At 37.1% G+C, this 72,089-nt stretch overlaps 4 protein-coding genes across 4 annotated transcripts; 1 reads left to right on the top strand and 3 right to left on the bottom strand.

The window, feature by feature from the left end:
- Nucleotides 1-9,623: 9,623 nt before the first annotated feature.
- On the bottom strand, nucleotides 9,624-11,024 carry LOC128215159 (potassium voltage-gated channel protein Shaw-like). The gene is made up of 2 exons (XM_052921879.1): nucleotides 10,614-11,024; nucleotides 9,624-10,415 (listed from the first exon to the last, which is right to left on the bottom strand). The coding sequence occupies exons 1-2, from the start codon at nucleotides 11,022-11,024 to the stop codon at nucleotides 9,624-9,626; spliced, it is 1,203 nt and encodes a 400-aa protein (XP_052777839.1).
- A 26,841-nt stretch (nucleotides 11,025-37,865) lies between these two features.
- Nucleotides 37,866-38,624, bottom strand: LOC128215150 (uncharacterized). Its single transcript, XM_052921871.1, has one exon. It carries the CDS (start codon nucleotides 38,622-38,624, stop codon nucleotides 37,866-37,868), a length of 759 nt encoding a protein of 252 aa, XP_052777831.1.
- Nucleotides 38,625-42,721: 4,097 nt separating this feature from the next.
- Nucleotides 42,722-44,944, bottom strand: LOC128215139 (uncharacterized). Its single transcript, XM_052921861.1, has 2 exons — nucleotides 44,891-44,944; nucleotides 42,722-43,279 (listed from the first exon to the last, which is right to left on the bottom strand). Exons 1-2 carry the CDS (start codon nucleotides 44,942-44,944, stop codon nucleotides 42,722-42,724), a joined length of 612 nt encoding a protein of 203 aa, XP_052777821.1.
- A 16,962-nt stretch (nucleotides 44,945-61,906) lies between these two features.
- Nucleotides 61,907-68,789, top strand: LOC128215128 (sodium/calcium exchanger 2-like). The gene is made up of 3 exons (XM_052921851.1): nucleotides 61,907-62,279; nucleotides 67,752-68,270; nucleotides 68,776-68,789. Exons 1-3 carry the CDS (start codon nucleotides 62,108-62,110, stop codon nucleotides 68,787-68,789), a joined length of 705 nt encoding a protein of 234 aa, XP_052777811.1. The 5' UTR covers nucleotides 61,907-62,107.
- Nucleotides 68,790-72,089: the final 3,300 nt, after the last annotated feature.

Below are 72,089 nucleotides of genomic sequence, written 5' to 3'. Positions count from 1 at the left end.
CGTTTAAACATAAACACCGTTTAATTGCACAGGGTAAACGCCAAAGCCATAAATTACAAAAATAAACAATCACAAACCAGAAACATGAAACAACAGCACAAAACTCCACAAACAATTTAGTACATAATTATATGCTATGTAAAAAAACTAGTTGAGTTTATCAAGGATTGATCACTTGTTTTACAGTGTATGCTCTTGATAATATACAACCAATCAAGCACATTAAACACAAAAAAGTACATTCTTGTTGATCATTATGAATTAAAAAAACTGAATTAAGTCATCCCAGTAAAGGTAAATGATGGAGCCGTATATAATCAAGATTAACAATATGTTCCGCCACGTCCCTGTCTGGCAGAATTCTGTGACGGTAGCATAATAACCCAATTACAAGAAATTTAAAGTCACACTTTTATTCAAAATCAATACATACAAATGTGTAACAAACATCAATTTTGATTGATAAACCTTTAGCTTCTAACTAAATAATGCATTTATGAAAAACATAAATTACTGATAACAGAACAGAACAAAATTTATTACACGTAAACAAAACAGTTTTTTGTGTTTCATATACATATTAAATATATTACAATTACAATTATACAATGTAGTGTAAAATATTAAATAAATATTATAATCAACTTTTTTGAAGGATGATAAGATTGTAACCGTGTATTAAATAGCAGAAAGCGCAAATAATTAAATGATTGGTGAATGCGAAAAGATTACTGTGGTCTACTATAGTCTCATAAGGTAGAAGTACCCTGTTTTAAGCTAATTTCTTACAAACTAAACTCAGTATCCTTCATGAGAACCATAGTTTTCGACATTTAATATTAAAACAAAATTATTAGTTATGGTTAATCTTAAAGGGAGTAAGAAGGCATCTTGCCTTCACATTAAATCTTTAAGTGAGGCCCTTTAATTATTCTTCATTATCAGCTTAAGGTATACATGTATAATCAATTACTGGGAATAAACATAGTTATAATCAATCACCATGCCCTAATGAACGGAAATGGTAAAAAAACTGTGTTGCAATTTCTTTGAAAGATGGTTGTGGAGATACAGAAATAGACCCGAGAACGGAAATTTCACGAGGAAGAAGTTGCAACGAGACACGAGCAATTAGAGCTGTACGTCATGTGTGCCACTCTTGAGTGACATATTCCCCGTTTACATCTGTTTAATGGTGGACTTCGGTCACTTGAAATTGTATTGATTAGACTGGTGCCCTTGTTCTTTAAATGTAAGTTTGGGTAACATAGTAGTAAGAAATGTGGAAAAGAAGCATAGGAAAGGTACTTCTTAAATCTTTCACCGAAGTTGAGACTCTTTTTAATTAAATTTCGTTTGGCAAAGGTAAAATCATGTTAACTAAGCAGAAAGATACTGTGACATATGTAAATCAGTCATTGGTGATGAATACCACTACCTGCCCATCCTTTTCAAATGACAGATGGAAGTACGCTCCCACCTTTTAAGTCAGTATGACAAATACTATTAAATACAAGAAACTCTTAACAAATGCTAAACTCATAACAAAATCAGTTTCATTCTTGTAAATTTGATACATGACGTCAGTCAACTAGTGTAAATTTCTCTTATGTTTTAACATAAACTAATTGTATTTAGATTCCTCCTACCGCTGATTATTTATTGATATGTTGGTAAAATGCACAATTTCTATAATCCGTAAATCCCTTTTAGTTTTTTTTCATTTTGCAAAACTATTTTAGATAGCTGTCTCCCTCATTCCATCAATCAATCAGTCAATCAATCAATCAAATCTTTATTTTCTACAATATGGAAGATACACAGTTGTTGTTTAGAGATCCTTTTCCAGTTTGTCTTAAAATGGGCTACATTATAACTTGAAATAGTGATTCTGGTAGTATATGAAGTGTTAATTAAAATATCTGAAAGGAGGATAAATAAAAGCGTTTATTTGAATATTTTTATGAATATTGTAATAAGTGACACCATGTTAGCTAAAGAACTTCAGCGAACACGTTATATATTACCTTTTTGGATGTGTTCGCTGAAGAGAACGCCGTATCCAAACCCTACCAGAATTCGTGACATTTTTATGTCACGCTGTTATTTCACTTGTATGCATTGTACAGACAAAATAACTCATTTTCAAAACCAAAAAACGCTTTAAAGATAGTTGAATTAGCATTTTAATAAATCCTATTACAAGCATTCCTTATCTAGGTCATAGTTGTGTTCAAATTTAATCACGTGACACCAAGATTTTCAGAAAATACCCATGTGACCTAGTGTTTATTTTGCTGTTATTTTTTTTCTATTTCGAATAATTAATAAATAACTAATAACAAATTTGGAATAAATAAATTGCTTTTACTTATCAAAAGGTATTTACAGCCTTACTGCAATTGGATTCAACTAAATCAACAATGTGAATCCGATGCTATAAATAGAATCCATCGACGTCATCATGGTCATGTGATTGCATTGCATCATCACACTCAATTGATTCTGGTTGACTTTACTATGGGGGTTACGCCATAACTTTAATGCGTTGTAAACATCAAAAAATAAATATCAACATTAAAGTTATGGAAGCCAGAACTAACACCATGTATGCCACATAAAGGCATTGACACTGTTGTTCAATGTGTCCTCATGTTGTCAGGTGGGTATAACCTGAGTGAAATCAAGATGTTTGTATTGTAATATATACGACACATACAGAATGGGCTGATCATCCATGGATCTGAAGATATGTTACTCCATGCATTCCATGATTTGCATTGATTACTTCTTTATTTACCTGCTGAATAAGAAAAGTTGTTTTTTCTGATAAGATACTCCCTAATATTTTTTGGAACAAAAATAAGTTTACACGGTAATGCATGTAAAACACTTAATATTTTATCATTATTTCCCTCTATGGTATCGAAGTTGCAGAACAGAATCCAATTAAAGTAATACTCCCAAATATCCATGCGATTATAACTATTTTGCAATGGCTCATCATCAGCGAGGTCGATAGGAATTTCAGGACTTTTTGCAGCTCAGTCGAGTTGTAGATTTTGACATCCGAATGCGACCCAACGCCACCAACATCAGCACACAATAACCGGTAATTGGCATCAACAAATCCCATGTTCATGATGGAAAAGAAGTTGTTGTTGAAGTACTAAGATCCGGAATGTAGTCGTCTCTTGATGGCAAATTGCTTCTCGTCGAGGTCACAGTAGGTGTGGGGCACATGTCACCGTCTCCTGAACTCTTAAGAGATCGCCTTCCACGCAGAAAGGACTTCGTCCAGGAACCCGTCCAGGATGGCTTGGCACTACTCCGGCGCAAACAAGCTGATACCATTGTTGCCCACAAAAGAAGGCATACGTTAGGTCCATAACCAAGTTGTATGTCGCCAGATGATGAAGCGCCTTAGCCAACGTCAGCTCAGTTTCTATGGCATCACGGTGCCAGGTGTTGTGCTCCGTGGTGCGTTTCCTGATACTCTCCAACAGCTCACCAAAAAGGGCCGGCTCCAACCTGGTGAAGTTCATGAAGTGGTCCGGGTCCGGTTCCGTCAAGCGTAGACTCGCCATTAGGCTGTAATAGTGAAAACGCCAAGACCCCTCTCCTTGAGAGAGCCATTCCCTCACCAAACGCGATCTTGACCTTCTTGGTCTTATGAGTCTTCCACAATAAAGCCATCTTTCTTATTATTGGTTTTCAACAACACCAACCTGTCTGACAGCCTGTGATAATACAAATGCTTGAAAGGGAAGGGAAGCGCCAGCATTTTATACCGTTTTCGGCTTCCCCAGCGACATTACCCGGCCGAATGATAAATAAATGTATCAGCATCATAGTCGCCATTTAGGTCCAAGACATTTGCAAAAAAAATTACGCGTCCGTTAACATGATAATTCAGGTGACAAACAGTATTTTCAACTCGACGGATTTTCAAAGATAGTCTACTCATTGTACATCAACTTATGCTGTCTATTTCCCATTCAGCTAAAAAAGTTAAATATCGAACTGTGGAGTGTTGTGCTACAAATGTTACTATTTTCCATCGCCGGATACCCCATTCAATACTACGCAATGCTTCCTTTTGTGCTGTTGGCGATTTGGCCAGGAAAATCTCGTAGTCAGTAATAATGAATGAGACAGTTTCATTGGTTCCGCAAGGTACCAGATGCATGTTCGTGTTCTGGCATATGCCGGAAATGAACCGACTTTGCCTTTTCAGTACAATAATTACTAACAGTAGTTAAGACCACTAGGTCATGGAGGCTGCTAAAACTACGAGGTAATTGAAAGCTATTTAATGTTACATGCGAAAACATTGGAAGAAGAAGTGTCTCCCTTGTCTCATGCATTATTCGTTAAAACGAGATTGTGTCAGTCAATAGTCCCACGGTATTTATGAAGTATAACGGATTTAAGTGCTGTGGTTGCCGACGATGATAAATCATGACATTACTTAAGTTTTGTCTCAACTAAGAACATTATGTAAATCTTGAATATGATAGAAGAGAAACGGAAATAAATTCAAAAGCTTTCAATTTCATTTTCATATTTCTATTCAGAAGTATTCTTTAGTGAACATTTATATTGCATGATAAATGTCGAAACGCCATCAATGGTGCATTAAGCTCCTTTTAGTTATTACGCAAGTTTTATTTGAGACTGACTAACTTTTCTTCAGCATATTAAGCACATATCTTTATAAAAATAAAACCTACGAGAATGCGCTTTAAATCCAGAAAAAAACTATAATTTATCAATTTTGATTTTATGTGAAAAAGCAGTTATGATTGCGGTTGAAAAATGACTTGCATGTAAGATGCACAATATAATCAGTTACGGGGTTAGTAGGTGAGAGCGATACTGCGCCCAGTATACTTTTTAGTATCCCATATCGGGTCACCTACTAACGCATATATCTCGTCGACAACCTGTTAACATGTTTCATTTATTCACCGGAATCGGAAAATAGACGCCATTTTGGTACGATATAAATTGTGAGCAAATATGGAAAAATATTGGGTCACCGCGTGACCAGTTTGGACCAATGGCGTCGCGTCATTTATGTAGGAAGCGTGATAAAGGTTGATGTCGAAAGTTATCATTTTAATTTTAAAGTGGCACTCTTATTCAAAATCAATACATACACTTGTATAACAAAAATATTTTTTTTAATGATAAACCTTTAACTTCTTACTAAATAATGCATTTTTGGAGAATATTAATTACTGATAGAACAATTGTAACCGTGTAACTAATAGATGAACACGCAAAAATATCAAATGAAAGGTGAGTGCTAAGATTTACTGTGACCTACTTTCGTCTCATAAGGTAGAAATATCGTGTTTTCTGCACCTTTAGTTCAAATTAAACTCCTTCAAACGAACCATCGTTTTCGACATTTATTCATCCGTTTTAGTATATCAAATTCTGTATTAATTTTGTTAAATTTTGTTTGGGAGTAAGAGTGCATCTTAAATGCATTATCGTGGTTAACTCATTTGACTTTAATGATCAAAATAAACAAAACGTCTTATGATTTAGGTACGGATAACTTCGGGCAAATTCGGGTGATGTGGTTGATGTGGTCCTAAATTTGTATAAATGGCGGGCAACCTCGGTTGATGTGGTCCTGTATTTGTATAGAGAGCGGACAACCTAGGTTGATGTCGCCCTGTATTTGTATAGATGGCGGGCAACCTCGGTTGATGTGGTCCTGTCTTTGTATAGATGGCGGGCAACCTCGGTTTATGTCGACCTGTATTTGTATAGAGAGCGGGCAACCTAGGTTGTCGTCGCCCTGTATTTGTATAGATGGTGGGCAACCTCGGTAGATATCGTCTTGTATTTGTATAGAGAGCGGTCAACCTCGGTTGACGTCGTCCTATTTTTGTTTACATCACGGGCAATTTCGGTTGATGCGGGCAACCTCGGTTGATGTCGACCTGTATTTGTATAGAGAGCGGGCAACCTAGGTTGACGTCGCCCTGTATTTGTATAGATGGTGGGCAACCTCGGTAGATATCGTCTTGTATTTGTATAGAGAGCGGTCAACCTCGGTTGACGTCGTCCTATTTTTGTATACATCACGGGCAATATCGGTTGATGCGGGCAACCTCGGTTGATGTCGTCCTGTTTTTGTATAGATGGCGGGCAAATTCGGTTAACATCGTCCTGTATTAGTATAGACATCGGTTGATGTCGTCCTGTATTTATATAGATGGCGGGAAACCTTGGTTGATATCGTCCTGTATTTGTATTGAGAGCGGGCAACTTCTGGTTATGTCGTCCTGTATTTATATAGATGGCGGGAAACCTCGGTTGATATCATCCTGTATTTGTATTGAGAGCGGGCAACTTCTGGTTATGTCGTCCTGTATTTTTATAGAGGGCGGGCAACCTCGGTAGATATCGTCCTGTATTTGTATAGAGAGCGGGCTACCTAGGTTGATGTCGTCCTGTTTTTGTATGCATCATGCGCAATTTCGGTTGATGTTGTCGTGTATTTGTATTGAGAGGGCAACTTCTGGTGATGTCGTCCAGTATCTGTATAGAAAGCAGACAACTTCGAATGATGTCGTTCTGTATTTGAATTGAGAGCGGGCAACTTCGATTTCTGTCGTCCTGTATCGGTATAGAGAGCGGGAAGTATGTCGTCATGTATTAGTTACGGACCTTTAAAAACCCAAAACGTTATAACAATGATCCAATAGTTGGCCTAAAATACATACTATGCAAAACGTTTCAACCACCGGCTACCTCGTCATTAACAAACATTCTTATAAAGCAAAGTGCTGGTCAATATATTCATGCTTGTTTAAAACTGCCATTTTCTTTCTCTCTCAATTAAGTGTTTTACACAAGCGTTTGATTTACACGCTTCAATAGAACAAGCAATGTGACATTGTCTCACGAATCTTCTTATTTGACCAATTTGTGAACATAATGACGTTTCCTCGTTGCGTCTTCTCAATAATGTTTCTATTTTCTACATTTCCTTGGGCTTAAGCTGCAGTTTAAGCAGTAATTTTCTGGTAATGGGTTTTTCGAGATAAACAGAGTTATTTATTCAAAGCATATTCCACAATCACGGATTTCAGCTTTATGTGAGTTCATTCTTGAAAGGATCCTTTGCAAAAAAAACCATCGACAATCAGTTAGCAATTTTTTAATACAACTGGGGTGCAAGTACGATCTGCCGTGGTAAATTTACGATTATAACAACGACCAACTTACGATAATTATAAAGGCGTTTCAGTCAGAAACGTCTCGTAAACTTTCCGGTCGAACGTAAGAAATAACGATACAGTACAGCGTTAAAGCAAAGGACACAGTCTGAAGTGAAATGACGTCACGTCATATTAACCTGGTGAGCGCACCTGCGTTTTTTTCATTAAAAACAATAATAATAATAAAAATATAAATGATAATAATAATAATAATTATTATTATTATTAATAACAATAATGATCATTATTATTAATAACAATAATAATTATACTACTATTACTACTAGTACTACTAGTACTACTACTACTAGTACTACTACTACTAGTACTACTAGTACTACTTCTACTACTACTACTACTACTACTACTACTACTGCTGCTGCTGCTGCTGCTGCTGCTGCTGCTGCTGCTGCTGCTGCTGCTGCTACTACTACTAATACTACTACTACTAATTATAAAAATAATAATAATAATAATAATAATAATAATAATAATAATAATAATAATAATAATAATAATAATAATTAATAACGATTATAATAATAATAATTAATAACGATTATAATAATAATAATAATAATAATAATAATAATAATAATAATAATAATAATAATTATAATTATAATAATAATAGTAATAATAGTAATTATAATAATTATAATGATTATAATAATAGTAATAATAATGGTAATAATAATAATAATAATAATAATAATAATAATAATAATAATAATAATTAATAACGATTATAATAATAATAATTAATAACGATTATAATAATAATAATAATAATAATAATAATAATAATAATAATAATAATAATAATAATTATAATTATAATAATAATAGTAATAATAGTAATTATAATAATTATAATGATTATAATAATAGTAATAATAATGGTAATAATAATAATAATAATAATAATAATAATAATAATAATAATAATAATAATAAAACTAATTATAATAATTTTATTATTCGGGTCATGTTTATTGACTGTTATAATCATAACGCCTATGGTTTCACGGTCGTCTGAATGATGAGCATATTGCTTTATGCAGCCGAAATAACACTCCTCCACTATTTACTATTTAGTGTGAGATCTTATCAATGACCAATGAGAGTTGAGTATAATTCAAGTACACTAAATCTTCTTATATCCCGTAGAACGCGTGTCCCCGAAGAAAGTTTTGCTATTATTCTTTTTTTTATCATAAAATTACATGATTCAAAACTCACAATTGTTTTTTTTTACTTTTAAATGTTACGTAGGGCACGGTCGATGCACTTGTGTTTGTTTCTTTTTCTTTAAGAGAGAGAACGAGAGAGAGGGAGAGAGAGGGGTGGGGGGGAGAGGAGAGAGAGGGAGAGAGATAGAGACCAAAACAGCGGTCAGAGTGAGAGAACCTTCGACTAAACAGCGGTCAGAGAGAGTGAACCTTTTCTAAACTGGAAAGTTTTATTAAAATATCTTAAAGCTGCACTCTCACAGATTTACCATTTTTACAACGTTTTTATTTTTTGTCTTGGAAAGAGCATTTTTTTGCGTAAATATCTGCAAACCAATGATATAAGACCGCTGACAAAAGATCAGTTGGCAGATGTTAATATTTCCGTTCGAAAATTAATGTTTTATGGCTTAACGGTTTGAGAAAAGTGCATAAAACTTCAATTTTCGAAGTTAAATAAAAAATTCTGAGATCTAATATTTTGTCAACAATCTTATAAAACTCGTTCCAAGACAAAAAATAAAAAAAGTTGTCAAAACGCTCAATCTATGAGACTGCAGCTTTAAGGACAATTATCGTATGAATCTGAGCGTGCTCCTTTAAGCACCGTAAAATTTAATATTAGAACAGAAAATTTATTTTGACTTAAGCATATATTAGATATCTTATTGAAACGGGACCCTGGTGTCCACTGCTGGTTGACCCAAACTATGAGCCACAAGCTGTATCTCCACAATTCGCGTATAAGAAAAGAGTGGTTGAAGTGTTAATTGTCTTTAAACATTTTCTACTATTTTAGAAACTAGCAAGTACAATACAGCCATGAACATATAAACGAAATGATGACTTAAACCGTAAAGGAAATCAAATTCTGATATTAGAGTACATACAACGTTGAATAAGAAGAATGAAAAGGGTTTGATAGTTTTTAATACAATAAGGCAAATGAAACACATTTCTAGCATAATCAACCGACTCCATTTACTGTTTTATAAAATATGTTAAACTCTTCTTTGACTTAACAGCTTTGGAAACAACAGGCAATTGTCAGGATTAATCAATAAGAATAAACAATAAAACTAGACATTGGAAAATCATTCACGTACCAAACTTGTTATACTGTCAATATGCAGGGATTTCCGTTGGCTTAATTCGTAAGTTGCAGGTGCTTTGCGGCATATTTGTGGTAGTTGTAGAAGGTATAAAAGGTGGACGCGATGACGCCAATAGGAAGCGCCAGCACGAGGACTCCACACAGCGCACATGCTGCCGCGATAATATGACCCAGCACGCTGTACGGGACGTAGCGGCCGTAGCCGACAGTGGTGAGCGTGACGAGCGCCCAGTACATGCCCACAAACACGTTATTGATATTAGTCTGGTGCAGCAGCTCCGATATGAACATCGCAAATCCGAACACGCACACCAGGATTCCCAGCATAAAGCCGAGAATCTTCAACTCCTGCTTGGACGAGCGGAATGTCAATCCCATTATCTTGAAGGCCGGAAGATGCCGCGTGATATAGAATAGTCTTCCCAACATAAGGACATTTAGGTACTTAAAGACAATGTAGGCCCGCAGCGCGTGGACGGTGGTCATCTTCTCAAGGTTCATTTCCATAATCAAGTCGATCCAGTACGAGATGTAGCCCGCAAACACAATAATCCGGACAGAACTCGTCAGGAACGCCTGCTTGTTCGGGCAGACGACAAATGCTACTAGAGTCTCCATGGTTAGAATACTGTGGCAACATAAATCTCCGAAGATAATGTAGGGGTGCGGTTTTGTGCGGCCGAATGTGGTATTGTACCACTCGCTATACTTTCGGAGCGTGGCCTGCTCAGCGAGGGAGGGCGTCACCTGGAAGGCGGGCAGGGTGGCCAGCGCTTGCATCAAGGTGGAGCCCAGGATCACCATGGAGATAAACACGCACCAGATCTGCAACACAACGCGTCCAGTCTTTATATTCCCTCTTATAGTTATAAAAAGTAAAATAATAAAGGAGCTGCATAATTATATTCGAGCATTTTTTTTAATCTTTTGATATGAAAGTGTGCATTGCATATGTTAAATGCATAGACGTTTTCATATCGCAATACAGTACCTAGTAACATTTTTAGTTTAATCTTGTATTACCATAGCCATTTTAGACGATTTCTGTTCATCGAGAAATTGCCACACCCTATATTTGATGTCGGACTTGTCAATGACCCCAGAGCGCGTCTTTTTGCCTTTCCGCAGACTATGGACGAGCATCTGCATGGTCTTCAGCTCGCTTTCGCCCCGGTAAAGCGCCTCCCAGCAACAGGGTGCCACCTGCCGCTCTGCAAGCCCCCAATATTCCATCTCCTCCCGGAAGACGATGCCGCAGATGTCCTTTGGCAAGTGGATGACCCCGCGCCGGCAAGCGTCCAAAATGAACTGGAACAGGTGTGGGTTACGGTCAAAGAAATATTCCCGCCTCTCGTGGTTGTAACAATGCGCCAGCTGCTCCACCTGCGCCAGTTTGGACTCAGGAAACGTTTTCAAAGTTTTTCGAAAACACATGAATACTGTTCCGCCTATATTAAGGCAAACACACTTATCGTCCATCATGACTTCAAACTATGGACTGTCCATGATATTCTCCTTATATACAAGACAAGCCATCACATTGAAATGATGTCTAGAATATAAGGCTCTGCTTTGTTCTAATGGGATATATATGTAGCGTGAGCCATTTAGGTACTTGTCAAAAAGACATTATAAAGACATTACTCGAAATAATATACATGTAAAAACGTAATAAATTATGGACTATCTATTACCATCCCACAACATGTTCGTAACAGTGGTCAAATAACGATCCAAATGGTCTCCTTCATAGAGATTTATTAAACATTTTAGACTTTATATTTAACAAGATGCTAAATGAATTGAAATAATAAACATGCTATTATCTCTTTTTAATTACATGTGGACATAATCTTAATAGACGACGAAATGGTTACAATGAGTTCTACTGTGGGCACATGCTCTTTTCTCATGAATGAAAGTTGTATACTATTGGAATCTGTATGACGTTATTTTTTCCAGATCATATTCTTCCCACCTGGGAAAAATAGAAGCTGGGAAAAATAATATCTCATTTGCCACACATTTCGAACCTATATGTCACAGTTCCTGCAAAGTTTGTGATCGAAGCCGGGGTTTTATGAACCATTAAATCACATTCCGCACAGTTAAAAAATGCATTATTTTTTTTAACATTTTTTTTTTACAACTGAGTCACATTTGTCACAGATTACTTTCGTCGGTATTTTATGTATGCGTATATATTCTAGTTGTAAAGAATCGTTGATTATATTGATGTTGTTGTCATTTTGCTGTTGCTGTTGCTGTTAGTTCTCGACTTGGCTGCAGTTGTAGGCGCAGTGGCGGTTGCTGTAGAGATATTTTTTGTTTTAATTTATGTTGTTGTACGGGTATAAGTGGTGTTAGTAGGAATAGTATTGGTTCTTGTTGACACCGTAATAATAGGTGTATGCGTGGTAGTGGCAGATGGCATTGTGGTTGTTGTTGTGAATAGTGTTGGCATAAACAAATGTACATGAAAACAGAATTTCCAACGCTTTCAAATTTCGGACAAGCAGTGAATACCGCCGTGCCAGCAGAGCTTTGGTTTAAAGATAGTTCTGTTCTGAGCTTGCCTGATATGGTCGATCATTAACGATAGTGTTACATTTTACCCTCGGGGACACAATCCCACCAAGATAAATATAGCGAACATTTCATTTTCAGAATTGGTGGTGTTTTTTTCTGTTGTTGTTGTTGTAAGAATATGTTTTATTGTTTTTGTATTAGGTGTAGTTTTAAGACTATATATTGTTGTTGTTTTCAATGGCTGCTGATCCTCCTCATTCTACAACTACCACTTCTTCTTTCTATCATTGTTGCTGTTGTTTTCAGTGTTGTTTTTGTTGTTTTTGCTGTTGTCGCTGTTGCTGTTGTTGTTGTTGTTGTTGTTGTTGTTGTTGTTGCTATTATAATTATTATAAATTTCATCATACTATTATCATTATTATTATTATTATTATTATTATTATTATTATTATTATTATTATTATTATTATTATCCCAGACCTGTAAAGAATATGATCTGGAAATAATAAGATCCTACAGACATCAAACAAGATAAAACACTTGTTGATTAAGGGTTCTGTTTATAAGAGTTTGCATATATATGTGGAATGCATATAATCATGCCCATGCAGATTCCCCACCCTCCAAGGGCTGTTAGTGTGTTGGAAAGTCCGCTGTCTCGGTGACCGTGGTGATCAGAGAGGGTGCAGCCACGAAAAGTAAGCTTATATGTATTACATTACTTAACTGTTGTTCACTTTTACGTTATAAACAAAATGTTAATCATTGTAACAACGTATACTGATTTACGAACAAAAAAGTTTGGCGAGTAGATGGAAGTTAACACTTATAATATCATCAACAACAAATTGTTGGTGACCCTCCCGATCTCATTTCCGTCACCTTCATCATTATCAGCCCATTAGTCTTAAACATTCAGTTAGTAATATTACCATAGCAATGGGTCTAAATGTTTTCTGAGAACCTGTTATCTCAAGAATATGAGGATGTTTCTAAACATTCATACTCCATAAAACGGCAATTAGTGTGCTCAATTCAATAATAATGTACTGAATGTTTGTAAACATAATTAAGTAACTAAGTAGGCATACACTATGAACACAGATTTTTTAAGTGTTTTAAGTCATGAAAAATGGAGAATTCCATCAAGACAAAACACACCTCTTTATTTTCAGACATGTGCGTTAATATACCTTTTCAAGACGAAATGGCCCAAATATAAATGGGGAGTAAAATGTTGAACATGGCTTTATGAATTAAATGTCATTACTGATGGATTCTCTTTTGCTTGTGTGTGTCTTCCGGAAGGCGAAAATACGAAAAATACGCCATTCGTAGTACAACATTGCGGGAGTGTCGAAAACACGAAAATAAGCCGAATGGTGGGGCGAAAAGATGCAAAATAGTAAGGCGAAAATAGGAAATAGTGAAGGCGAAACGATAGTACGAAAACACGACAAGCGGCGACGCGAAAGTACATGAAATCATTATTTTGTATGTTCGCCCCGCGTATTTACTCCGCGCCATGTGGCGTGTTGTCGTATTGGAAGAAATATTCCAACTGACAATACCATATGTGTTGCTAGTAAACAAAAGGAGCGAAAATGATCACGAAAGTCATTGACGGGGGCTGTCCGGGAAGTTTGGAGACATTGTTTATATCATTCGAGTTAAACAAAATATCAGCACCTGTAATATGCAATTTATGTAGAATGTCTTCGTAAATCTGGAGTATTTCATTCTGAAAACCCATTCTTTAAAATTACCTGGAGTATTTATTTTAGGGGAATCACTAAGAAGTGATCCTTTTATTCATAAAAAAACATATACAAATCATAAACATGACAAATAATGAACAAGAAAAGCATTATATACAAGTATTACCTGGAATATTTCATTCTTAAAACCCTTTCTTTAAGATTAAGATTTACACATGAACGATTAAAACAGAACAAAACGAACATTTTTTCCACACTTGGATAATCGACAACACAAGTTTGAACACAGTTCTAACCCCCACGAAATAGTCCACCTGTAAATTAAACACGAACAGGAAAACAACAACATGAAATAACCAATTGAAAAAATGTACAACTCGATGTATATGTAATTGTTACAAAAATGCGCCACAAAATACAGGGAACACTTTGAGATTCTTTGTGAGACAGTTGCAACGAAACTAGTTTGAGTAAATGCCACAAATTATACAATTATTCATTTGGTCTTCAAGAAACACGCAAATGGTCTTCTTGTTAAAGTGAGAGAACTAGTCCTGTAAATGTTTGCCTTTGGGTGAAAGAATTACTTCCCTTACTGTCATAACCATGCCTGCTATATAAAAAAAGTCTAGACTAGTTAATGAAGTTAAGTTTATCTATTATGCACCAGTCAATTGTAACCACGGACCCCCAGGTCCAGAGAATAGCGGGGACTCTTACTTTCGGTCCAGCCAAGCCCGCCAAATGCCCCCGCACCCAAGGGACCCAAGGTAATGTCATTTCCCCGGCACTTTGGAGCCACCTGGAAGGTAAAGCACGGCCCATTTCCCCCGCTATCCCAGGTAAACCCCCGGACCTTGGGAGGTGGGGGGGGGGGGGGGTGTCAATTGACTGGTGCATTATCTATTGGTTATTTTAACTAGTTCATTTCCTACAATTGCTAACAATTCTAGACTTCTATAGTTTTCTCTATTCATAATATTTGATTCTGCTAATTAAAAGCCGATTAATTAAATTGATTTTCTTCATGTACATTGACAACATTTCTCTACCGAGTTGTTAGCCACGTGCTGCCACAGGACCGTAGTAATCTATCATTGTCAGTGTATGTATACCACGTGATAAATTATGTCATGAATGTTACGTTGGAAGGCAACATTTTGCTTACAATGTAGACTTAAAACAAAGATAACTTTTCTTTCACTACACCATTTTAAAACAAAGGGCAGTCTATGTCGCTTACAGAGCCCCGCCTTCGTTGTTTGATAAGGTGATTAGTTTCATCAAACATTTCGACAAACCTGTGTCCAAAATAATGTTTTATGAAAAGGATTGTCGAAGTATTTTAAGAAACTAAACCCTCAATCAAACTCGTTAAACGGCCGAATGCGGGGCTCCCTAAGCGGTGTAGACTGCGCTATGTTTTATTTAATGTGTTGAAGAAATAGACTTGAAGTTATCTTTGCTTAAAGTCTTCATTCGAAGCAAAATTCGCCTACCGACGTAGCATTTATGACGCTATTTATCACGTGATATATACACACTGAATGTATTGCCCTTCTGATGAAAAGGCGACGTCGACACGCGCCATAGCAGTAGGGGACGACAACTGTCTTATGTTGTGGCATCTAATTTGACATGTTATAATGTCTTACAGCCATGCTATTAACTAGTATCGTTTGCAACAAAGAATGTGAAACAAACAACATAAATTGATGTACAGTGAGAAGTCTATCTTTGAAAATCCGTAAAAACCTACATGATGCCATGTCTTACAGCCACTTTATTATTTCTCACCGCCATGTGAAGATGTCTAACTGACATGTTATTATGTCAGATAAACATGTTATTATGTCAGATAAACATGTTATTATGTCAGATAAACATGTTATTATGTCAGATAAACATGTTATTATGTCCAAATGACATTTCATTGTACCCTACTGGCGTGTTGTTATGTCTAGGTGACATGTTATTATGCTATACCTACGTATTGCATTTTTCGTCTTATCATGCTGAAGAGACGTTATGCCGTTGTTGTAAAAATACCAACTATTTCCATCCGATATTATATTATATAGAGTGTAAGATTCATCCCGACCCGTGCGTGTGTTTTGCGAAAAAAAGGTTAACCAGGTTTCCCTAAAACACCCTGCGCGAGGGTTGGGATGAACCTATCTTACACGAGCGGCCATAGAATATTCTTATAATGTTATATCTGCTATCTTGTCAAATAAGCATGTTATAATGTGCAAATCACACCTGAAATCAATATTTACACCTCAACTTTCATTCATTTAATGAACTACCTTTCAACAATTGCGGATTCTTCGGATATGTTCGGATAATTGCAAAACAATATACATGAACATAATTTGAAGTGATTTATTTTTCCCGCGTTACTGTTAGGTCATTTGATAATCTGTTTCCGGTTACAGCCGGTTCGTTCTATATTCAAAATGGGTGCGAATAGTTACTGTTATGTTTTCTTAATTGAAATGAGGTATTTTGTAACACTTCTTGAATGAAATCATTAACTTTGGTGTACATATAAGTAATGAATCGTGGAATTGATGTCATTATCGGGGATATGAACGCAGTTGGGTTGGTTAAAATGCGCATAATGTCTTTTCGACTCCACACATTTCAACCAGCCGAAATGCGTTCATAGCCCGTTAATGACATCAATGCCGCAATTCATTCCTTAAATGAACATGTTATGTCATGGTGTCGTGGTAACTTGTCCATATAGCTCCACATTCAGTTAACATGATAACATATCTTGTGGACAAGAAAGCATGTATTTTGTTACCATGGGGCTACCATACCTTACTATGGGTAGATTATGTGTCAGATGTTTCAATAGGGACGCTATATTTATAACAATGGGGAGTTAATGTCGTAGATATCTCATGATCCGCGTATCCTGGGGATTCAAGTTATGTTTTTTAGAGGCTCGGTCCCCAACGGAAAGCAACCGTCGTGGCACTTGGGACGTTATTGCGTCACCGGTTTTTGATGGCACCAAGTTTCTCGCCATTCCTTAGAATGAGTAGTTCATGTCGCGCATTTCTCAGGAACCGCGCATCCGAGGGAGCAAGGACCGGTTCCGTTCTTAAGGTGGGTCGATCCCCGGTGGAACACGACCGTAGCGGCACCTGTGTCGTATTTGGTTCACCGATTTCTTACGGCAACATGTTTCCCCCATACGCTACATTAATGGAGCTTTTCAGCGTTTACCTCCATTTTCATTGTTTTATCAAAGTCATTACAGACTGTAGTCAGTGACGTGGTCATAGAAATCAGTGCTGCAGTCAGGAGAAAGTATCGTACACAAATATCTTGAATCAAGACATATTAATGATATAACCTATTATTATCGTTTTAATTACGCACACTTGAACTATTTTATTTCTATATGTCTCGTAATTGGTCCTTTCCAGAGTTTCTAACCAGTTTTAATTGTTCTTTTTTGGTTTCGAATAACCCTGCTTACCATAGAGCAAAGGTTTCTCTGGTGCATCTGGTTTACACATGCTATCCGCAGTTATTATTCATTATTATTATTACTGTACAATTAATTGACATGTGCTCTTTTTCTGCAGATTTACATAAGATGTCACTCCAACCAGCGGGTCCAGTCTCCGGGCTGTGTTCCGACAAGTGGTGTATAAGCTTATTTATACCCGCACTCGGCCCTTGTCCATTCGGCGAGTGCTCCGTTAAAATTGATAGTCATTTTAGTTTTTTTGGAGGATAGTGCACAAACAGAATGTAACTCTGGTTAGAACTACCCTGGTTCTTTAACGTGCATCAGTGTATATGCGCTGTCACACGGGACCCCCATTTAACGTCCTCCCGGAAGACGATTAGTATTTTTATCGGTGCGACGCGGAATCTAACCTGCGACGATTGCATTGATAGTATTATGATCATTCTTTTTGCATTATATTTTGTTGCAAAATATTGTATAATAAATGTTTTAAGTGCAATAAAAAATAAACATTTAATTTTAAAATAGACCAACCATATTTGGTATAGAAATGATTGTCTATTGATATAGAGTTGACTCAGATAACTTACAATATCATAACTTGATATTATAAACTATATATTATATTTTGTATTTTTGCCATCATATTTGCAACTTGCATAACTTCAGTAATTTCTTAAGCAAACACTTAATTCTTATTTTTGACTGTTGTCACTATACTTTAGCACCTTTTTTTTGTTCTTGGTTTTGCTAATCATAAGAATTAGGCTTAAATACCTATGCAAGCCAGACAAGTTGTGATAACCATATTAGATCAAAGAAACAAAGATTATCTAAAGGAAACTCTTATTTCTAAGCTGAGTAAAACTCTTTAAGATGACAATGTCAGTTGTTGGCATCTCAGCCTCAAATTTAGTATTTAAACCCATGACTTCTCTGTCCAGGTTGTCGGGGCCCTTTTCAAAAGGGTGGTAATACAATGACTGCTCAAACATCCTAATGAAGCTTAGAAAATAATTCCCTATAAGTAAAACTTTATCTTAGTGAGGGGCATCACGATCCCCTCCGGTGCCTTGCTTAGAGATACGTTCATTACAAACAACAAATATGGCAGGTTTACCTGACAACTACAAACACATGTTATATTGAACAAGAATGAGCATAGAGGGAACGAAACGATAACCGGCACCTTAAGCGACACACACGATAGTGATTCACACGATGAACGAAATACTAAGCTAACAGCCAAATGTATATAGAATATTTATTGTTTTACATATTTTACCTTTTGGAATTACCGAAACATACGAATGGAATTCATGGATTTAAGCAGGTTATCTGGAACGATGAATACCAAATCGACTATCCATTATTATCAAGCCCGGTAAACAAACATTTCATCCATGGAGTTATGAGATGAACGCGTATAAATTGGATCTCTACTACTTTTAGTAGCTATAAATTACTGATTTTCAATCTACATTATGGTGACAAAACATTTCTTTTCTTTTCTTCTTTCGTTTTCACATGAAAGGATGAGGTATTAAGGAGTATGATGATATACATCGATTTAACCATAAATTATTAAATGCAAGTCACCATAACCTAAAACGAAACCATATTATTTTTCGGGCGAAGTTGTCAAGAAAGAAAACCAATATCGGTATAAACTGTATAGAGACATGTTGAGTTAACAATTCTACCGATTTAAACGTTACATCCATAGTGCTATTAGAAGTCCATGATGATTTTACATGCTATGGTGATGGTGTTGTAATATAACGCTTCTGGTCCAGGTTTATTGTTAGGAAAAACAGTTTTTGATCCTAGCCCTAATTCATTCATTCACTTAAAGATATTGAAATTTTGAAAATATACATGGTTACGACCTATTGATAAAAAAGAGAAGGCACTGGACCAGGGGCTACATACCTGTGTATAGAAAGTATACTATGTATTTTTTTATCCCGCACATACATATTAAAATGGAAATAATCGGGCGCAGGCCGTTTTAAAAAAACAAAACAAAAAAAACAACAAAAAAACCCTATATTATTAATCATTATTATTTTTAAAACAACCATAATAACCCTCTCTATATATGTACATGTACATTTAATAAACATGTAGGCAAAACAAGTAATGTAAACGCACTCTCTGGTCTTGAAGAATTTCCAATAAGTAAATAGTGAGGCAATAGTCGGGCATCGACAACAAAGTGGTCAGTTCATATATATATTAGAAATATTAATACATATAGTGGGCAAAAAGTCCTGTTCTCACAACTCTTTCTTGTCAATGAACTGACCGTGAGTCTTGCCTATCCTTCAAATAAATACCTTTCTTACACGTAAATGTTTTTTAAGATACAATGCAATATCAAATTTAAGACTAGAGAAATGAAACCATGTCCAATATTCAGAGCTGTGGGACCTCCCTAGATGTCATTCATCGCAGGTTTCGCGGCATTTTGGGTAAAAAAATACTCCTTTGACGAATATCCCATCAACCGATGGGGGTAAAACTCCCCTTTTGGCTTCAAAATTCTGTTTAAGTCACACTTGGGGATGTGACGGGGTCAAGCCATAATGCAGCCAATATAGGGCGCGGGCAGACCTATATAAACTCAACAACAACAACAGTCCAGGTTGTCATTTAACCTTAAACATCGGAAGTCTTATTTGGGTACTTGTCATCTTATTCACAGGTATGTGGTTTTACTCGGTTATAAGATTGTTATTTTATTTTTTACTTAAAAACATGGAATTAAATTAAGTTCATTAAATAAGCTAAAATAAGTTATGTATATTGTTGTTATAATTATGTTGAAAATACATACTGTTGGCTTTATAATTTCACTTGTACTTTATATTAGTCATACAAGTTGTGTCTCTATTTAATACATTCATATTTATTGGTACCTTTCACATTGCTAAGCGTTGTTATTATCAATATTCCCCAAATATTGTTAATATTCTTAATTGTCATATATTCATGCATTTACATAATTATGCTTATACTTTAATATTTAGTTTATTAGAATTGGTCATTTAGCCTTGGACAATAAACATCGGAAGTCTGATTTGGATACTTGTCATCTTATTCACAGGGACGACCCCCTCTAGCAATCTTCGCTGTGCCGCCTTCGGGTAGTAGTTCGACGACAACCAAAAATTAGTGTCATAAAAATAGCACTAGACCACGGATCCGAGAGTTTTTAAATAGCCGTATATATAGTGAATGATGAGGCTGGAGGCTCTAACTAACTAATTACGTTGTCTAGATGGTTACCACACCTTGTTACGACATGTTGTCTAGATGGTTACCACACCTTGTTACGACATGTTGTCTAGATGGTTACCACACCTTGTTACGACATGTTGTCTAGATGGTTACCACACCTTGTTACGACATGTTGTCTAGATGGTTACCACACCTTGTTACGACATGACATGGATAATAATATCTACATACAGAAACTATCTATTTAGATGACGCTATTTGACGCATTTTAAATACATTGCGTGAATCGAACGATGCATATATCCGTAAGCAAAAGACGCAACTTGGTGGTGGAAAATCATTGCGGTTAACGAATGATTAATGAAATTATCAACGAAATTGACAAATCACTAATACGGTAATGCCAACCTATTATGTTGAATTTAAGAAATGTTTAGACGACAATTTGTAAGATAAGACCCGATAGAAGTTGATATTCTCTACACATTTTTACTGTCAATATCACATCAGTATATCGCGAATAGGTTGTCGATAAAAAGTAATTTGTAGTAATTCTATTATATCAGGTCTGTATTGATAGTCGGGATGAAGGGATAATGATGAAATCAAAGGGGAATACTGTCATGAAAGGACCGTTTTATATGCCTGTAGTGATGAATGATGCTCAATTAATCAGTAGGTTTAGAAACATTACTTTAGTTGCCATTTCATGTATGTCTCTTGCAGTTTTGTTTAGCCAGATCGAGTATGTCTCTCTAACGCAGTCTTGTTTAGCCATATCAAGTATGTGTCTCTAACGCAGTCTTGTTTAGCCACATCAAGCATATGTCTCTAAAGCAGTCTAGTTTAGCCATATCAAGTATGTGTCTGTAACGCAGTCTTGTTTAGCCATATCAAGTATGTGTCTCTAACGCAGTCTTGTTTAGCCACATCAAGTATGTGTCTCTAACGCAGTCTAGTTTAGCCACATCAAGTATGTGTCTCTAACGCAGTCTTGTTTAGCCACATCAAGTATGTGTCTCTAACGCAGTCTTGTTTAGCCACATCAAGTATGTGTCTCTAACGCAGTCTTGTTTAGCCAGATCAAGCATATGTCTCTAACGCAGTCTAATTTAGCCACATCAAGTATGTGTCTCTAACGCAGTCTTGTTTAGCCACATCAAGTATGTGTCTCTAACGCAGTCTTGTTTAGCCACATCAAGTATGTGTCTCTAACGCAGTCTTGTTTAGCCACATCAAGCATATGTCTCTAACGCAGTCTAGTTTAGCCATATCAAGTATGTGTCTCTAACGCAGTCTTGTTTAGCCATATCAAGTATGTGTCTCTAACGCAGTCTTGTTTAGCCACATCAAGTATGTGTCTCTAACGCAGTCTAGTTTAGCCACATCAAGTATGTGTCTCTAACGCAGTCTTGTTTAGCCACATCAAGTATGTGTCTCTAACGCAGTCTTGTTAAGCCACGTCAAGTATGTGTCTCTAACGCAGTCTTGTTTAGCCAGATCGAGTATGTCTCTCTAACGCAGTCTTGTTTAGCCATATCAAGAATGTGTCCCTATCGAAGTCTTGTTTAGCCGAATCAAGTATGTCTCTCTAACGCAGACTTGTTTAGCCATATCAAGTATGTCTCTCTAACGCAGTCTTGTTTAGCCATATCAAGTATGTCTCTCTAACGCAGTCTAGTTTAGCCACATCAAGTATGTGTCTCTAACGCAGTCTTGTTTAGCCATATCAAGTATGTGTCTCTAACGCAGTCTTGTTTAGCCACATCAAGTATGTGTCTCTAACGCAGTCTTGTTTAGCCATATCAAGTATATGTCTCTAACGCAGTCTTGTTTAGTCATATCAAGTATGTGTCTCTAACGCAGTCTTGTTTAGCCATATCAAGTATGTGTCTCTAACGCAGTCTTGTTTAGCCATATCAAGTATGTGTCTCTAACGCAGTCTAGTTTAGCCACATCAAGTATGTGTCTCTAACGCAGTCTAGTTTAGCCACATCAAGTATGTGCCTCTAACGCAGTCTTGTTTAGCCACATCAAGTATGTGTCTCTAACGCAGTCTAGTTTAGCCACATCAAGTATGTGTCTCTAACGCAGCCATATCACACATGTATCTCAATAACGCAGTGTTGTATAGCCATATCACACATGTATCTCAATAACGCAGTGATATATAGCCATATCACACATGTATCTCAACAACGCAGTGATATATAGCCATATCACACATGTATCTCAACAACGCAGTGTTGTATAGCCATATCACACATGTATCTCAATAACGCAGTGTTGTATAGCCATATCACACATGTATCTCAATAACGCAGTGATATATAGCCATATCACACATGTATCTCAATAACGCAGTGTTGTATAGCCATATCACACATGTATCTCAACAACGCAGTGATGTATAGCCATATCACACATGTATCTCTAAAACGCAGTGCTGTATAGCCATTTCACACATGTATCTCCATAACGCAGTGATGTATAGCCATATCACACATGTATCTCAACAACGCAGTGATGTATAGCCATATCACACATGTATCTCAATAACGCAGTGCTGTATAGCCATTTCACACATGTATCTCAATATTGCAGTGATGTATAGCCATATCACACATGTATCTCAATAACGCAGTGTTGAATAGCCATATCACACATGTATCTCAATAACGCAGTGATGTATAGCCATATCACACATGTATCTCAATATTGCAGTGATGTATAGCCATATCACGCATGTTTCTCTATAACGCAGTGTTAAATAGCCATATCACACATGTATCTCAATAACGCAGTGATGTATAGCCATATCACACATGTTTCTCTATAACGCAGTGTTAAATAGCCATATCACACATGTATCTCTGTAACGCAGTGCTATATGGCCATATCACACATGTATCGCTGTAACGCAGTGCTGTGTGGCCATATCACGTATGTATCTCTGTAACGCAGTGGTGTATTGCCATATCACACATTTATTTCTATTATGCAGTGCTGTATAGCCATATCACACATGTATCTCTGTAACGCAGTGCTGTATAGCCATATCACATATGTATCTCTATAACGCAGTGTTGTATAGCCATATCACACATGCTTCTCTATAACGCAGTGTTGTATAGCCATATCACATATGTATCTATATAACGCAGTGCTGTATAGCCATATCACACATGTTTCTCTATAACACAGTGTTGTATAGCCATATCACACATGTATCTCTATAACGCAGTGCTGTATAGCCATATCACTAGCTGTATCACACACGTATCTCTATATCGCAGTGATGTATAGCCGTATCACACCTGTATCTCTATAACCCAGTGCTGTGTAGCCATATCACACATGTATCTCTATAACGCAGTGCTGTATAGCCATATCACGTATGTCTCTCTGTAACGCAGTGTTGTATAGCCATATTACACATGTATCTCTGTAACGCAGTGTTGTATAGCCATATCACACATGTCTCTCAGTAACGCAGTGCTGTATAGCCGTATTACACATGTATCTCAGTAACGCAGTGCTGTATGGCCATATCACACATGTATCTCTGTAACGCAGTGCTGTAGAGCCATATCACGTATGTCTCTCAGTAACGCAGTGTTGTATAGCCATATCACACATGTATCTCTGTAACGCAGTGTTGTATGGCCATATCACACATGTACCTCAATAACGCAGTGATGTATAGCCATATCACACATGTTTCTCTATTACGCAGTGTTGTATTGCCATATCCCATATGTAACTCTGTAACGCAGTGCTGTATAGCCATATCACTTATGTCTCTCTATAACGCAGTGCTGTATAGCCGTATCACACATGTATCTCTGTAACTCAGTGATGTATAGCCATATCACACATGTATCTCAATAACGCAGTGATGTATAGCCATATCTCACATGTTTCTCTATAACGCAGTGTTGTATAGCCATATCCGATATGTTTCTCTATGACGCATTGCTGTACAGCCGTGTCACATATGTATCTCTATAACGCAGTGCTGTATAGTCATATCACACATGTATCTCTATAACGCAGTGTTGTATAGCCATATCCCATATGTATCTCTATAACGCAGTGCTGTATAGCCATGTCAAATATGTATCTCTGTAACGCAATGCTGTATACCCATATCACGTATGTCTCTCTGTAACACAGTGCTGTATAGCCATATCACATAAGAAACTCTATAATGCAGTGTTGATTAGCCATATCACACATGTATCTCAATAACGCAGTGCTGTATAGCCATATCACTAATGCATCCCTCTGTAACGCAGTGCTTTTTAGCCATATCACGTATGTCTCTCTGTAACGCAGTGCTGTATATCCATATCACGTATGTCTCTCTGTAACGCAGTGCTGTATAGCCATATCACACATGCATCCCTCTGTAACGCAGCGCTTTTTAGCAATATCACATATGTCTCTCTGTAACGCAGTGCTGTATAGCCATATCACGTATGTCTCTCTGTAACGTAGTGTTGTATGGCCATATCACGTATGCCTCTCTGTAACGTAGTGTTGTATGGCCGTATCACGTATGTCTTTCTGTAACGTAGTGTTGTATGGCCATATCACGTATGCCTCTCTGTAACGTAGTGTTGTATGGCCATATCACGTATGTCTTTCTGTAACGTAGTGTTTTATGTCCGTATCACGTATGTCTCTCTGTAACGTAGTGTTGTATGGCCGTATCACGTATGTCTTTCTGTAACGTAGTGTTGTATGGCCATATCACGTATGTCTCTCTGTAACGTAGTATTGTATGGCCATATCACGTATGCCTCTCTGTAACGTAGTGTTGTATGTCCATATCACGTATGTCTCTCTGTACCGTAGTGTTGTATGGCCGTATGATGTATGTCTCTCTGTAACGTAGTGTTGTATGGCCATATCACGTATGCCTCTCTGTAACGTGGTGTTGTATGGCCATAACACGTATGTTTCTGTAACGCAGTGTTGTGTAGCCATATCACACATGTCTCTCTGTAGCGCAGTGTTGTATTGCCATATCACGTATGTCTCTCGGTAACACAGTGTTGTTTAGTCATGTTACGTATGTCCCGATAACGCTTTGCTGTTTAGCCATATCACGTATGTCTCTCTAACGCAATGGCGTATGGCCATATCACGTTTATCTCTCTAACGTAGTGTTATGTTGCCTCAATGCGTGTATCCTTCTATAGCAAAGTAGTAGTGTCATATCACGTATGTCTCTCTGGAAAGATAACGCAGCGTTGTATTTTCGTATCACTTATGACACTCTAACGCAGTGTTGTTCGTTTGTCTCTCATACGCAGCGTCGTATGGCCGCTTCTAGCACACCGGATAGGCATTTCCGGTAAATTCAGCCGTACTGGAAAACTATTTCTGGCATTCCGGATAGGCATTTCCGGTTAATCAAGCCGTGCTGGAAAACTCTTTCTGGCAATCCGGATAGGCATTTCCGGTTAATCAAGCCGTGCTGAAAAACTCTCTCTCGCACGGTTAGATGAATCACGCGGGGTGACGCAATACATTTATTTCTTTTTTACTTTGTGTAAACAACCTATTTTCAATCACAATCTGTTTTCGACCGGCACCGAAGAATATGTAAAACACTTTGATTGCGCGTGACTTCCGGTAAAACCCACGCTGATTGTTTACCATAACATCAGATCTGTCAACAAGCTCCGTGTTAAGAAAAATGGACATTCTAGTGGTAAAAAAATAAGGAACACTTGAAGCAACACCATTTTTTTAATTAATGCCAAATTATCCCATTGATTAAGAATGATTTTACGTAAAAGCACTTGTTAAAAATTGTGTTGATTTCGTCTGTCAGATTTTACATATTATGATCAGAACAGATCATTTATTTACCAGAAGATCATAGACCCATGTGGCCGAATATCATACAAAAATGGTGACAAGTACAAAACATGTGTTAATATTCATACATATATATTACCTTTCGTGCACTACAGACAACATATAACATACAAAAACATACAATAACCACAATTTTAACAATACAATTAATGGTATATACACGGCCTCTAAACGCCAGCTCCACCACTTTACGGTGGTGCAAAGAAAAAGAGCTGTCGACACTTCCGTGGTGGAGCTGCGCCCTATGTTTACATGAACAAACGTGAGTATGATTTATATTTTATTTGATGATTTCATTTAACGGACATATTTCGAAAATCGGAGAATGTGGTACCGTGTAAGAACACTTCTTCTGTAGACTGGTTACTATGTCGTTTCAATATTATGCAAACTGTGGTGCCAGGAGCTTTTCTCCCGAATCGGACTTGTGCATATTTTGAGATCTGATTGCATAGCAAGTATATTTCGGTTCTTACACACCCCGTAAGAACATTCTCACGCATGCAAACATAACTGTTATGTATAGTACCTATGCCGGAACACAACAAAGCTAATAAACACTTCTTAAAAAGGAAAAATGCACATATTTATAAAAGTGGTGGCGCTGTTGCCCTAGTGGTGGCGCTATCGAGTATGTTTTCGCTTGAAGTAAATAAAAAGTTTACGCTTAAATTGCAATTAATACAACCGTTGCTTTGTTTATCATTCATTGAACATTATGTTGGTTATGCATACTACTTGCGGAAACAAAACTCTTCGCGAACTACCTTAACCTTACTGAAAACTATTTCGAAAACAAACGGCTATGTGCTGTTAATTTTTACCATAGAACTATAAGTATTTATCATGTGTAAGTAAAGCTTATGAACATCTCATATATACTAAACCAATTTCCAATCTACAAGTCCCTATTATGTAGTATTATGATTATATTTAAAAATAAAACGTATTATAATACAATGTTAAAAGAAAAGCAGAATATTTCATACTTAAATGGAAAAAAAAATGTCAATATATTAAACATACAGACGAAACCCGTTAGCTCGAGCTCCCAGGGACCGGCGAAAGTACCTCGAACATGTATGTTTAACAGCTACGCTGTAGTGGATACTCATCGCTATTTTATGTTATTGACCCGAATTGAGAGGATAATAAAAAGTTGTTGATTGGGGAAAAATTGTTCTTGTTTAGCGTGCGAGTTCTCAAAAAGACACGCATCCTGGTTGTTTAATATAACATATATGGTAATATCCTGATTAAAACTAATGGAAATGTTATTTTGGGTATATACTTTTCTTGTTTCTTGACTAGCAGAAATTATTTCGTCATTTGATTGGCGAGCGCAGTCATTAAATTATTCGTTACATGACTTGAAATACCGAAAGTCTCCAACGTTTTGCCGAACAAGTGTGGAAACGGCAATTGTGAACGAAAAGTTATATTTACTGATAAGTTAATATGTATTTTTTGGCAATCAATGTAAAATGAATTAAACTAATCAGTGAATGCTGGACAAGGTTGGAACTGAAATATATGGATATCTATTCTACTTTCGAAAAATGACACAATTAGGTCAAAATTGTGAGTTTTTGACCATTATTTTGTGCTTTTTATTCCTTTGAAGATATTATTTCGGCACACTTTGATGCACCAAAGCAGAATACTAGCAGACAGTGTAGCAAGCATGCCTCTGCATTATTCTAAATAATAGATGTGTTATACGGAATTCTTCAAATCAAGGATTTCCCATATCAAAAATCGTAACAAAATATGTCGACATACACGCACGTATTTGGACAAGCCACTGCAATAGTTAAACTGGATGATCAACTAGTTATTACCATTTCGTCAAGCGTAAATGACCAATTCTGCTGTTGAGCTGGGAGTAATAAAGATTTTTCGATCCTGTTGCTGAAAAAACCTCCTTGATGCGAATTAAGTTACATCTAAGTATGTATAAAAATAAAGTGTATAGTCCATGGTTACTAGTTCTACACACGGAATATTAGTTTGTATTATCATTTCTACTGATGCAGCATGCATCAGCGCACTTAGCTATGAGACCATATACTGTTTGTAGTAAATTTGAACTTATTATGTTAATGATACTTAATCATTATGTTTAAATACCTTTATCAATACATCCTTTTACCAGCAACATTTCCATGTGTTGATCTTTTACGTGTTTTTGCACATATTCATACAATTGGGTTCATTGAGGAAGAAACCGTATGTATAAGTATGTGCATATTCTAAATTCAATTACATTTTAATTCCGTTTGACTTCCGCTTGCAGTGTTACAATGACATGCCGGGAAGTTGAATTGCATACATTTTTCGTGTCATTTATTCCATGTTACTCACGGTTAGTGTAAAATCAATCCATATGATTAAGTAAATCATTCCATGGACAGCTTAACTAAATATCTGCTTTTGCTGAATAATTTCACTGGATTCCTGAACTTGCATAAAATTCATACTAATTCCTTGTTTGTTGTGTTCTTCGTAAAATCTAACATGGCTGCTGTTTTTATTCGACCGGTGTCCGAAAATGGTACATGATAAAGCTGGCGTCACAGTAGACTTACAGTAGTCGTCCGCAACACGATCTGAATATTTGGAAACTTCTATATCGCTCATGTACATGGCATTGTAGCAACAAAAACTTTTCAATTGGTCGAATTGTTTAAATCCGAACATCATTACACAAATAACGTCTGAACGTTGAATGATTCGATAATGTATAGTTGGAAATTCTTTTTTGGGCGGATTCGCAATTCACTTTTCTTTTTTTTTCTTTTTATTCATTTTTATTTGTGCATTACTAGTACGTTTGATTTAAATATATATATAAAAAAGAGATTCAACATTTACAGATGAAAAACACTGCCGATAAAAAAAAAAATCAACCTTAATTTATTAAGAGTTTTCTTCAAGAGTTTGAAAACAACTTGGCCTCGTTAAAAGATGAGTGGTGCGGCGTTTCAGCCTGCTCAAATTCCCATGTAATCTTTTCAAAAGCGGTTTGAGTTTTAGCAACACCCCTTAAAAAGATATACATCTCTAATAGTTACTGGTGGCGTCTCTTATAGAAACTGGTGGCGTCTCTAATAGTTACTGGTTGCGTATCTAATAGTTACTGGTGGGGTATCTAATAGTTACTTGTGGCGTCTCTTATAGAAACTGATGGCGTCTCTCATAGTTATTGGTTGCGTATCTAATAGTTACTGGTGGGGTATCTAATAGTTACTTGTGGCGTCTCTTATAGAAACTGGTGGCGTCTCTTATAGTTACTGGTGGCGTCTCTAATAGTTACTGGTGGCGTATCTAATAGTTACTTGTGGCGTCTCTTATAGAAACTAGTGGCGTCTCTTATAGTTACTGGTGGCGTCTCTTATAGAAACTGGTGGCGTCTCTAATAGTTACTGGTGGCGGCTCTAATAGTTACTGGTGGCGTCTCTTATAGAAACTGGTGGCGTCTCTAATAGTTATTGGTGGCGTATCTAATAGTTACTGGTGGCGTCTCTTATAGAAACTGGTGGTGTCTCTACTAGTTACTGGTGGCGTATCTAATAGTTACTGGTGGCGTATCTAATAGTTACTGGTGGCGTCTCTAATAGTTACTGGTGGCGTATCTAATAATTACTTGTGGCGTCTCTTATAGAAACTGGTGGCGTCTCTTATGGTTACCCGTGGTGTCTCGTATAGAAACTGTTGGCGTCTTTTATAAAAACTGGTGGCGTCTCTTATAGTTACTGGTGGCGTCTCTTATAGAAACTGGTGGCGTCTCTAATAGTTACTGGTGGCGTCACTTATAGTAACTGGTGGCGTCTCTTATACAAACTGGTGGCGTCTCTAATAGTTACTGGTGGCGTATCTAATAGAAACTGGTGGCGTCTCTTATAGTTACTCGTGGCGTCTCTTATAGAAACTGGTGGTGTCTCTTATAGTTACTCGTGGCGTCTCTTATAGAAACTGGTGGCGTCTCTTATGGTTACCCGTGGCGTCTCGTATGAAACTGGTGGCGTCTTTTATAAAAACTGGTGGCGTCTCTTATAGTTACTGGTGGCGTCTCGTATGAAACTGGTGGCGTCTTTTATAAAAACTGGTGGCGTCTCTTATAGTTACTGGTGGCGTCTCTCATAGAAACTGGTGGCGTCTCTTATAGTTACTCTTGGCGTCTCTTATAGTTACTGGTGGCGTCTCTTATAGAAACTGGTGGCGTCTCTTATAGTTACTCGTGGCGTCTCTTATAGAAACTGGTGGCGTCTCTTATAGTTACTTGTGGCGTCTCTTATAGAAACTGGTGGCGTCTCTTAAAGTTACTGGTGGCGTCTCTTATAGTTACTTGTGGAGTCTCTTATAGAAACTTGTGGCGTCTCTTAAAGTTACACGTGGCGTCTCTTAAAGTTACTGGTGGCGTCTCTAAAAGTAACTCGTGGAGTCTCTTATCGAAACTTGTGGCGTCTCTAATAGAAATTCGACGCGTCTCTAATAGAAATTCGACGCGTCTCTAATAGTTACTCGTGGCGTCTCTAATAGTAACTCGTGACGTCTCTTATATTTACTGGTGGCGTCTCAAATAGTTACTCGTGGCGTCTCTTTTAGTTACTGGTGGCGTCTCAGGTGGTGACTCGTGGCGTCTCTTAAAGTAAGTGGTGACGTTTGCAATAGTTACTCGTGGCGTCTCTTATAGAACCTGGTGGCGTCGCTAATAGTTATTCGTGGTGTCTCTAATTACTCGTACGGGTACGTGCACTTGTGGGCTTCCTTTTTGCACTACGTGAATGTGTACATTGTACACGTTTATAAATAGTAACCGGCTTTTCCCAATATCGATACCAGCTATTGAGTTTTAGCAACACCCCTTAAAAAGATATACATCTCTAATAGTTACTCGTGGCGTCTCTAATAGTAACTCATGGCGTCTCTTATAGAAACTGGTGGCGTCTCTAATAGTTACTGGTGGCGTCCCTTATAGTTACTTGTGGCGTCTCTTAAAGTTACTGGTGGCGTCTCTGATAGTAACTCGTGGCGTCTCTACAGGTAAATCGTGGAGTCTCTTGTAGTAACTAGTGGCGTCTCTAATATATATTCGAAGCTTCTCTTATAGTAACTCGTGGCGTCTCTAATAGTTACTCGTGGCGTCTCTAATAGTAACTCGTAGAGTCTCTAATAGTTACTCGTGGCGTCTCTTATAGAAACTGGTGGCGTCTCTTATAGTTACTCGTGGCGTCTCTTATAGTTACTTGTGGCGTCTTTTAAAGTTACTCGTAGCGTCTCTGATAGTAACTCGTGGCGTCTCTAAAAGTAACTCGAGGAGTCTCTTATAGTAACTCGTGGCGTCTCTAATAGATATTCGAAGCGTCTCTTACAGTAACTCGTGGCGTCTCTAATAGTTACTCGTGGCGTCTCTAATAGTAACTCGTGGCGTCTCTTATATTTACTGGTGGCGTCTCAAATAGTAACTCGTAGCGTCTCTTTTAGTTACTGGTGGCGTCTCAAATAGTGACTCGTTGCGTCTCTTATAGTAAGTGGTGGCGTCTCTAATAGTAACTCATGGTGTCTCTTATAGAACCTGGTGGCGTCGCTAATAGTAAGTGTTGGCGTCTTTTATAGTTACACGTGGCGGCTCTTAAAGTTACTCGTGGGGTCTCTTAAAGTAGCTCGTGGCATCTCTAATTGCTATTCATGGTAGCTCTTATAGTCACTCGTGGCGTCTGTTATAGCTACTCTTGGCGTCTCTAATAGTTATTCGTTAAATTCAAATAGTTTCTCGTGACATCTCTAATAGTTTCTCGTGTCATCTCTCAAAGTCCTGACATTTATAATAATTACTCGTGACACGAATAAATGATACAGACATTATATGTAAACTAGCAAACGCATATTGCCAATAAATAATTATAAAAGTATGTATGGCACTTGGCATGGTGTACTTTCATTCTTATTGTATGTTCCACTGTATCGCCTAGCATATTGTGTATTTAGAGGGTTGTAGGACCGTCTTGTGTTTACGTTTATTACATGTGTTTTTGTGTATTTGTACATTGCAGTGCTTAGATAGCTAGAATCCGTCAAATCAATGTCACATACCAATGAACAAACACATTGAATTCTTGATTATTTTGATTTACTGCCCAAAATTAAATATCTTGTTACCTTGATAGCAATATTGAACGGCTTTCATAGAAATTGTAACCGCATCCTCGTCTCCTTGACAGCAGACGCGTGGAGTTAAGTGGCAACATGTTTGGCAATTCATTTTAAAATGTTTTATCAATATTTTATGTGAAAATAAAATACATCAATTTGCAACAATATAATCAGTTATGTGAGAATAAATAGCCCGTTGGTTGTGTTTTATGACTAACATTTTTTTCGCTTCCAGATTAGTTTAAATAAGCTTCTCGGTCTACATTTAGCTGGTCATCTGAGTAATCAACATATATCACCAGGGGATCTTAGCCACACTTGGGAATGATTCGTCCATATATCAACTATAACAAAATATAATAACGGCCTATAACAAAATATAATAACGGCCGTTATTATATTTTGTTATAGTTGATTGTCCGATTAGCGCAGTAGTTAGAGCACTCGTATCTCACCAAGACTTCCGGGATTGATTCCCGGCATTGGCGCGTGTGAGTTTGGTTTGTGGTTACCAAGCCGGACAAGTTGGTTTCCCTCGGGTACTCCGGTTTCAACAGCACCATACCAAACTCTCGTGTAACATCGTGACAACATTTGATTAATATAATTAATTAGGTGCTTTCATATTGGCCGAGTTATTTGACCGAGGTCAGCAGTGTTGATCTGAGCCCTTCGGGCCAATTCTGCTGAACGATGGCAAAGAACTCGGCTAATCTGTAATCATCCAATTAATTAGTATGTTATTGATTGACTATAACGTATGTTACCACAGTTACTACCTCACCGTATGTTTGAAGCTTATTTCCAATTTTCATTCATGAATTCTGCTTTTCTGGACTAGGCTTTGCTTGTATTGACAAGCATCTATGGTAGTGACATCTCACAGACTATTGAATTAAACCAAATGTACACAATGAAGTTCTAAGGATTTAATGAAAATGGTCCATTTTTGAGTCTCGTTTTTGGTGTGTTTAGTGGCCAATAAAAACGGCAGAATCCTGTATTGGCCGACTTTGGTCCATATTGGGCGAGGTTTGGCACATAAAATAAAATTATTATCGTCGATTATAATGTATAAGAGCTATAATTGTTCCAGTATGGCGTCCAATACGTCATTCTTAACTACAGTCGAAACTCGTTATGTCGACTATGTCGGGACCTAGGAAAAAAGGTGGAGATATCGAACATTCGACACATACGAACATTCGACACATCCGAATTACTAAAAATATATCAAAGAGTTCCAGCGAAAAAATACATTTTGACTTTCCATGCTAAACTGTGGTTGGAGAAAAAGAATCTAGCATGGTAAACCTCGTTTCTGCAAAACACCCTACACTCGGGTTGGGATAAACCTATCTTGCACTCTTGGCCATGGAAGATACCTATAATCTTACACGAGCGGCCATGGTAGATACTTATAATCTAACACGAGCGGCCATGGAAGATACTTATAATCTTACACGAGCGGCCATGGAAGATATTTATAATCTTACACGAGCGGCCATGGAAGATACTTATAATCTTACACGAGCGGCCATAAAAGATACTTATAATCTTACACGAGCGGCCATAGAAGATACTTATAATCTTACACGAGCGGCCATAGAAGATACTTATAATCTTACACGAGCGGCCATAGAAGATACTTATAATCTTACACGAGCGGCCATGGAAGATACTTATAATCTTACACGAGCGGCCATAGAAGATACTTATAATCTTACACGAGCGGCCATGGAAGATACTTATAATCTAACACGGGCGGCCATGGAAGATACTTATTATCTTACACGAGCGGCCATGGAAGATACTTATAATCAAACACGAGCGGCCATGGAAGATACTTATAATATTACACGAGCGGCCATGGAATAAAATATTCATGTTTTATACAAGACCAATAAACACGAGCTTGAGCAATAAAAGTCCCTTTCATCAAAAACATAAACGACCAACTTTAATTATTCACACTTACCCATTATCCTTAAATCATTACAGTTTGTGTTATTTTGACACGCACGGTAATTTAGCGACATGCCGCAAACCGTCATGAATATTTTCGCCCCTACAACTCGGCCATATATCAAAATGTTGTAATAATTTATTAGCAATCGTTGCAAAAATTGTTTAATCCAATTATTGTTATACGATATAATTTTGATGTTTCAGTGCAAAAATCGTGGTGTAGGTTCTTCTGTTTGAAATATAGCCGGGATTCTTTGATTCTGTGTTGTTGTTTGGCTCTGTGTTTCAAATACGTGTTCACAATTATTGTCTCTGTACCAATAATTTCAGAACTCACATGGACCTAACCAGGAAACAATCAAGGGCGGTGTTTGAATCTTTGCGTGGGTAAGGCTAAAATTGGTGTTTGCCTCTTTGCGTGTTAAAGGTCAAGGTTGGTGTTTGCATCTTTGTGTGGGTAATGTCTAGGTTGGTGTTTGCATCTTTGTGCGGGTAAGGCCAAGGTTGGAGTTTGTATCTTTGTGCGGGTAAGGCCGAGGTTGGTGTTTGCATCTTTGTGTGGGTATGGCCGAGGTTGGTGTTTGTATCTTTGTGTGGGTGAGGCCAAGGTTGGTGTGTGTATCGTTGCATGGGTAAGGCAAAGGCTGGTGTTTGTATCTGTGTGTGGGTAAGGCCAAAGTTGGTGTTTGATTTTTTGTGTTGGTAAGGCCAAGGTTGGTGTTTGCATCTTTGTGTGGGTAATGTCTAGGTTGGTGTTTGCATCTTTGTGCGGGTAAGGCCAAGGTTGGAGTTTGTATCTTTGTGCGGGTAAGGCCGAGGTTGGTGTTTGCATCTTTGTGTGGGTATGGCCGAGGTTGGTGTTTGTATCTTTGTGTGGGTGAGGCCAAGGTTGGTGTGTGTATCGTTGCATGGGTAAGGCAAAGGCTGGTGTTTGTATCTGTGTGTGGGTAAGGCCAAGGTTGGTGTTTGTGTTTTGTGTTGGTAAGGCCAAGGTTGGTGTTTGTATCTTTGTGGGGGTAAGGCAAAGGTTGGAGTTTGTATCTTTGTGCGGGTAAGGCCGAGGTTGGTGTTTGCATCTTTGTGTGGGTATGGCCGAGGTTGATGTTTGTATCTTTGTGTGGGTGAGGCCAAGGTTGGTGTTTGTATCGTTGCATGGGTAAGGCAAAGGCTGGTGTTTGTATCTGTGTGTGGGTAAGGCCAAGGTTGGTGTTTGTGTTTTGTGTTGGTAAGGCCACGGTTGGTGTTTGTATCTTTGTGCGGGTAAGCCCAAGGTTGGTGTTTGTTTTTTTGTGCAGGTAAGGCCGAGGTTGGTGGTTGCATCTTTGCATGGGTAAGGCAAAGGCTGGTGTTTGCATCTTTGCGTGGGTAAGGCAGAGGTTGGTGTTTGCATCTTTGTGCGGGTAAGGCAAAGGTTGGTGTTTGCATCTTTGTGTGGGTAATGTCTAGGTTGGTGTTTGCATCTTTGTGCGGGTAAGGCCAAGGTTGGAGTTTGTATCTTTGTGCGGGTAAGGCCGAGGTTGGTGTTTGCATCTTTGTGTGGGTATGGCCGAGGTTGGTGTTTGTATCTTTGTGTGGGTGAGGCCAAGGTTGGTGTGTGTATCGTTGCATGGGTAAGGCAAAGGCTGGTATTTGTATCTGTGTGTGGGTAAGGCCAAAGTTGGTGTTTGATTTTTTGTGTTGGTAAGGCCAAGGTTGGTGTTTGCATCTTTGTGTGGGTAATGTCTAGGTTGGTGTTTGCATCTTTGTGCGGGTAAGGCCAAGGTTGGAGTTTGTATCTTTGTGCGGGTAAGGCCGAGGTTGGTGTTTGCATCTTTGTGTGGGTATGGCCGAGGTTGGTGTTTGTATCTTTGTGTGGGTGAGGCCAAGGTTGGTGTGTGTATCGTTGCATGGGTAAGGCAAAGGCTGGTGTTTGTATCTGTGTGTGGGTAAGGCCAAAGTTGGTGTTTGATTTTTTGTGTTGGTAAGGCCAAGGTTGGTGTTTGTATCTTTGTGCGGGTAAGGCAAAGGTTGGAGTTTGTATCTTTGTGCGGGTAAGGCCGAGGTTGGTGTTTGCATCTTTGTGTGGGTATGGCCGAGGTTGGTGTTTGTATCTTTGTGTGGGTGAGGCCGAGGTTGGTGTTTGCATCTTTGTGTGGGTAATGTCTAGGTTGGTGTTTGCATCTTTGTGCGGGTAAGGCCAAGGTTGGTGGGGTTTTTTTTGTGTTGGTAAGGCCAAGGTTGGTGTTTGTATCTTTGTGCGGGTAAGACAAAGGTTGGAGTTTGTATCTTTGTGCGGGTAAGGCCGAGGTTGGTGTTTGCATCTTTGTGTGGGTATGGCCGAGGTTGGTGTTTGTATCTTTATGTGGGTGAGGCCAAGGTTGGTGTTTGTATCGTTGCATGGGTAAGGCAAAGGCTGGTGTTTGTATCTGTGTGTGGGTAAGGCCAAGGTTGGTGTTTGTTTTTTGTGTTGGTAAGGCCAAGGTTGGTGTTTGTATCTTTGTGCGGGTAAGGCCAAGGTTGGTGTTTGTATTTTTGTGCGGGTAAGGCCGAGGTTGGTGGTTGCATCTTTGCATGGGTAAGGCAAAGGCTGGTGTTTGCATCTTTGCGTGGGTAAGGCAGAGGTTGGTGTTTGCATCTTTGCCCGGGTAAGGCAAAGGTTGGTGTTTGTTTCTTTGTGTGGGTTAGGCCAAGGTTGGTGTTTGTCACTTTTTACGAATAAGGCCAAGAATGCCGTTTGCATCTTTGTGTGGGTAAGGCAAGGGTTGGTGTTTGTTTCTTTGTGTTGGTTAGGCCAAGGTTGTTGTTTGTAACTTTTTGCGAATAAGGCCAAGGTTGGTGGTTGCATCTTTTGCGGGTAAGGCCGAGGTTGGTGTTTATAATTTTGTGTGGGTAAGACCAAGGTTGGTGTTTGTAACTTTTTGCGAATAAGGCCAAGGTTGCTGTTTGCATCATTACAAGGGTAAGGCCAAAATTGGTGTTTGTTTTTTTTGTGTGGGTTAGGCTAAGGTTGGTGTTAATAACTTTGTGCGGGTAAGGCAGAGGTTGGTGTTTGCTTTTTTGCGTGTGTAAGGCAAAGGTTGGTGTTTGCATATTTGCGTGGGTAAGGCAAAGGTTGGTGTTTGCATCTTTGCGTGGATAGGACAAAGGCTAGTGTTAGCTTCTTTGCCCGGGTAAGACAAAGGTTGGTGTCTGCATTTTTGCGTGGGTAAGGCAAAGGTTGGTGGTTGCATCTTTGCGTGGGTAAGGCAAAGGTTGGTGTTTGCATCTCTTTGTTGGTAAGAGCAAGGTTGGTGTGGGTTATGTCAAGGTTTGTGTTTGTATCTTTGCATGGGCAAGGCCAAAGTTTTTGCTTGCATCTTTTTGTGGGTAAGGCCAAGGTTGGTGTCTGTTTCTCTTTGTGGGTAAGGCCAAGGTTGGTGTCTGTTTCTCTTTGTGGGTAAGGCCAAGGTTGTTGTCTGTTTCTCTTTGTGGGTAAGGCCAAGGTTGGTGTCTGTTTCTCTTTGTGGGTAAGGCCAAGGTTGGTGTCTGTTTCTTTTTGTGGGTAAGGCCAAGGTTGGTGTCTGTTTCTCTTTGTGGGTAAGGCCAAGGTTGGTGTCTGTTTCTTTTTGTGGGTAAGGCCAAGGTTGGTGTCTGTTTCTCTTTGTGGGTAAGGCCAAGGTTGGTGTCTGTTTCTTTTTGTGGGTAAGGCCAAGGTTGGTGTCTGTTTCTCTTTGTGGGTAAGGCCAAGGTTGGTGTCTGTTTCTCTTTGTAGGTAAGGCCAAGGTTGGTGTCTGTTTCTCTTTGTGGGTAAGGCCAAGGTTGGTGTCTGTTTCTTTTTGTGGGTAAGGCCAAGGTTGGTGTCTGTTTCTCTTTGTGGGTAAGGCCAAGGTTGGTGTCTGTTTCTTTTTGTGGGTAAGGCCAAGGTTGGTGTCTGTTTCTCTTTGTGGGTAAGGCCAAGGTTGGTGTCTGTTTCTCTTTGTGGGTAAGGCCAAGGTTGGTGTCTGTTTCTCTTTGTGGGTAAGGCCAAGGTTTGTGTTTGTTTCTGTGTGTGGGTAAGGCCAAGGTTGGTGTTTGCATCTTTTTGCGAATAAGGCCAAGGTTGGTGTTTGCATCTCTGTATAGGAAAGGCCAAGGTTGGTGTTTGCATCTTTACGAGGGTAATTTCAACGTTGGTGTTTGCATCTTTACGAGGTAAGGGCCAAGGTTGGTGTTTGTATCTTTGTGTGAGTTAGGCCAAAGTTGGTGTTTGCATCTTCGCCAGGGTAAGGCCAAGGTTTGTGTTGCATCTTTGCCCGGGTAAGGCCGAGGTTTGTGTTGCATCTTTGCCCGGGTAAGGCCGAGGTTGGTGTTGCATCTTTGCCCGGGTAAGGCCGAGGTTTGTGTTGCATCTTTGCCCGGGTAAGGCCGAGGTTGGTGTTGCATCTTTGCCCGGGTAAGGCCGAGGTTGGTGTTGCATCTTTGCCCGGGTAAGGCCTAGGTTGGTGTTGCATCTTTGCCCGGGTAAGGCCGAGGTTTGTGTTGCATCTTTGCCCGGGTAAGGCCGAGGTTTGTGTTGCATCTTTGCCCGGGTAAGGCCGAGGTTGGTGTTGCATCTTTGCCCGGGTAAGGCCGAGGTTTGTGTTGCATCTTTGCCCGGGTAAGGCCGAGGTTTGTGTTGCATCTTTGCCCGGGTAAGGCCGAGGTTTGTGTTGCATCTTTGCCCGGGTAAGGCCGAGGTTTGTGTTGCATCTTTACGAGGGTAATTTCAACGTTGGTGTTTGCATCTTTACGAGGTAAGGGCCAAGGTTGGTGTTTGTATCTTTGTGTGAGTTAGGCCAAAGTTGGTGTTTGCATCTTCGCCAGGGTAAGGCCGAGGTTTGTGTTGCATCTTTGCCCGGGTAAGGCCAAGGTTTGTGTTGCATCTTTGCCCGGGTAAGGCCGAGGTTTGTGTTGCATCTTTGCCCGGGTAAGGCCGAGGTTTGTGTTGCATCTTTGCCCGGGTAAGGCCAAGGTTTGTGTTGCATCTTTGCCCGGGTAAGGCCAAGGTTTGTGTTGCATCTTTGCCCGGGTAAGGCCGAGGTTTGTGTTGCATCTTTGCCCGGGTAAGGCCGAGGTTTGTGTTGCATCTTTGCCCGGGTAAGGCCGAGGTTTGTGTTGCATCTTTGCCCGGGTAAGGCCGAGGTTTGTGTTGCATCTTTGCCCGGGTAAGGCCGAGGTTTGTGTTGCATCTTTGCCCGGGTAAGGCCGAGGTTTGTGTTGCATCTTTGCCCGGGTAAGGCCGAGGTTGGTGTTGCATCTTTGCCCGGGTAAGGCCAAGGTTTGTGTTGCATCTTTGCCCGGGTAAGGCCGAGGTTGGTGATTGTATCTTTTTTACGGTTAAAGCCAAGATTGGTGATTGAAGGAATTGGTACTGACAAAGGCCTCGATAACTTAAATAAATTATGAAATAACAATTGTATACTTTCAGAGGGACATTTTATTTCGTTTTGGTCTTTTTCTGAAATGCCCTCAGACAGAGTATTGACAATCTAAAATAGAGTCTTTCAGTTTTAAAGACATCGACAATACCACAACCATAATACAAGCGTATTTATTTTTCTCACGGCCTTGTACAGTCTCTTCACACCATGATTCAAGGGTTTGAAAACCTTTATAAGGAAATTACTTGAAGGGATTGGTACTGACAAGGCCTCGATAGCTTAATTAAATTATGAATTAACAATTGTAGTATTACACCTTTATATATTGACAATCTAAAATAGAGTCTTTCTTTTTTAAAGACATCGACAATACCAGAACCATCAGTTATATAATATTACTCACTAAATACGTGGTTATAAATGAAGACGATGTCATGTAGTGCTGATGAATCATCGTCAATATTATATCACTACCTTGTTGTTGATTCCAAAGCTCATACTTAAATGCCAAGAGGCAATATTACCACTGTCACTTTATAAAATGCCTTCTCCAGTACAATTTAACTTTACCTTGAGATGTTGATGTTTTATTAGTTTGACAGTCGACGATGTTTTTAGTTTTTGCTTCTTAAACATATTGCTACTACCCTATGGGGTTGTTACCCACAACAATTATAATGTCTGTAACTTTTTATTGCATTACCTCTAATATGCATGATTATAATGTACTATGTCATAAACGAATGTCATTACACATAAAACATACTGCAAAACTAACAAAATGAATGTATAGCAAGAGTTAACAATCAACTCAACTATCGATCTAATGAGTTTGCCACTCTATTTATATTTCTTTACAAATGTCATTAGTATCTGTTTTCTACGTATTAACCTGTTCTCTGTTATGGCTAGATTGTGTCGTAGTACTTAAACATACAATATAATTTAACAATAAAAAGACACAATTAGCCATACAAAGAAATCTTAGACTTAAAAAAAAATAAAAATAAAACATTAATGGAATCTAATACAGGGGTCACCGATCGTATAAACATCATACGATCGGGTGTATATGAAATGTGTATGTGAGCGTGCGTGTGTGCGCGTGTGGGAGCGAGTGTTTGTGCGTGTGCATGTGTGAGAGCATTATTGTTTCTGAATATATGTATTTCCTATCAACATACATAGATATGTTGTATATGTTGAGAATTTAAAACTGTACTGATATATGTATCTATGTGAAAAATAAATGAGAAAAAAAAAGATTGGTGATTGTATCTTTGTGCGGGTAAGGCCAATGTTGGTGTTTGTATATTTGTAGGGGTAAGGCCGAGGTTGGTGTTTGTATATTTGTAGGGGTAAGGCCGAGGTTGGTGTTCGTATATTCGTAGGGGTAAGGCCAATGTTGGTGTTTGTATATTTGTAGGGGTAAGGCCAATGTTGGTGTTTGTATATTTGTAGGGGTAAGGCCAATGTTGGTGTTTGTATATTTGTAGGGGTAAGGCCGAGGTTGGTGTTTGTATATTTGTAGGGGTAAGGCCGAGGTTGGTGTTCGTATATTTGTAGGGGTAAGGCCAATGTTGGTGTTTGTATATTTGTAGGGGTAAGGCCGAGGTTGGTGTTTGTATATTTGTAGGGGTAAGGCCGAGGTTGGTGTTCGTATATTTGTAGGGGTAAGGCCAATGTTGGTGTTTGTATATTTGTAGGGGTAAGGCCGAGGTTGGTGTTTGTATATTTGTAGGGGTAAGGTCGAGGTTGGTGTTTGCATCTTTATGTTGGTACAGCCAAGATGAGTGTTTGCATATTTGTGTAAGTAAGGCCAAGGTTGGTGTTTGTCTCTTTGTGTTGGTAAGGCCAAGGTTGGGGTTTGTCTATTTGTGTAAGTAAGGCCAATGTTGGGGTTTGTCCCTTTTTGTGGGTTAGGCCGATGTTGGTGTTTGCATTTTTGCCTTCGTAAGGCCAAGGTTAGTTTTTGTCTCTTTGTGTGGGTAAGGCCAAGGTTAGCTTTTGTCTCTTTGTGTGGGTAAGGCCAAGGTTAGTTTTTGTCTCTTTGTGTGGGTTAGGCCAAGGTTAGCTTTTGTCTCTTTGTGTGGGTAAGGCCAAGGTTAGTTTTTGTCTCTTTGTGTGGGTAAGGCCAAGGTTAGTTTTTGTCTCTTTGTGTGGGTAAGGCCAAGGTTAGCTTTTGTCTCTTTGTGTGGGTAAGGCCAAGGTTAGTTTTTGTCTCTTTGTGTGGGTAAGGCCAAGGTTAGTTTTTGTCTCTTTGTGTGGGTAAGGCCAAGGTTGGGTTTGCACGTTTTTGTGGGTAAGGCCGAGGTTGGGGTTTCTGACGAATGTACCAACAAACACCGAATAAGAACGCGTCCAATTTTGACGATCTACAGAATATGGAGCGGGTTACCTCGGCAAAAATAGAATGATTTAAATGTTTATTCTTAAACCTATTTACTTCCCCTCCTCCTTTGCGGTACGCAGAAATGAAGTGGTGGTCATTGTGTAGCTGTAATAAGTAGTTGAGCAAATTTTACAAAGGAAGATTTTATCGGATTACTAATCGAAGAGCATTTACATTTTTTTGGAAATGTCTTATACGCAATGAATATGTGTGTCAAAAATGGTCAGAACAACTAAATCGACGATGTCTTGTGGCTTTGTGGTGATTGCAACTATTTTAAAAAATATATTTGCATTTTTGTTTGCAAGAAATTAATTAAATCCACTATTTTTCATTATTTGCTTAAATATATTTCTTTTATGAAAACATTCCTGGAAGAACTCTCAATAAATTGTTATTATCGGTGCGTTGTTCTCAAGTAGTATCGGTGTGTAGTTCTCAAGTAATATCGGTGTGTAGTTCACAAGTAGTATCGGTGAGTAGTTCTCAAGTTGTTTCGGTGTGTAGTTCTCAAGTTGTTTCGGTGTGTAGTTCTCAAGTAGTATCGGTGTGTAGTTCACAAGTAGTATCGGTGAGTAGTTCTCAAGTTGTTTCGGTGTGTAGTTCTCAAGTTGTTTCGGTGTGTAGTTCTCAAGTAGTATCGGTGTGTTGTTCTGAAGTAATATCGATGTGTAGTTCTCAAATTGTATCGGTGTGTTGTTCTCAAGTAGTATCGGTGTGTTGTTCTGAAGTAGTATCGGTGTGTAGTTCTCAAGAAGTATCGGTGTGTAGTTCTCAAGAAGTATCGGTGTGTTGTTCTCAAGTAGTATCGGTGTGTAGTTCTCAAGTAGTATCGGTGTGTAGTTCTCAAGAAGTATCGGTGTGTAGTCTTCAATTAGTATCGGTGTGTAGTTCTCAAGAAGTATCAGTGTGTAGTTCTCAAGTAGTATCGGTGTGTTGTTCTAAAGTAGTATTGGTGTGTAGTTCATAAGAAGTATCGTTGTGTTGTTCTCAAGTAGTATCGGTGTGTTGTTCTTAAGTAGTATCGATGTGTAGTTCTTAAGAAGTATCGTTGTGTTGTTCTCAAGTAGTATCGGTGTGTTGTTCTTAAGTAGTATCGGTGTGTTGTACTCAAGTAGTATCGGTGTGTTGTTCTTAAGTAGTATCGGTGTGTTGTTCTCAAGTAGTATCGGTGTGTTGTTCTTAAGTAGTATCGGTGTGTAGTTCTTAAGAAGTATCGTTGTGTTGTTCTCAAGTAGTATCGGAGTGTTGTTCTAAAGTAGTATTGGTGTGTTGTTCTCAAGTAGTATCGATGTGTTGTTCTCAATCAGTATTGGTGTGTAGTTCTTAAGAAGTATCGTTGCGTTGTTCTCAAGTAGTATCGGTGTGTTGTTCTTAAGTAGTATCGATGTGTAGTATTCAATCAGTATCGGTGTGTAGTTTTTAAGTAGTATCGGTGTGTAGTTCTCAAGTAGTATCGGTGTGTAGTTCTTAAGTAGTGTCGGTGTGTAGTTCTTAAGAAGTATCGGTGTGTATTGCTCATGTAGTATCGGTGTGTAGTTCTCAAGTTATATCAATGTGTAGTTGACAGGTAGAATCGGTGTGTAGTGCTTAAGTAATATCGGTATGTAATGCTCAAGTTGTATCAATGTATAGTTCTCAAGTAGTATCAATGTTTGCTGGGGTATTATATCCAACTCAACTCAACTTTATTCAGTACATAAAGGCCTCCGGCCCAAAATACATACTATAATATAAACATCATTAATTACAATACAGTGGTGTCATTGCTTAATACAAATTGTTTACAAATTTCAATCTGCCATTTTTAACAAGTAAAAAATAAATATTGCAACTTGTCGAATAACAAAACTATTATCTGACTTTAGGAGTCTGTAAAAGGCATGTAGGTCAGATCGATCCGTGTACCAGCTAAATAAAAACTGATTTCTTACAGTAGAGAACCTTGGGCATATGAAAAACACATGAAATTCATCTTCTAATAAAAGCCTATTCTCGTTGATTAAGCATGACGCACATATTCTGTCATTTCTGTCTATGTTAAGATGTCGGCCAACTTCTATATTTAACCGGTGACTTGAACACCTAAATCGCGCGAGCGCACGGACAAATTTATGTGACAAGTTAATGGAAAGATATTTTTTCCGGATTTAGTAAGGATTTAACATGTTTATAGAGATCGCATCTTGAAGATGAATTAACTGTATCGTGCCATCCCTGAGTCATGCAGTCGATCAAGCGAAGTTTAAATTGCGCGTTAAAAGTATTAATGTCGCCTACGTCTTGCCATAGCCAGACGTAGCCAAATCCATACTGAAATAATATTTCTCTAACTTTTGTTACCCAATTTATTCTTCCAATATCGTCTTGACGTTTTAACATAACGTAACAATGTTTAGGGTAGCGATGGTTTTGCATATGCAGAATTTTACACCAGTATATTATACATTTTGAATAATATATCACGCAAAGTGGAGCACGACCATATTCACCTAGTGCCATACAATTATTAGTACTTATATTTAGACCGAGAATTTTTTTACAGAACGAACTTTGAGCTCGTTCGATTTCAGGGGCGTAACTACAACCCCAGATTTCCGCTCCATATGTCAGAATGGGCACCACCATAGAGTCAAACAGTTTAAAAGTTCCTTGTAATTAAAACGACCAAACGGTCTTTCATAAGATTTGATAGCGAAAACTGCTTTCCTGGCCTGCAATGTTAACTGGTGTTTTGCATCTGACCAAGAAAGTTGGGGGGGGGGGGGGGGGTAAAAAGCAGACCCATATATTTATACATAGAGGTTGCCTTAACATGTTGACCTTTGTATAGCCAAGTTTCATAATTTCTCAACGGACCGCCGTTTCGAAATACAATGATTTCTGTTTTCTTTAAGTTAACAGTCATTTCAGCGTTATCACAATATTCCGATATACGGTTAAGTTGCAATTGTAAGTTATTCGCGGTTTCTGCGCAATTTGCTACGTCGTCAGCGATTAGCAGACTTATAATGTCGGGGATATCATTTGTTATGAAAATTCCTCTATTAAAATTTTCCCTTAAATAAGAACAGAGGTCGTTTATATATAGACTAAAAATTATCGGCGAACTCAAATCTCCTTGTCTGGTACCGATGTTGCAAGTAAAGGCTTCTGATAAATTTCTCTTTTCTACTCTAGCGCGCGGTCAAATTTGCATACATTGATACAAGAACATTTAATATTTTTCCACGAATGCCTTTACTTATCAAACTAGTAAACAGTTTTTGATGAACTAGCGAATCAAATGCCTTTTTAAAGTCGACAAACAATACGTAAAACCTCTCCCCAGGCTTTGATGGATATTTCGTTATCATTGATTGCAAACAGAAAATATTATCTATAGTAGAATAACCCGCGCGAAAACCCGCCTGCGCCTCGTCAATTACGTCGAACTCCTCCGCCCAACGTGTAAGTCGGTCATTTATTATACCAGAAAATATTTTATACATGACATTGATGAGAGAAATGCCTCTATAATTAGATGGATCGTTTCTCGAACCTGACTTGAAAATAGGCACTAAAATGCTTTCGCACCAAGCATCTGGGAATGACCCTGTATCTAAAATTTTATTAAAAAGTATCAATAATATGGGTGCTATTTGGTCACACGTGTGCTTATAAAACTCTGCCCCTATCCCATCAGCCCCGCATGCCTTGTCCGTTTTAAGTTTACCGATACTCCGAAACACTTTTTCGTAAGTAATAGGAAAATTCAATACTGAATTCATGTCATGGTTATATATACCATCCGTGTTTATATTTAACAAGTTAAACTGACCATCTTTAAATAATAGGTCTTTAAAATACCTAAACCACTCTTCATTCTTAATCTTACAAGGAATTGGATTAGTTTGGCGTGCGCTAGACTTCAATAACGACCAAAACTGTTTTGGATTGTTGCTAGCTCGTAACAGTACATTTTTACGGTTAATTTGATGCGAAACTTGTTTAGATCTACAAAGTGATTTAAACCTGTTACGCACTGCTCATTATTTGTGTACCTAAAGCGACGTAAGAGTGAATACTTGTTGCGCTTCAATTCATCGCATCCGTTATCCCACCAAACGGGCTGTGATTGTATAGTGGCCTTAAATCCTTGATTTGAGCGCATATTATATGCAGACGATTTATATACATGTAATATGAGCGCGACCGTCTCGTACGTTTTCGTTAATAGCAGTATGAATACGTTCGAGGCTTAATTCAAGTTTTATGCCAAATAAGTTAAAAAACTCAGTCGACCCATTTTGTCGCCATTTATAAGTATCGTATGTTATATTTGTTTGTTGGGCGTTATTGATCTGAGTCCGATAAGGTACATCGCTTCGTGCATCGCGGTATCTTATATGAGAGACGATGGGAAAATGGTCCGATTCGTCTCGATTCATGACGCTTAAGTATGAAATATACGGAAACGGTTCTGAGGTAACAATATGATAGTCTACAACACTGTGTCCCTCATTTGCTAAACATGTTATATCGCCTGAAGTATCATCATGTAACCTACCATTTAACAAATGTACATTGTGAATACAACATAGATCAATTAATGACCTACCAAAATTATTTACTCGACCAAGATCTTTATTATTACGCGGTTGTTCAAACGTATCGCCAACGTAATCTACATGATATCCATACACATTATCTAAATTATCTGATGAAATGTAGTCCCGCAAATCTTTAGTGTTTGCGTTAAAATCGCCCGCTAAATAAATGTAACAATCTTTAAATTGATTATTAATTAATTCTTACCTATCTCCTAGCAATACAATGCCATTTTTCTCGATATTTTTATCATATATAGGTGAACTTTCTTGCGAAACATATACAATGTAGAGCATCACGTCTTTTATTAAATCAAACATGCTTGACTTAATATAAAGAACTACACCGTCTTCAAAATCACTACATATTTGACGAATAAGACCCGATTCAACTATGCCCGATTTAACAAAAACACTAACGCCCCCATTATTTCGAAAACAATTAGATTGATTTGTTCTGATATGGTCAAAGTGGCAATAATTGTGCAAAAAATTATCAAATTCACTTTTAGAATTACTCCATGTTTCAACTAATCCAATAATGTCAAAGCTTTGTAAATATTTATGGATTTCATGGTCATTGGTGTATTTATGTAATCCACATATATTCCATGTACAAATAGATAATCTTGTATCGTCAGTTGTTGTCTCTGGGCTTCGGCCGCGTCCCTAGTCGATTCCTCCACCCCCGACGGTACCAAGAAGGGTTTCATCCGATGAGTCATCGTCATCCTGCGAAGTTCGACTCCCATCCCGGTATCGTGGATCGTCGCCTGTAATAGTAATCGGTCGTGTATCCGGAGCCCGGTTTACCGGCCGCCCACGAGCAGCGCCGATACGCACTATTTGTTTACTTCCCTCGTCATATTTATATACGCTGTCATCAACGATCAGTTTATCGAAGCTTAGCCTTGCGAATCTCCCATCATTGCGCTCTGCCACCAAACGTTTTGAAAGTTCTCGCCTATGGCGCATTACACGTTCTGTGTAGTCCTCGTGCACAGCGTATCCTGAACCTCGGTTGAGTCAAGTTCTGGCCTTGTTCAAAATGATATCTTTGTCCTTGTACTTGCCGAACTTCACAATAATACTACACTTATTTCTATCATTCCCTTTCACCCTATGAGCCCTTTCAATCTCAGCATTTTCATGCTCAGGCAAAGATAAATCATTTTTGGACGGTGCCCCTCAGGGCCCGTCCTAAGTAGGCACATCAGCCGAGCAAACTACAAGCCAAAGAACGCCAGTGCGCTCAGTAAATAGTTCTCATCATTGTTTTGAATACACAGCTGATTTAAAGTGGCTGTTACATAGTTTTTTTCTAAAATGTGTGGGTGAATAGTGAGAGAAGTGGGTCATGTATAATTTATTGACAATTGGTACTGAAATCAAATTTTTATATTGATAAATCATTTCGCCAATATTGACTACTACATGGAAATAGTTCCACTACATTACTACAAAAATGCATTCGGAACTCCTCGGCCATTTTACTGTATCGATAAAAATAAATCCGTAAATGTTTCGAACTGAATACTGAAGTACATTGTTGCTAAACATAATTAATTCAATACTTTGAACTATCGAAATATTTAAGATTTAAGGCATCACACTCGAGTTTTACAATGGATTGTTAGTGCTAAAAAGGAGAATTAAAAATAATTAATTGAATAACATCATCACCTTGTGGTCAAATTGGCTGAATTTAACGCAATACAATTAATGACTGATATACATCTGGTGAAAGGTCACCCACGACTAAAAGTAAGTTGCAGTAAAACACGGAAATACAAACTTAGTGAAAATCAAAAAAACAATGACGTCGTTTTGCTTCGTGCCAATAATTGTTGCAAATATTGATGTGAAAAATAATGATAATATATATAACTCGAAACAACTTGCATCTGCGTCACAGTTGTCATCTTTCTGCATAAAACATACATTACAGTACAGTAGGTACTTCAGATTTTCTTTAAAATTGTGATATTAATGCACCAGTCAATTGTAACCACGGCCAACCCAGGTCCGGGGATATACGGGGAATAGCGGGTGAAATGGGTCGTGTTTATGCTTGTCATGTGGCCCCACATTGCCTAGTCCAACTACACATTGCCGGGTGAATGCGGTGGTTTTGTCTGTTTTAAATACAGCGGGTAATTGGCCTTGCCTAGAGTCCCCGGGGTGCAGGGACTTTGGTGGGGATTTTACCAACTGTTCGTCTCCGCATGGCATGGAATCTAGCCGGTGTTGGCTGTACTGAAAGTCCAAGTCCCCGCTATTCCCAAGATCTGGGGGTGGGGGGGGGGGGGGGTGCGTGGTTACAATTGACTGACCAGTGCATAATTTGGTTCCCTTTATGCCATGTTGATCTGATTCCTACCATAGTAAAATATTTTCTTCAACTGTAACAACACTTCAATATTAAACATTGCATTGCAAAATAGGAACATGAAAGTTTCACATAATTTATCTTGAGCCAATATCTAGCTGATGCGCATCATCTTGAAGCTCAATATACATCAAGTCGAAAATTATAGATGTGTTCACTATGTGACGTGCCATATCAAAAATGGTAAAAAAATCATTCAATGTACAATTATTTGAACTAAATAAACTTAGTGCTTGAATTGTCATTCTTAGCTAGGAGAAAAAGTTGGATGTGGACATAAAGACTCGCCAAAACAAAACCTGTCCAAGACTCTGAAGTTGCTGTTTATTTGGACTAGTCAAGTATTAAACTTTTCAACAAGATAAAGTTACTATAAATGATCCTGGCATTAGAACATGTAGCTAGCCTGTCTGTATTATCTGGATGGTGCTAAGCCCCTGGTGAGCCTTAAATGCCTTGATTTGAAATCTGCCACTTATTATTCTCTATCATTGTCTACACATTATTTAGGTAAGTGTGAAATACAGTATCTTCTTGTATGTTAAAATTAACAATGGTAAAAGATAATGCATAACTTAATTGTGCATGCTGGGGATATCGATATTGTATACATGCATATAGCTTTACGGATATTTACAGTGTTTAAATAGCTCAAAAGGGTCTTACTCAATGAAAAAAAATAATCAAAATACTAGAATGTAGACAGGATTTTGACATTTTTTGGCAATTAATTAAATTCAAGGGTGTAGCCAGGCTGTACTAAATGTGAGAGGCTATGGGATGGGGAATCCCTGTAACCGTAGGAGGTAAGGGGGGGGGGGGCTGCTCCCCATGGAATTTTTTTAAGTGATTTTTAAGGCTGTGTTAGCTATCTAGCACAGAGAAACAATGCTTTCTATAGCTGATCTACCCTTTAAGGTTTTATTCTGATGTCAAAACATAACCCTCGACTTTGATGCCATGTTTGACCATTTTTTTCATTTTTCAAATTGATGTTACGCATGTGCGTAAGTGTGTAACGCTGGCTACGCCCCTGAAATTGTTCTGTTGCAATTTTGGGCAAATCATTCTCATTGGTATGCCTATCAAGCATCAAACATGTATGTCTAAAAAAGATCAATAAAAACAAGCCATATTACGGAAATGTTCAAGGCCAACAGATCCCTTCAGAGAAAATCATGCATAACCCTTTTATCTACATATATTCTCCCTCCAAACAGAGACCTGGTATGTTAATTTGCATATTTAATCCAGGACATCCACATACTATGAATGCACTTCCCCCTTTGGCAGAATGTTACGTTACCCTTATTCGTTATTTCAATTTATTTTTGAAGACAGCATGAACTTTTATAGAAAAGGAGTGTCAGTAATTTAGTCTGACAGTGTGTGATTTTTTTTTCAATCAGAAGGAAATTTTGCAATTTTAACATGGCCATGTTTTGACATGCTTGCACAGTGTGTGAATTGTGATCAAAATTGTGCTTGATTAATTTTGTGCTAATGCGTATATCATGGACTTGACATATTTCTTAGTTACCACATGGCTTGTTCCAAAGGGTAAAGCATTTGGAAATGTCAGTTCAAACCTGATAAATATGAAATTCTTTTCCTTAATTCAATTTTGATATTTTCAAAACACCCTCTTTTTTAAAAACTTGTTTTAATAGATGTTTATGGATAAGAAGACTCTTAATTTGAACATCAACTTGTTGAGACTAAGAAATTATGAGCCCTTAAAGCTGCACTCCCACAGATTGACTATTTTAACAGCTTCTTTTATTTTTTGTTTTGGAAAGAGCAAATTATTGCGTAAATATATATGTGCAAACCAATAATAAGATATCTGATAAAATATCAGATCTTAGATTTTCATATTTATGTTCGAAAATTGATGCTTTATGGCTTAAACTGATACTAACAGTTAAAGAAAAAATGCATAAAACATCAATTTTTGAACTTAAGTATAAGAATCTATGATCTGATTTTTTGTCAGCAGTCTTATATTACTGGTTTCCATGGATTTTCGCAAAAAAATGGCTCGTTCGGAAACAAAAAATAAAGAAGTTGTCAATACTTTCAATCTGTGTGAGTGCAGCTTTAACAACAAAAATAGAACAAACCTACAATTAAGCAAATGAAATTTCAGATAGGTATAAATGAAGTGCTATCCTTAATCATTAACAATTTCATTCTTCAAGTTGGGTTTTACCTCAGCCTACTGTCACTCACCTGATGCACAATCCCTGCATAAGATTTTACGTCGACAATGAATTAGACAATGAGGTTGTTTTCTAAGTCAATTAAATGACCTAAAGTAACTAGCTTAATGATTAAGAAGGGCTCATTATCATCAATCACTCCAACCATTCTGAATAATGTTTAATCATAAAGATTTTTTTTTCGTGTTTTTTATTTACTTGTATACTTTATATCCAGCTAAATACAGCCATCACACATTTTTTCTCTCCTAAATACACATGGGGATATCAATATAACATTGGTCTATTTATATTGGTCAAAAAAATGTCACGACTCCCAATATTTATGAAACACCGCTGTTGGTCAAGGACAGGTCACGCGGTGACACCACATTTTTCCATTTTCCAAATTTAAATTACAACAAAATGGCGTCTTTATTCGGATTTGATGAATATTTCAATGAATAAATAAAACATTTAAACAGGAGAACAGGTTGTCAATGTTATACTTACATTACGGGGTTAGTAGGTGACATAGTATTGGAAATATGGGGGGCAAGAATCCATATTTAGGTTCGAGCTTCACTCCACCGCAATATGGTTTCCTTTACATTGAATATCCCATATCGCGGGTTACCTACTGACCATGGAACTTATAGTATCCTTCCACATGTTTTTAAACAAATTCATAGACAAGAATGTTTTTTTCAAATGACAATTTGTCATTTTGTATTCATTGTGATGAAAATAATGTAAAATTAAATTTCCAACCAATTCTTAAGAGGAAAATGTTATCTCCTGATAAAAACTTTCAATCACGTTGGGTACTAAATGGGGTACTATATATTGGTTTAAATAGGAAATGACGTCATGAACACATAGTAATCTATGACTTCATCGTACCGGTGACCATTATGATGTCACAATTAAAAAGAGTTTAGTTTTTTGTTGTTATTCCTTTCTGCTGTACTTGATATCACCTTTATATGTATTCTTCTTACAAACAGTGTGAGAATGATCGCATGATTCTTTGGTTTGAAATTTTTCCTAATGCAAATTTTTGCAATGCATGCTTGTAGTCCAGAGAATAGCATCGCTTTAATGGTACATGTATCCTGTTTTTAGCTCGACTATTCGAAGAATATGGAGAGCTATACTACTCACCCAAGCGTCGGCGTCACACCTTGGTTAAGGTTTTGCATGTAAGCACCTTTAAGTCATTATCTCAGCAAATTCATTATGTATTGCATTGAAACTTTAGATATGTATTCCCAACTATCTAACCTACTAAATTAATGAAGTTAGATAACACTTATTTGAATTTAATGCAAAAAAGGGGCCTTTATTATTTGACTTTGAAATTCTGGTTAAGGTTTTGCATGTAAGCACACATAGGTAGATATCTCAGCAACTACTTGATTTATTGCATTAAGATTTTATACAATAGTACTCAACCATCCAACCTTCCTAATTAACCAAGTAAAATAACTCTAGTTTGCATTTAATGCAAATAATGACCCTTTATTATTTGACTTAAAAATTCTGGTTAAGGTTTTGCTTTATTATTTGACATATAAATTCAAATACATCATGTATTGCATTGAAACTTTATACACAGGCTCCCAACTATTCAACCTTCTTAAATAATCAGGAAAGATAACTCTATCTTTTATATTTTATCATTTTTGCCCCTTTATTATGCAACTTAGAAATACTGTTTAAGTTTCAAGTATTGGACTTAAAATGTTCCATGTAACCATATTCATGTTAATATCTCAACAAATACATAATGTATTGCATTAAAATCTAATCTAATTTTACAGTGATCCTTAATTCGCCAAAACTTTTAAATCCTTACACTGAACAGCGGCGTAATAGTCGAGCGCGCAGTCTCTGTGACAGCTCTTGTTTACTAGAAAAGTAAAACAGGTTAGTTGTTTTTGCTTAAAGAATATTTTGATAAAAAGATACTAAAACTCGTCATCATATAATAGACTGTATTATACAACTCGTCAAGGAAATATGTTAGTAAGATCGACAAAGGCTAAGTTATTTACACATTTCCTGAAGTTGTTGAATATGTTTTTTAAAGCTTCATCAATGAAAACTTGACATCAGTACTGTTTTGAAAACAAACATATATTTATATATGTCGTTCTCGGATGACCCTGACTGGGACCTTTTTGACCTAATTATTTCTTAGAGCTATAGCATTTTAGACAGTTTTGAAAACAATATTTAATGTTGTCTTTTGATGACCTAGATTGTGGCCTTTTGACACACATTAAAATTTTAAGCTTCAGCCATGAAATTAAGACCATTGATTCGAACTCAAAAATCAAAATTGTGCTTTGATAACGTTGTCCTTTCGACATACTTTCCTATTTTTAAGCTACTTCAATGAAAGTTTTTTAGTACAGTTTTCAAAACAAAAAGCAATGTTGTGCTTTGATGACATAGAATATGATTTTTGACATACATTCTATTTTTGAAGCAACAGCAAAAAAATTTAGACCATGTGTATAACTTTTAAAACAAATATCAATTTTGTACTTGGATAACCTTGATAATTACCGTTTGACCATCTTTTCTATTCTAAGGTACTGCAACGAAAGTTCAGTAAGTTTTGCAAAACAATTATCAATGTTCTCAGATCTTCTTTACTGTGACCTTTTGACCCTCTTTCATAAAATGTACTGCTTTAAGAATAATTATGAATGTTGTGTTTGGCTAACCATGATTGTGAAATTTTCACTTACTTTTTTTATTTTTGTGGCCTCTGCAATAAAATGTTGCTATGTTTGGAAAACAATTCATCATTGTTGTTCTCGTGTTACTTTAAAGGGACTGTACACCAGATTGGCACCATTTTTTTTCCTGTAATGCAACTCAGGACAATTATTTAATAGAATGTGTTAAGCTTTGAATCATAATTGTAGAGAAAGGACCAAAATGTAAAAAAATAGCAGTCCAGTGTTGTATCCCCTGTGCTACAAAGGCTTACTCCAAACGGGTGGTATTTTTAAGCTATATACCTTCGTAGACATACCCAGTAATATTTTTAATGGAAAAATACAAAATCACTGCTTAGCTAAAATAAATTGTAAACTATGTGGTACTTCAGTAAGTAAGATTCAATGCATTGTACACATTAATACCAAGTTTATGTCAGTTTTCGACAATTGTTTTTCTTGCAGATTGATCATCTTGTGCACAGTTGCTTCAGCTAAGGCCTACGTTTTTAATTTTGAGTACAACATTGAACTTTGGACCATGTATACTGTTTTAAAAAACATCTGTTAATGTTATGCTTCAGTTATCTTGATTGTGTCCTTTTGGCGTATTTGTTATGCAACTGGAATGAAATTTTGACTATGAAGTAGTTCTGCAAACAAACATTAACGATGATATTGCCAGGTGACCTTTTCATCAACTTTTCAAAGCTACAGCATTAAGATGAATAATTATGTTTGGAAAATAAATATCAAGCTTAGATATTTGGTTTGAAGCATTGTCTAATTGTCCTCGCCTAAGAGTGTTCAAAATATGCTTCTATATTCAAGATTAGGTTCCGATGATTTCCTGTGTTTATAAGAGAAAGGACTTAGTTCTATACTTGCAGCAGACCGAACAATGTCACCGTCCATCAGCACTTTCAGTGCTTTGATTGATAAAGTTTCTGACTTTGCTTTCGCTCGTTTCCCAAGTTTCATTCATGTCGCCGTCGATACCAATAAAACGTAGATTATTCCTGCGTGAGGCCCCTTCAACATTATCCACTTTATTGTCAAGTTCTTCAGAATTGATTTCATTTCTAAATTTTCAGTTTTCAAGAATTCATTTTGCTTCTGTAAATTACTGATTGTGCTATTTATATCGTCAATTTTACTGTTTATAGACATCAAATCATTTCTCACCTCTGTTTTCATGGTACGTAGGAAAGACATAAATCCTCATTATCACTTCCCGCCTTGGCCTGACGGGCCTTGCGCGCTGGCTCCTTACCCCGACCCCTCGGTGGCGAGAGGTCATAATCCTGGCTACCGGCTACGGATGCGAACGAGAGTGTGCTCTGTCGAGTAGCCCGCTGTGACCCTGGAGCAGGCCCTGGTGTAGGTCCCGGATTGAGTTCCACGTCTCCACCCACCACAATTAGTATTGACCACGCCAAAACAAGTCTTAATAATCCACCACATGCACTTCTAGTCACAATAATACCCTTCATTTTACACCTCACTTTATGCGGCATCACAAAACATCCAATGCGAGCTCTATACACTGCATCGGTGTGTTGTTCTCAAGTAGTATTGGTGTGTAGTTCTCAAGTAGTATCGGTGTGTAGTTTTATCGATGTGTAGTTTTCAAGTAGTATCGTTGTGTAGTTCTCAAGTAGTATCGGTGTGTAGTTATTTCGGTGTGTAGTTCTCAAGTAGTGTCGGTGTGTGGTTCTATCGGCGTGTAGTTCTCAAGTAGTATCGGTGTGTAGTTCTCAAGTTGTATCGGTGTGTAGTGCTCAAGTAATATCGGTGTATAGTTCTATCGGTGTGTAGTTCACAAGTAGTATCGATGTGTAGTTGATAAATAAAATCGGTGTGTAGTGCTCAAGTTGTATTAATGTGTAGTTCTCAAGTAGTATCGGTGTGTAGAGCTCAAGTAGTATCGGTGTGTAGTTCTATCGGTATGTAGTTCTCAAGTAATACCAATGTGTAGTTCTCAAGTAGTATTGGTATGTAAGTCTATCGGTGTGTAGTTCTCAAGTTATATCCATGAGTAGTTGACAAGTTGTATCAGTGTGCTGTACTGAAGAAGTATCAGTGTTTTGCTGTTACAGAGAATGCTGTAAGCACAGTATGAAATTGATACATGCCATGAATTAAGATATATATATTAATTGACTGTTACACTAGCACAACTTGCCATAAGACTCGTTCAGCAATAACAATCTTGCGATCACCTTTATTTGGCACACTCTAACGGTATGATCCTTGGCGGTGGCGGTTTCAAAAAACAAAAAAGCTTTACCCTAAACAATTGTTTTAAATAAGGGAACATATAATTTACAATTCTGTCTACGCCTTTAGACACATACTAAATGTAAATTGAAATGAAAATGGAAAAAAGTATATAGAAAAAAACATATTTTGAGTTATTTTGCATATCTTGACCTTGAAATGACCATGACCTTGAAATGGCTGAAATAAGCTTAAACTTGACATGGGAGAGGTCAGATGGATATGTCAACATAAAGCATACAATTTCATAGATACAAGCCATGCAATTAGACTTTAAGAGTAACACTAGCACAATTTGCTATAAGACTCTTACAGCAATAGCAATCTTGCGACCACCTTTGGCATGCTATTATAGTATGAACCCTTGGCGTTTTCAAAAAATATAGAAGCTATATCCTAAAATATTGTTTTAAATGAAGGAACATACAATTTACAATTCTGCCAGCACTTTTTGACATACACTTAACATAAATGAATTAAAAAAGAAGAAAAGTGAACGGGAAAAATAGAATTTTAGGGCATTTTTTATACTTTAACCTTGAAAATGACCTTGACAATGACCTTGACTTATTTAAAGTTATATGTCAATTTGAAGTACATGATGAGAAAAGTAATATCCATGTAAATATTTTTTTCTTATTTATTTAATGAAAATAGCTATCTTGGATATTTCCTTTTCGCAAGCGCCGCCAAGTGGCCAAACGCACTTTTCATAATCTACAGACTTTAACCTACAATTTGATACTAAATTATTTTGTATAGCAGAGGGGTACAGTAAATTTCCTTATTTTTCACATTTTTCTGCCTTGGAACCCAGACTACTGTCACCTTGACGGTCTTATTCGAGATATACACATCTTATGTTAACGTTATACAACCAATTGTTTACGATTTTATTCTAATCTTATTAATCCATTATTAAGAAATAATTCAAGCCGTCTTATGTTTTAAGTATTGCATCTTTAAGTTTTAAAGCATAGTTACAAGAAATGGCCACTGCACTGGTCGTGATTGACTATTGGATGGATTATCATACAGTTATATCGTCAGCGAAAAATGGGGTTATAAATACTTAATTAAGGTAATGCTTGTCTAGTTCCATTCTCATTCATCAGAGGTTTGAAAATGATAAATCTAACGTGGTACGCATAGCATCATCACTCTGGTATACGCGAATAATCTTTTTCAAACTCGTTAAATATGTTGTAAAAAGTACAAAATAACGTAGTCATATCTTAAATTTGGCATGTTTTTTTTAATCTATATAAACATCTTTATAATACAATAAATGTAAATTAAATTTATACTATATCATACGTTTTGCTATTATCTTGAAATGAAATTAATAAAAGTTATTACTCATTCATTATATTTAATTGTTATCTGTAAAATTAAATACATTTATATCATATTTAATTAATATATTTTAAATATGTTCGTATTTGGTCTCATATGATAAGTATTTGCGGTTAATGAACTAAGGGTTAGCCCGTGGACCATGACCATTATTTAGATGTTCTAATCATGTTTAGAGCGTACAGCCCGACTAACGATTCACTATGCCCAAATATTACATCATTCATCTACAAGGCAACCAACCTAATCAAATACAAGGCATTCATTTGTCTTCTATTGTTGATTCCTTCTTGTATGTTCTTTAACTTTACTGACTTATTCCTTTTCCTTGTATTTATGTCATGCACCGTTGTGGCCATACTGGTTTGGAATACATAAGCTTATATGGTTTACATTTTGTCAAGAAACTGTTTCATAACATGTTTACGACAATAAACATTTCTGTCTGTCCGTTGAGAACACTTAATATTATTTTCACAGTGAAGTGTGTGAGGATGTCTTAAAAGGTGAATTTATATATTCAGGTCTCTCTTAAAAGCCTTCATAGCAGAATTAAGTAATGATAAAATTGTTATCATTCTTGGATTTCTAACATAATATCAAGGAATATAAGTCTGTCGTGTGTCATTGTACGTTGAACAAACTATGTAGCATCCTAGCATTTCGAGGCATTATTTGTTTTTTGCGTCTTTATTGCAAATTAAATCGATTGAACGGCACAGAGCGCGGTATTGACTGAACAATTAATTTCTGAAAACTTTGTTATGCAATCTGATGCGACATAATTGTTTTATCGAATAGTTTGCCACTTGAATCATTCTTCCTTCAATTAGCTCTGTCATACAGGATTAAAAACGTATGCATGAAGCGTACAAACTGATCCTGCAGTGAGTGTACAAAATACATACGTTATTACATCTTGTTTAAACGACTGACGTATCTCGTTAAAACGCCTTAGGATCGCTTGCGTATCTCGTTAAACGCCTTAGGATCTCGTTAAACGCCTTAGGATCTCGTTAAACGCCTTAGGATCTCGTTTAAACGCCTTACGTACCTCGTTAAACGCCTTAGGATCTCGTTAAAACGCAGCACCTTAGGATCTCGTTAATGAAACGACTTTCCTATGTCGTTAAAACGATATATTAGCCAATCAGACTTGAATATTAAAAAGCGAACGACCTGTATACCAGCTGTTCCTCATCCATGTTAATGCGCGGTTATTAGGAGTTTCTGATTGACGTCGTTTAAACGAAACACGTAAGTCGTTTAACGCATGCGAATGTCGTCTAAACAAGTTACTCAGTCGTTTTTTACGAGAAACGTAAGTTGTTTTAACGAGATAAAAACTAACACGTATATCACATTTATGTCAGCATACCAAACGGAGTCTAAAGGCTGTTTTGTATTCATTTAAATCAATAAACTTGTAGGTGTGATTCAGCCAACATTACAAATAGTGCCTGTAAGGTGTACTGGGCATCTAACAAACCAAATAGGTTATCTCGAGCACTTAATGCTCACGTAAGATAAAGAATTCCCAGACATCGGCGTCATGAAGTATTTTCTGAGCAAACAATGTATTTCAATCTTGGTAAACAAGAAGCAGTGATAATTTATATTTCAATGCACAACATGTCAATTAATAACATGGAACCCGTCCGCATCATCGGCAACACGAATATGTTTGAACAGTTTCCTTTGTCATGATTTACGTTTGTTTCTCTTGTCGTTTCTCTAAAGCCAACACAGCGCCGTCACTCTGGTCTTCTAATGTGTTTCCGTGGGCAGGTACCCGTGAATCCACGCATTGCACGCATGTTCGTGTAAACCCACTTCCGGTATTAATCGTGTGTCCGTGTGTAGAAGCGTTTCTATTAACTTAAGCAGACATACAGAATTGGTTCGACATTATGAACCCTCACAATTACAGTCTTTTTGAAATAAACAACTTGTGATCAAAGTATCAAAGGACCTCCGTCACGATCTATATGCTGTCAGCCTTGTTGAAATAATTTGCATATCATAATAATGAAAACGAATTTTCAAGTATTTTTCACAGATTGAAAACTTAAAATTCTTAAAAAGATGGAACAATTTTTAACATTTGTAATTCTTAATCATATGTTTCACTATGTGTTATATTTGTTTTCATCCCAATTAACATCCCCCCCATCCCCCACACCCCATTGTGCATCAAGAAAAGCTTTTACATTAACGTGTATTTTTTTTTTTTTTTTTTTTCATATGTATTCGATTTAAACACGTATTCTGTGAAAATATGCTTGATGCCATAGGTTCTTTACTCAGTTGCATAAACCAACAACAGAGGAATTCAATACAGATATAATATATAAACAGTGGGAATCAAGTAATTCTCCATAGAAAGCATGCGTGGCGAATGTATAATGGTTAGTGTTGAGATATTTCGGTGGATTTCTTTAACATTTCAATAAGTATATCGTTTTAAAGTCATAATTCCATTTTCTTTAAATATTCTTGATGACATTGTGTCTCTTCTCAGTTGCATAAACCAACAACTGAGGAATTCAATACAGATATAATATATATTTACAGTGAGCATCAAGTAATTCTCCATAGAAAACATGCCTGGCGAATGTACAACGGTTAGTGTTGAGATATTTCGGTGGATTTCTTTATAAACGTATAACGTTTTAACGTCGTAATTCAATTGTCTTTAAATAGATTATGCGACTTATCTGGTAAGACATTATTTGTAAACTCGTTCATAAAAGGTATTGTCATGTTATCGTGTTATGATGTAGTGCCTGCCACACGTTACAAATACAATACCTGTTAATCTGCGCTTAAAAAGTGATAATCTCTTAACATAAGATATAAAGAATATATTTCTACCAAAGGTGATTTACCTTAACTTCAATATCCAAGATCCCTGATAATCGATCTCTCTCGATCTGTTGTCTGTATTGTTTATTACGCGTGTATGGCTAAAGCAAATCTGTGTGACAATGGAGGCCGGTATACGAGCGGGGTGTGATGGGTAGTTTACGACGTCTGTTGCGCAACAAGGTATATTTGACATTGGCATTAGGAGCGATCACCACGGGACGGACATGAAAAAGAACACACCTACATGATTCGCTCGTCGTCGAGGAATAGAAAATTGTAATTGGCTATTACAAACATTTACCATATGTGGAACTTAACATAATGGATGCTTTGCACCATTTGAATAATATTTGAATAATGATAAATCTCGCTTTTCTATGACGCAATTTTTCAAAGATTTTCTGCCGTACTTAAATGTGAAGAGATCGGATGTATTGTTTTTCCGAAATATTGAGAGGATCCTAAATGGTTCAATATGAAGAAGTTTGTGGACAGTTTTGCTTTTTTAATATAGTATATGAACTAACATAATGTGGTGTCCTATTGACTGCCTAGTTACTGGACATGGTAGAATAAACACTCGAGAATAACAGCTAATGCGATGGATGCAATTGAACTCGGAATTGATTTTTAAAACAAACTCTAGTGAACACAAGGTACGACAAGTGTTAGGTTATATCCGAGCAGCGGGTTTTCACTAAGTAGGATGTAGGAGCTATTGTGGAAGTCTCGGCAAGATATTGATGTGGACAGAAATAGCCGGACCGCTATTATCTGGATATAAAAACATTTCTGGGGTTTGTGTAATCCATTTCCGTTCATGATAAAACACGTTGTTTTCTTTATTTCCAGGTATGAATGAAATTTGATGACAGAGAATGAAACTGGCAACTCTGTGAGAAGTAGTTAATATCACAAGCATATGAAGAAGAGAAAATAGCTGTTTGCACTTATTGGTATTCAGAAGTTTGTTTGTTGTTTTTTCTCGTTGGAATAGACACGTGCTTTAACGACCTTTTTATTTTATTTATTTTTATAATGTGATTGACAACTATTCATAAGATGATTCATTGCTGATGTGACAATTACAAACAAACTCGGACTTTGTGTTACAATGAATTCCGTGACAACACTTAAACTCATACACGGATTAAATTAGCCCTTTTAATTGCGAGTTAAAAAGGAAAAGGGAAAAACGTGATATAATGTAGCAAAATGTTGATTTCTGGCTTGAAACATATATTACACACAACGTGCGGCAGACATCACCTTGAGTGTTGGTGTTGTGTAACCTGACGAGCAGGCACGGGTTTAGGGAGTTCTTCTCCTTTTGGATGCTTATAACTTCGCTTGCATGATGAACTCGTCTGAGGACATCTACAACTACAAATGTTCGGACAAGGGTCTGCTACTTCCAGCCATTAATGAGTACACATGGGCCCTGGGCGTCCGGATATTTTTCTATTTGATCGGAATGCTCTGGTGCTTTCTCGGGATCGCAATCGTAGCAGACACGTTTATGATCGGTAAGTTGTCAATTTCTAAAGCATTTTTTGTGCATAAATCGTTATGATCTGGAAATATAAGAATCTATCATAATCGGTTAATGACCGATTCAACCTCATGCAGCGTTACCCGATACGTCCATGACTAGCCTAGAGAACGTTTTATTTGTATCGGTATTTGACAGACATATCTATGACTTGTAAATGATCGACACCTTAATTGTTCGGTGAGCGCCGCCTTCATGGTCGGCATCTAATTGACACACATATAAAGTAATTAACCGACACTGGCAGAGTCGCTATAATTAGAATCGGTAAGTAGCCGACACGTGCGCACCGTTAACAAATACACTGAGCACATACACATGTCATATGAGGTATAATCTTAAATGACATTAATAGTAATATACGACCAGTATATGGGATGTACACAACAAAGAACAGTGAAAGAACGAGGACTAAATAAAATTCGTCACCAAGATGGTGGTTTACGTTGCTCCGACAAAAATGAAGTTTAAAATAAAATATCTTTCAAATTCTTTGAAAATTGGCCAGAAAAGTGTGTTAAGTATGTTTTCCTCAATTTTGCTAAAACGACTTACATCAGCGATGTTTCTTTTCGTCCACCGACTGGCATTGAAGTGAAAATAACTTCGTTATATGCACTTCCTATATTTTTTTTCTACCATTTTGTAGTCTGATATTTAGCCTTTCGAGTAATGTCATATATGGGGTTGCGGGCTTTGTTACCAACCAATTCAAAACAATGCGTTCAAACAATGATAGTTTTTTCTCCCACCTCAGATAAGTAGATCCAATAATTTAACCATGCTAGGTATTCTTATCTTGCCCACGGGCGAAGATAAAATGCCCGTATGGAACTCCTTTTTAACGGTCGTCACATTATAATTACCTCCCTTGTTGAAGACTGTCGTCTGTAGCATCATGGAAACCTTGTCTTGTGGCAATATTTAGAACGCTTATTAATTATTTCTCGCTTCAAATGTCACTATAAAACAGTTTTCACGCATTTCAAGAAATAATGCGTCACTCTCCTCCGAACTATTTAAATATCGAATTGACTGTTAACATAACCCGAATCACTGCGCGCATATCCATGACATCCACGTGCTATCGCAAATCCATACGCAATTATGTTCACTAAGCACAAAAGAGTTCCAGCAAAAAATACATTTTTACTTAGTTTTGCTTAGACCACACCAAATTGATATTTCGTTCAGCGGATTTACCGCTCCTATTTTTTTGAAAATGTAAAAAATATTTTTTTTGTGTGCCCGCACCTCCATTTTGATCGCCATGCAGATTTTTTTTCAGGTAATAATTTATTAAAAGGCTAAAAATAATCAAGTATAATTTTTCTACGCTAGTTTTCGTGTTTTTGTAAAGGGGAGTTACCGATGCATAGTGTTTTATACTGTATATCAATCGGTTTAGCATGGGTTTCAATAAATTCAATCAAAATGGCCGCTTCCGGTATAAACAATGTGGCTCGAAATTTTGGAAATTTGGAAATTAAATCTTATTTTTGACAATAAATATGTTTTGAGCATGCTTGAAGCCATTGTTGATCGTCTCATGCACTAAAGGATCATTATTTAAAGCAATCATTATGCAATAAAGCATGTGTATCTGACACTGTTAGCGATTATATTGCGTAATTAGTGACTCGTTTTAAATGGAAATCGGAATGATCAACTTTGTACTATTTTATTCAAGTCATAAAACAAGGGACCAAAATGTTACCTCGCTACAACGATGCTGAAGATGACACAGGTCAACTTAACTGGAACATGTGTCATTGTTTGGTCCAAATTGATGTATCAAGCTCATTTTTGATCAAATTCTGACAAAGCAACAGTTTTGAACAAATATCTTTTCACAAATAGCGATATAAACACTGGTATGGATATACCTCAACATAAGTAAGCCTAAATTTATCACCTTATATTTTGTTTTTATTTGCAACATAATCCGGGATTGTAATGCATCAATTGTAACCACTGCCCCGCCCACCCCTCGCCCTTGTTCCAGGGGTTTACCGGGGACAGCAGCGGCAATGGGCTGTGTTTTTACCTTTCAGGTGGCCCCGCAGTGCCTAGTGAATGTGGTTTTGTCTTCATATTGAAAATAGTCGGGAATGGTCCTCACATAGGTATTCGGGTTGCGGGGGCCATTTGGCAGGGATTTTACCAGCAGTGTGTGACAGTGTCCCTGCAGGTCGGGTATTTTAACTGGGTTTTGAGAGACCGGAAGTCAAAGTCCCCGCTATTCCGGACTTGGGGGGGGGGGGGCATATACAATTGGCTGGTGCATAAAAACATTTAAATAACCAAAAAAAGTACTCTGAAAAATACCCTTGTTCTTTTTGTTTTAATAAGCACATGTCATTGCATTTCCTGTGATAATAAAAACAAAATTTAGTCTATGTTATATGGAGTCTGATGTTTGCTGATGCCAGTGTGTAAGTGATCATTTTTTACAAATCCAAAATCAATCCTAAGTTATGTCTAAATACAGTTGCATATTATGTTAAACTGATTCAGGTAGATTTATATAAGTCGTTTCAAACTCTTTACTAAAAGCAGGGTTATTTATTATTATGAATGATCGTCATATTAAAGTACGTTTTAATTATATAAGAAATTAGATTAATCCATAAAATGTTTGTACTAAACACGGATGAATAAATAGTATGTATTCCGACATTTTCCCAATGTCCATTAGAGGTTCAGTTCAAGATGGCATTAAAATGGGTTCAAGGGCAGTTATTTTGAACAATCTTTCTTATTTATATTGAATATAAGGAAAAAAATATTTTTCGCTCTTCGCTCGCTTCGGTTTTTATGAAACCTGACAAAAAAAAATAATTTTTTTTTCGCTCGCTCGCTCCAATTTTTTTCGGCAAACATCCGAGGAACTAAACATTAATTTGGTGTGGCCTTAACTGAGGTGGGAGAAAAAGCATCTACCATAGCCGCTCGTGTAAGATAGTTTCATCCCGACCCTCGCGCAGGGTGTTTTGCGGAAACTCGGTAAAACACCCTACGCTCGGGCGGAATGAACCTATCTTACACTCTCGGCCATGGAAGATACTTATAATCTGTATTTAATATCGTATGGTACCAATATACAATTATTAACTTAATAATTACAATATGGGTAGGGTAGCTACCAAGGTCACGACATACCAATATATGAAGACAACTAAGTCTAATATACAATGTCTGTTTAAGAAAATGCGCACAATATTGGATAATGCAAAAAAATAATCTGTTTTTTTTATTTTAACGCATTAACACGGTTAGTCATTTGATTTTAATCATCAATCAAAATTGTGTTTTTATGATTTGTGTACAAATAAAAAATAAGCGATAATATGGATCATTTTAACTGTGGATTTCGTGACCACGTAGCTGTTAAATAAAAAACAATATTTTTCAAAGCTAAAATGTTAACTTCTATTGTGCTCCTTTAAGTCATAATGCACCTTTTCTAATGCATAAATATCTGAATAACACCAGATATTATACAACAAGTCAAAAATGGAAATATTGTAGCAATTTAAGCTGGCAATCCACTTAATTATACAAATCTGTAATCTTAAAACAAAGACTCGATAAACCTCTTATTTCTTGTTTAGCTATATATAGTTTATTTTAGCATATGTAATTGCAATCTACTTATTTCAAGGACAATTATACCAATGTATTTAAACGTACCGTCTAAATTGTTGGCCATCAACACGAATAGTTCCTTTATACGTAATCGGTAACAAACACCATGATCTTAGTCTGTCAAAATTAGAAATTTAATTTTCACCCAGTTTTGGTCTAAAACTAAAGTATCATGACTTGCTAGCAGGTTCTAATCATTCTCATACGCTAGTGCAGTAAGGTCAGGATATGTGTTACAGTACACATACATAGACAAGCAAAACACAATCGACGCCTTTTAATCGTTATTTCAGTGTGTCATACATCTATCAGATTTGGGATGAACCTGGGTTCTAAAAATGTCCAGAATGAACCAGTAAGCATTTTCTTAAATGTGCCGATTTATTTATCTCCAAAACTGGCGATCTGCCCTCGGAAAACAATAATTATACCTTTCTTTGACCAAATCAAGGTATCAGATGAGATTTTAACAAAAGAGAAGGGTACAGAATCGTAGTTTTGTAGAATAAAGTGCATTGAGTGAGTCAGTAATCCTAGTAAGAACGTGCATTGTTTTCACGAGATATCTTAATACAGACATGAATTCCATCTTAAACAAGAGTCATCGCAAACAAGTAATTGCTCTTCATTCGGTGCACAATGTCGTTGCTGAAAATATCGTCTTAACATACAGAAAACAATGTTTATAATTACCGAATCGAGGACCTTTTTCACCCTAACAATGAACCAGGAAACTAGGACGCACCTGACACTGTCCTTGATATAATAAAAAAGTATGTAAAGGCCTTGCGGAGTGATGCAATCACTGGAGATGATGAAAGAATGATAAACGTGACTGGTAAGTTGATGATACATTCGGTAAGCAGCTAGGAAACGGCCGAATGGCGTGAATGGGAGATGGCCGACATCTGTATGATTGTATTGAAGGAAATGGCACTTTCAGGTCTCAATGTGACGTGGGTATATGTTTGTCGGCATGAAATTTCAAATCATTCAAACATTCCTAGATCTTCAATCTTAAAGTGAAACCATTATTAAAAAAACATAACATACAAATGTATAACCAATATCAATTTTGACTGATAAGCCTTTACCTACTTACTAAATAATGTATTATGGACAATTTTAATTACTGATTACAAAATTGTAACCGTTTATTTAACAGTAGAAAGCGCAAAAAAATATTAAATGATTGGTGAATGCTAAAAGATTTACTGTGGTCTACTATAGTCTCATACGGTTGAAATACCGTGATTTATGCTCATTTTTTTCAAATTAAACTCGATATCCTTAATAATAATCATTGTTTTCGACATTTCTTCATCGTTTTTGGAATATTTAAAAAATATTATTAACTATGGTTAATCTTATTTGGGAGTAAAAGTGCATCTTTTAAAAATATGAATAACTATAAAGGAATTTCGATAATCTGCAAGTGCTCGTGGTTTTTTTTTTTTGGATTTAACGTCATGGTAATTCAACAAACCGTGATATTTGTCTTCAAGGAGACGGAATAAGCGGGTCACACTGAAAACACGACCGAATTTGCAAATTCGAACACAATTAAAATGATTTGTTTATAACGTTATTGGAAATATGATTATCATTAGTTTTTCACCATTTTAGCAGCCAAAACAAAATTTATAGTTTGACACTTTACTTTTTTTTCTCTTACGGCATCGTAGTATTTTCACGATATATGTGACGAAATCTACCTTGTCTGTGTATACTAAATCTATACATGACATTAAATGCCTTTAGTTTATGCTATATCTCTATCCGCGTTCATTGGTTCCAGGTATCGAGAAGATTACGAGCAAGACGCGGATCATCCGGGTCTCCAACCAGAAGTCGGCGACCGGATATGACGAGTTGGAGGTTAAAGTCTGGAACGACACAGTCGCAAACCTTAGTCTTATGGCATTCGGAACCAGCGCACCGGAAATCCTCCTCAACGTTATCGAAATATGCTTTAAGGGATTCAAAGCCAACGATCTCGGTCCTGCGACAATAGTAGGATCGGCCGCCTTCAATTTGCTGATCATAACCGCTGTGTGTATAACGAGTATACCTAAAGGTGAAGGTCGTAAGATCGGAAATGTGCGCGTGTACTGCGTGACGACGGGGTTCAGCGTGTTCGCATACGTGTGGATGCTTCTGGTGCTGCTGGTCATCTCGCCGGAAGTGGTGGAGCTGTGGGAGGCGGTGGTCACCTTTCTCTTTTTCCCCGTCCTCATCGTCATATGCTTCCTCACTGACAAGATGTACTGCTGTCGCCGCTCCAACAAGACTGCCTCTGAGGTCGAGATAGGCATAGGTAAGACTTACTTCAACCACGCTTATTGTCTTACAATAAACATGGGGCTTTCCCTCACTCACATTTGAAATCTTTGATTATGATTTATTTGTTTGGAACACTTATTATAGTCCAATAGAATCCCCAAATATGTACAATACGCACGTCATAATACTATAATACACCAACATATTCAAGCCCGTGTATATCGTATATCTGGTGATGTGATCTTGAAGTTGGGCGACGTGTTTCAAGTCGACCTAAGAGTAAAACCCAGGACAAATGCAAGTATCACGTTCATGACAAGAATGATCAGAAAGCACATATCATTGTTTATCATTTGGATTATCTTAAAACGTAGAGAAAAAATATGCATACAAAGTAAATGCTTTAATATCTTGGCCCTGAGCGACTGCAACATTTGCTTATTACTTCAAATTACAATCAAAGCGCTGATAGCGCTGCATGAACAGGGTTTTATACGGTTTTCACCATTATGATTCATGAACATGTGTGTATTAATAAGGTGAAGATATGTAGCACAGTGAATCTTAAGAGTCCCCGTGAAAAAAAAAAACAACCACAGGGGCCGCCCCAGGTTTATTGAAGCATAGTGGTAAATGACAAATTAATATTTTATTGACAATAAAGTTAATGTCGCCGTGTAAGCAGGCAAACTAGGATGGGGAATGTAACCAGTCCCACCATAAGACTCCATCCTATGGTGTTACAATATGAATTAGGCTTGCCAAGGATTTATTAACAAAAGAAATAAAATAGAAATTGGTTGATCATCCGGGGTGAATTTAAAATATACACTATAACCGTTTCCGGTTGGTAATTAGATGTTGGCTTTGACAAAGACTATACTAATTATTAAATTAAAAACGATTCTTTTCAGGACCACTGTTCAAATTTTAAATAGGTATTTTAAAATGATATATACATAATTAACATAAAAAATGCACTCTCACCCGGGAGGAACGATAAATAGATAATATGCAACGGCTGGTGAATTATTCAAACAGAATAGAAACAAACTTCACAAAGCCTTCCTTCCCGTAAATGTGTGGGGTTTAATAATAGAAAATGAAAATATAAAAAAGGGTGAATGCTTGTGCTATTCCCAACCAAGAAAATGAAATATATACTAATCAAACTTTACTCATTAGCAAGGGTTTGCCTATGTTTGCCTTGTTATTCACAAAACAACTTCGAAAATACAACAGATTAAAGAGAAACAGTTTCTTAATTAAAATGATCAAAACTAAAATAATTTATTTCGAACAATTGTAAATGAAACACCTTAAAGTTATTAAATCCGTGATATTTTCTCATATTTACACCAAACCAGCAAACAAATATAACTCAATTCATTTCAATGAAATGCCATTTTCAAAAATAAATACACAAACATCCGTCTATACATACACTATAAAAAGTGTATAAAATAAATTAAACAAAATAAGTCTTGAAAAATCTTTAATTTCAAAACTTTTTCCTTCTTTGTCTATATGGTCAGCAACTCCCCTCTATTTCCATATCGTCAGCTAACTCGTCAGCACTTAAGTACGTGTCTGTCAAAATGGCGTCCGTCTGTTATTCCCACGTGGGCTATCACGTGATGTTTTAAGCGGGTAAACAGTGAGATCATTGGGATCATTATGTCACGTGATGGAATGATGCGCTTTGAGTGGATAGTTATTCTTTGTTTACGTTTCGCTGTTCATTCATTTTTTTGGCGCAGGGATACTAATTTAATACTATTTTATTTGAGTTCAACAAATTAAATACATATTGCGTTATGATTGCTTCTTGCTTTGTCAAATCTAGATCGGTTATTGGAAACATAGCTTGCAGTTTATATAGTCCGCACTTTCTTAAACTATATTTTTGGTGGTAAAGGGGCAAACGACACTTGTTACTATTAATAGGCATTTTATGTTGTGAGTGTCGAGTTTGTGGCTACACTGAACAGGGTTGAACACAACCCTGTTCAAAAACGAATAAAACGCTTAGCTATGAACTGCAAATTTAAAGGTAATCGTCATCATCTCGTTTTTTGACATGATGTTAAAAAACAATAAGCAAATTCCTTTTAAAAAGTGGGGAAAGTTTTACATTAGGAACAAATGTACGTTGATACGTATAGTCCACGAATGGATGCATAAACACCTTGTTTCATCAACGGGTTGGACAAATCTTTACACACATTAACTATTTTGAATCTACACTCCTTTAAATGATGATTTGTCGACAAAAATAGTCCGCATAACGCAAATAAGTTGTTTTGTCGACATAAAAAAGTCGATACATTTAGTAACCAGGTGAACGAGTCGGTATTATATTGAAACTCTCGCCAAGTTGACTGAACTCATGATCACATCATCACCATGTACGAGTTAGTTTAAATATCAATACGTAATACGATTTGTTGTTTTCGATTTCTGAAGATCATGTAGCTCTCTAAAACCCCATTTACAAAATTTACTGTTGTTGCTGTGTTTCTTATATTTTATATACATACATTATATATATTTTAGAGCTAGTGTCAACAAAACATTTATCTTTATACTAATTTTATATTGTGTATTAACAGCTTCCAGAGGTAATTTCCAGCTTACAGTCCGCAATACCTTAGTTGGCTTTATAAAACGTCTCCCGAGTACTTAACTTTTCTATTCTTAGCTGAAAGCCTTCGCTATTATTCCGTTGTTATATTAACAGTTTAATCAACGGGTTTCAACTGTTAGCTGTTTCATGTGTATTGCTTCATCGTGTTCTCGTACATCTTCTTCATCCTTTATAAGGAAACTATTTGAATCAATAAAAAAAAACAAGTTTATTATAAACGTAATGATAATATTATATCAAATTGGTTCATGCTTTTCGCTTGTTTATTAAAAAATAATGCCGGATTATATCATTTGAAACATTGTGTATATCAAAATTTTACTAATTTTAGTGAGTTTTCGGTAAAGAACAAGCTTTATCGCATATAGTTCAACCTTGTGCGATATTTCAATTAATATTGTTTAATTATTTACGACAATCAATTATAAGCATGAACTAAATATGAATAAAAGAAATAGTGCAAGATTACAACATAATTCACCTCGTGGTTGTCAAAAGTTTATATTTCTTGAGTTTGGTGCTCACTCGGTGAACCCTATTTTTTACACTGAATCGAAGACATTCAAGCAGTTTTTCACTCTTTCCTTTCTCTGGAATGATTTTACTCTCTAATTCCGACTACCAAATACATGGTACGGCACGTTTGATCTCGAGTCGTACTGTTTCAGAACCGGGCTCGTTTGAGCTCAAATGTGCGCCCGTTGGGACCGCGTATATCCTCGGTAACTCTCGACATCGCTCGTGATAACGTTGTGCTGTCGCTTTATCGATCCCCTAGAGACCCATTAGTTTTACCCTATGTGCCATTTGTATTACATGTTTAATAAGCATTTTTTATTTTTGCTTTTTATATGTATTTGTAACATATTACATTCTCGACCGATACGATTGATGTTGTTAAAGTAAACAATCATGTATTCGCTATTTGATTAAGATCAAAACCACTTCGTTTGTAATACCTAAATAAGATCAAAACCACTTCGTTTGTAATACCTAAATGCTTCAAACAAAAAAGTTCTGGAATAAAAAATGGCCATTACCCTGATATTGATTGGCAATTATTGTTAAAGTCAATTGTTGACTAACGTTAAGTGCTTGATGTGTTTAGTTAGAATGTCTATAGCTTGCAACATGTATATAAAATAGCTTTTATTTATTCAGAACGCTGATTTGCTTAATCATACATTCCAAAAAAGATATAAAATA

This window comes from Mya arenaria, chromosome 2 (assembly GCF_026914265.1).
Source record: "Mya arenaria isolate MELC-2E11 chromosome 2, ASM2691426v1".
NCBI classification, from domain to species: domain Eukaryota; kingdom Metazoa; phylum Mollusca; class Bivalvia; order Myida; family Myidae; genus Mya; species Mya arenaria.
Note: the sequence above shows the minus strand (reverse complement) of the source record. Positions and strands in the feature narration are given on the sequence as shown.

What these genes read in the sequence shown, in the direction of transcription:
- LOC128215139 (XM_052921861.1), bottom strand. Translation starts at nt 44,944, where the DNA reads ATGGAGCGGAAATCTGGGGTTGTAGTTACGCCCCTGAAATCGAACGAG. An exon ending in TGAAATCGAACGAGCTCAAA is followed by an intron (nt 43,280 to 44,890) that starts GTTCGTTCTGTA and finishes ATACTACTTTAG; the next exon opens with AACAACACACCGATACTACT.
- LOC128215128 (XM_052921851.1), top strand. Translation starts at nt 62,108, where the DNA reads ATGATGAACTCGTCTGAGGACATCTACAACTACAAATGTTCGGACAAG. An exon ending in AGCAGACACGTTTATGATCG is followed by an intron (nt 62,280 to 67,751) that starts GTAAGTTGTCAA and finishes CATTGGTTCCAG; the next exon opens with GTATCGAGAAGATTACGAGC.
- LOC128215159 (XM_052921879.1), bottom strand. Translation starts at nt 11,024, where the DNA reads ATGTGTTTTCGAAAAACTTTGAAAACGTTTCCTGAGTCCAAACTGGCG. An exon ending in AATCGTCTAAAATGGCTATG is followed by an intron (nt 10,416 to 10,613) that starts GTAATACAAGAT and finishes GTTGTGTTGCAG; the next exon opens with ATCTGGTGCGTGTTTATCTC.
- LOC128215150 (XM_052921871.1), bottom strand. Translation starts at nt 38,624, where the DNA reads ATGCAAACACCAACCTTGGCCTTACCCACACACAGAAACAAACACAAA.